This window comes from Mobula birostris, chromosome 12 (genome assembly GCF_030028105.1).
Source record: "Mobula birostris isolate sMobBir1 chromosome 12, sMobBir1.hap1, whole genome shotgun sequence".
Lineage (NCBI taxonomy): Eukaryota > Metazoa > Chordata > Chondrichthyes > Myliobatiformes > Myliobatidae > Mobula > Mobula birostris.
The window spans coordinates 50,441,044-50,513,132 of record NC_092381.1 but is presented as its reverse complement, the minus strand read 5'-3'; positions in this window follow the sequence as shown (position 1 = coordinate 50,513,132).

The window sequence follows — 72,089 nt, the reverse complement described above, 5'->3', positions numbered from 1 at the left end:
CAACAGTTTTTATATCTTTTAAGCACATTCTACTGGTTACCAAAGATGTAACATATGTAGACTCTATCAGATTTAATACAATCTTTGAGACGGTTTTGGTCAAACAGTTCAAAGTTGAACTGCAAAGTTACACTCCATCTGTTTTGTGCCACAGGTGAACCCTAATGTGGCTAAAACTACTATCTATCAGAAAGTAAAATAGGAAACAGATGTGTGATGATTACTCATTTACTGTTGATGACAAGACCACACTGACGTGACATGTGTAAACATTGGCATTGGTTCTGTTGTAGTATTAATAATGAGTACAAAGCAGACTCCACGATATTAATTTTAAATCCAAAAGCGAGGTATCTCTGCAACCCAAGATTGCTTCCCAAGTAGACAAACGAGATCACATCAGTTATTAGCTATTCTATTACATAAACTTAAAATGATATGTTTTATTTTAAAAGAAGATTGAGGACCACCCAAGTGTTAAAAATATGATCCGAACCTAATGATTGGATTACAGCCTTAAAATCACAATGGGATTTCAATATTAGTAAAGTATATTATGAAATTTAAGAATAGGATTTATTCAGTTTGTGATTTCTTTATTATTGTTTTATAGACACTGTTGTTGGGGCTATTGAAATCACATTCAGCAAGAAGCTGTACTTGTATTTGATTATCAGAAAAAATGCTTATACTGTTAACCACAACAAAGTATCGGCAATGATAAAAATAAACTTTATTAATAAAATGCTTTTAATCTAGGTGGTACTTTGTTCAACAAATCAGAACAGAAGTGCAACCAAGACAAGGTTAGATAGTTCAGAGAAATCAGCCAAGATAATGCATTTGTCATTTCAGAATACCCAATAATCACTCCTGACCCCTGACCATAAACAGTCATATACTTTACCAGTAGGGAAAACAAGGCAGCAAACAGAAAAGAGAACATTGGTGAACATACCATTTCTTAATGCAGAAATGCTAATGTCGATGGTAATTTCTTCCATTCTCTGTATACTGTATTTATTGTAGTTAATTAAGAGAACTTTGAAAAGTATGTCGCATCCGGAATTTTCCGGTTAGCGGGCGATTTCCTTCCACGCTGTTCTGACGTATTGGGAAATCGTGTATGAGGCAAATTACAGCAGTGGTTTGCCATTGCCTTCTGCTGGGTGAGTTTTTTTAAGAGATCACCAGCTCCTAACCCAGCACAGATGGAGAGCATGCAAGGGTGCTGGCTGGAATCGAACTCGGGATCTCTCGCCCTGAAGTCCAGCGCTGATGCCACTACGCCACCAGCCGGCTAAGAGCACTTTAGTGTTCTTAAATGTTAATGATCTTCTAACTTTTCAATTTTTAACACAAAAAAACTTTTTAAATCAATTTCATATGACCTAAACTCCTTTCATAACAGAGGTCTTGAAGTCAATCACAGCTCTGTGGCCCCAAAAGGTTAACGCAGCCACTGGGCAAGAACAGGATAAGCATGTATGGTCAGTGACAGTGAGTATGATTAAGGCCAGTAAAAAATCATGATATCCAGAGAAATACTGCCAACAATTATGAACAAATATAAACTGCAAGGGAGGAATCAAGCACAATGATTAGGCCTCCTATACAGCTGCCATTTTAAATCTACGTTGAATATCTGAAATGCCATTTGGGATTCTCCACAGTGTTTCATTACCGTACATCTCTGGAGCCTTAATAGAATCATTAAAGGAATGCCACAGTAGTTCAGTGGTCAGTACTATTGTCTTAAGACTTCAGGGTTGTGGGTTGATCATGATCTCCAGAGTTGACATATTTCCCCAGACTCTCCAATTTCTTCCCACATGTGCAAAACAGCCAGATCTGTGATCTTTCTTGGTTGCTGTAAATTACCCCTTTTTAGGTGGGTAAAAGGAAGGCAGACTGAAGCTGATGGGAATGCATACGAGAAAACATATTGATGGGTGGAAAGGCCTGTCTCCAGGATCTGTGACACTATTTGAGATATGAGCATAACTCAGTTGTTTCCTGTGCATCTGTTGTCGATATATAGCCTCATGAGATGAAACATTTTCACATTCAACACACTATTGCACTTGTTGTATTTGTAGTTTATTTGATATTTTCTTTTTATTTTCTTAAGCCGATATATGAGTGCTATTATTGTAAAGGTTGTTTTCCATCTACCTTTGGAGATAATTGTATGGGACAATTTGCAATAAGAATCGCTGTGAATGGACTGATGGATGATACCCTCGTCCAATCACATTATAGACCTGTATTTTAAAATCCAGTTATACCGTAGCAACCTGAACATTGTACTGCTGAACATATTATTTTTCTAATTCATACCACATCACACATCTTGATCACCATGAATCACCTGTGAATGTGGGATATGAGCTTTCCAGTAATTGCCTTTTATATTCCTCACCAATGTAGTAGAGAATTTTCACAAAATAATAATGCTGATCTTTTATCGCTGTTGCCAACTATAAAATAAAGAAGAATAATGAATGTTTAAACTTGTAATGAAGAACTTTTTTTCAACTAACTCCATTACTTACAATTTTACTGGGTGTTTAAGTGGGTTGTGAATGCCATTGGGGGGGGGTGAGAAGAAATCTAGCTGCTAGTGTTTCAGTGTTGGCGTATTTTGTACAAAGTAAAATGATATACTTGACGTACACTTATGGATCTATGAATGAACATTGAATTCCACATGTGTTTTTCATAATGGTGCCCTCATTTTCCCTGTGCAGTCCAACCTATCAAGCAGTATGAAATTTCACAGTTGAAGCATGCAACAATTACAAACTATATTAAATGTTGTGACCTCCATAAAAGATTAAAAGAGATACAGCTTGAGGACTACCTGGATCTAAAAGTTATTCCAAAATACACCAGTTTTCTAGCCTCAGAAATAACATTTTTGAAATCTTGCTTGCTCAAAGGTATTTTTCCTCAAACTGTTTGTTCTCTTTCCCCTGTTGAAAAGCATTGTTATTGTAACCAAAGTAAACATCAATCCGAATGTAAATAATTTGGAAAATGTGTAGCTCGGGTGGTTGATGATTGGGTTAAGTTGTTCTTTCATCTTGACAATTTACTTGCAAAAGTCTCATCACTATCCGTGGAGACATCAACAGTTAATTTTCAGTGCACTGATGATGTCTCCTCGCATGGTAACGAAATGTTTGCAAGTAAATTGTCAAGAACGGAGAACAACTCAGCCCTACCATCAACCCAAATTTTTGTTGAGTGTTGATGAGAAGAACAATACTTGTTAAAATTTCACACGTTATTAACTAATGTTTCTGTCAGCAAGTTAGTTTTATGAGAGGGAAATTTGGGTTCCATCCTTCCCTTATAACCTTTGCAGTAACTGCCTGTTGACCTGAAGAAAGCTTGACTCTACGTCAGAGATGGGAGGGAAATCATGACCAAATGCAATATAGTAAAGCAGTGAGTTGAGATGCTGCCTCACAGCTCTATTCATCCATATGTTCTGATTTCCTCCAACATCCCAAAGGAATGCAGGTTTTTAGGTTAATTTTCCACAGTAAATTCCTTCTTTTGTGTGGGATGTGTGGAAAATAGGTTACGGGATCATTTGGTAGGGAAATGGGCTTACTCTGAGCCAGCATGGTGTTGATGGGCTAAAATATCTTACTTCTAGGTCAAATGAAAATATAGAAGTTCTCATAGATTACATGGTGTGAGGGCCAAAATGCAAAGCCCCCTATGCAACAGGAAATGGAAGGAAGAATTTAAAATTTGTTCCTCAGATTAGCAAAGGATTGAAAGTATTGCACCATAAAGATTGGCACTGAAGTCCGAGTTGTTCACTATTTACACAAATGAAAAATATTATGAGTCCTGATGATGGGTTTTGACTCAAGATATTGGCAATTATTTTCCTTCATGGGATGCTACTCAATCCACTAATTTCCTCCAGGAGATTGTTGTTCCAGAATCCAGCATCTGTAATCTTGTGTCTCCAGAAAACTAGTACAAGATCTTGAAATCTATATTGGCCTTGAGTTAATGGTTATAATGCTGATGAGAATGTCAGTGATTGTCTTTATACACTCTGAAAATGAGAGCATGGTCTACACAGTTAAAAGTGGTATACTAGAAATTGCTACCAAATTGCCGTAAAAGCTATTGAAAGTGACACAAATTGCTAAATAGGTTTAATAGTTTTTAGTGACTTGCTGCTGTAATTATCAATGGAATTCAACATGGTTCTGTAAAACTAACTTAATATATGTACACTTCATTTTCTGAGAATAATTATTTCAAAATACTTTGGATTTTAAAATAATATACTGTAAGTAATACTAGAAGACATTTATGCTTTGACCTTAATGTATCTGAATGCATAATTTTGATTTTGATCAGTATAAGGTGAGAATAATTAAAGCTTTTAACCTCTGTTTTGTTGTCAGATCTTTTAGACTGATTGTTTGGTCAATCAACTCAATGATTTCACAGCTGTTGGATGCCAGATTTGGCAAAGCAACTTACTCTAGAAAATTGAATCTCCATACGAATCCTCCCCAGGTTACCAATGTACACACAATTGAGCATTTAGGAACTGGTGGGAAGCATTTGCCAGCTGTGCAGGACTGCAGGCAGCTTCTGATGTCTGCAAAATGGGTTCTTGACCAAGTTTCCAAGTTGCGAACTGTTCGGGTTGTGAAGAGTTCCTTTTGTACCCAGCATAATCTTAGCAGCAACTGTACTGCAGAGGCTATTGAAGACTTATGCATAGATTTCTTTGAAGCCAACGATGGGTACTGACCCTTCACAAATGAGTGTGATTTTGAGTTAATATTAAAATAACACTGAAATAATAGAGAAGGAACAAAACATTTATTAGAGATTACTGCCTATTTCCATCATAATAATTTTCACCTTTGCCTATCATTAATTATGGTGAAATACTATTACATTCCATTTGTAGCAATAGAAATGTCTGGAGTCAATGGAGAGTAAGACTGTGCAGGCTATAAAATGGATTTCTATTCAATCACACACATATCTTCCCCAACTGGTTGGACTAAAATGACCACAGACTACCTTAGAGTTATAGGACACTACTTTAGAGGATCTAACTCTCCAAAGCCAGTTCCCAAAAGTATGATGAACAGCTCTGGGATATATTCCTTATACAATAATACAGAAAAGTGCTTTGAAAATATTAACAATATTTTCTTCTTTAATTAATGTTAGATGGTCCAAAACATACCTTCTAGCCCAACAATAATAAACTAAATTAATTTTACGGGGCATTTAAAGTTTAGTTCAGATAATTGGTTTCATTTTATGCTTAAACTAATTATGGAATTTATTATTTCCTAATAATGGATAATTCTTTGTACATTGCCGCTCATTTAGCTAATTGGGTGGTCTTAAATAGGTTTTGTGGAGAGCTGAAGGCAAAACTGCTTTGTTGTCTTTAGCTAGATTTAACTTAGTCCAATAAAGTATATATTTTAATTCTTCAGTAGACATTTTATTACCTAATTGGTGTATGTGGTCAGTCAGTAATAAACTTCAGCTGTGTTTTTAATTTCCATACTTCATATGAAGCATGGATTTCACTGTGAACTCTTTGAAATGAAATAATATGATACTCATGTTGATAAGGAAATACTAATCAGTCCCAGATCCATCACAAGTGGGATCAGGTATAATTTATTTACATGGCTATTTTTGATTTAGTAAGAAATGCAGCAATATGTATGCAGTTTTTAAGAAGCGACTGGGTCCTAACTGCAAAACTACTCACAGTGGCCTCTTTATTAGGTACCTCCTGTACTCTTGCTGCTGTGACCCATCCACTTCGAGGTCTGACGTGTTGTGCATTCAGATATTCTCTTTTGTACACCACTGTTGTAATGCATGGCTATTTGAGTTACTGTCGCCTTCCAGTCAGCTTGAACCAGCCTGTCCATTCTCATCTGACCTGTTGCGTTAACAAGATGATTCCTGCCCACAAAGCTGCCGCTGAGTGGATGTTTTCTGGCTTTTTTTGCACCATTCTTTGCAAACACTAGAGACGGCTGTGCATGAAAATCCCTGGAGGTCAATAGATTTTGAGATACTCAAACCACCCCATCTGGCACCAACAATTGATCCATGGTTGAAATCAGTTAGATCACATTGTTCCCCAGCTCTGATGGTTGCTCTGAACATCAGATTGCTGCCACATGATTCACAACACGCTGGAGGAACTCAGCCACATGATTGGCTGATTAGATATTTGAATTAATGAGCAAGTATATCAAATAAAGTGACCACTGTAACCATGCGTACTTCAACAGTAAAATTAAAACCTGGTATTCACTGGGATTGCATTCTTTAGTGCTTGTTTCACTTAGCATATGGTCTTATAGATGTATTATTTCAAGAGTTTTGAAAGCTATGAGAGAAAGACAGACAACAGCTGAGTAATGAAGCTGGTATATTTTGTTTTGTAACTACTTATAAAATAGACTGTTAGGAAAATTCAAAGGTTGTTATCTCCTTCTCTCAATTCCTCCGTCTCCGCCTCTCAGGATGAGGCTTTTCATTCCAGGACGAAGGAGATGTCTTCCTTTTTTAAAGAAAGGGGCTTCCCTTCCTCCACCATGAACTCTGCCCTCAAACGCATCTCTCCCATTTCACACACATCTGCTCTCACCCCATCCTCCTGCCACCCCATTAGGGATAGGGTTCCCCTTGTCCTCACCTACCACCCCACCAGCCTCCGTGTCCAACATATAGTTCTCCGTAACTTTTGCCACCTCCAACGGGATCCCACCACCAAGCACATCTTTCCCTCCTCCCCCCACTTTCTGCTTTCCGCAGCGATAGCTCCCTACATGACTCCCTTGTCCATTCCCACCAATTTTCCTCCTGGCACTTATCCTTGTAAGCGGAAAAAGTGCTACACCTGCCCTTACACTTCCTCCCTCACCACCATTCAAGGCCCCAGATAGTCCCTCCAGGTGAGACGACACTTTACCTGTGAGGCTGCTGGTGTGATATAGTGTGTCTGGTGCTGCCAGTGTGGCCTTCTATATATTGGTGAGACCCGACACAGACTGGGGGACTATTTCACTGAACACCTATGCTCTGTCCGCCAGAGGAAGCAGGATTTCCCAGTGGCCACACATTTTAATTCCACGTCCCATTCCCATTCCGATATGTCAATCCATGGCCTCCTCTACTGTCGAGATGAAGCCACACTGAGGTTGGTCCAGATCATTTTGCAAATTTTGATAACCTTCCTCACTGCCCACCACAGCCCCAAACTTTGTGTCATCAAAAATTTGCTAAACCCGTTTACCACATCATCCAAATCATTAACATACAAACGTAGATGACGAGCAAAACAGACCCTGCAACAATCCTTGTGATACATCACTAGTCACAGGCCTCCAGCCAGAGAGACAACCATCTACTAGCATTCACTGGCTTCTCCCACTAATCCAATGTTGAGTCCAATTTATTACTTCATTCTGAATGCCAAACGACTGAACCTTCTGGACCAGCATCCCAAGCAGAACATTGTTAAAGGCCTTGCTAATAAAGTCTATGTAGACATTTTGACCACCATTTCTACATCAACCTCCCCTCATAACCTCCTTAAAAAAGTCTATAAAATTAACTAGATGAGAACTGTCATGCACAAAGCCATGCTAATTATCCCTAGATGGGCTCTCTCTATCCAAATACCTATTTATACTGTCCCTCAGAATTCCTTCAAATAATTTATGCATGATTGACATCAGACTTACCAGCATATAATTTCCAGCTTATTCTTTGAGCCTTTCTTAAATAACAGAACAACATGAACTATTCTCCATTCTTCCAACACTTCACTTTAAGTGTCTGTGCCATGGCCCCTGCAGTTTCTGCAGTAGCCCCCCACAATGCCCAAGCAGACAGCTTGTCAGGTCCTGAGGATTTATCCACCATCATTTACCTCAAGACATGGTAAAAAAATTCAAAGTCTCTCGAAAGTCCCACATCTCGTGCAGACGGGAGAAGGAAGAAAACTCTCCCTGCCATACCCGACCACAGTCCGACTCTGAGTCGTCCGAAAACTTCGAGCTCTGACCAGCCCTCCGACACTGAGCACCGAGCACCAGAGATTCTTGATCGCACAGTTGCAGTGACAGCGAACCGGGCATTTCAGAAGTTACTCCAGATTTTCCTCCGTGCCCTCACGGCTGTCTCCATTAAATCAAATTTGTGTACTGCCCCTATTTCACAAATGCGATATCATTTCACCGGAGAGGCTACACGCACTGCGTCGCGCCACCATCTTCTCCTCCCTCCTATTTTTCCCCTGCTCTCCTTTTGATCTTAATACTGCTATAGAAGCCCTTGCGATTCTCTTTCACCTTGTTTGCCAGAGCAATTCCATATCCTCTCTTAATCCTCCTGATTTCACTCTTAAGTGTTCTCTTGCATATCTTATAACCCTCAAGATGCCTCATTTGATGCTAACTGCCTATACCTGATATGCGCCTCCTTTTTCTTTACCAGGACATCAATATCCCTCAATAGGCAAGTTCCTGTAAACCTGTTAACCTTACCTTTTATTCTAATAGCAACATATAGATTCTGTACTCCTAATAGTTCCCTTTTGATGACCTCCCACTTACCAATCATCTCTGACAGAAAACAACCCATTCCAATTTATGCCTGCCTGATTACTTCTGAAACTGTGAAAGTTGGCCTTCCTGCAGATTAGAATATTAACTCAAAGACCAGTCCTATCCTTTTCCATAATTATCCTGAAACTAGTGGCATTATGATCGCTAGATCCAAAGTGTTCCCCTGCACTGACTTCTGTCATGTGAACTGTTTTATTACCAGAGAGGAGATCCAGTATTGTGCTCTCTCTAATTGGGACCTCTACATATTGATTAAAGAAACTTTCCTGAACACAGTTGGTAAACTCTGTCCCATCCAGTTCTTTTACAGTATGGGACTCCAGTCAATACATGGAAAATTAGAATCCCCTATTATTACAACCTTATATTTCTGGCAACTGTCTGCTATCATTCTTCAAATTTGCTCCTCTAAACCTTGCTGAGTATTGGGAAGTCCACATAGCCCATTAATATTTATCATTCATTCATTCATTATATGCTATGTCATATGGCGTGGATGATCATGGTTTTGACCAGGATTGTTCTTGGCAAATTTTTCTACAGAAGTGGTTTGACATTGCCTTTTTCTGGGCAGCATCTTTACAGCCATTCACCACCTGCTCTCGTGGCTTTATGTGACCCTGATCGAGGGGCTAAGCAGGTTCTACACCTTGCTCAAGGATGACCTGCAGGCTAATGAAGGGAGCAAGTGTCTCATACCTCCTTTGGTAAAGGCCTTTCTCCACCCTGCCACCCAATTAATGTCATCATCCCTTTTTTATTCCATAGTTCTACGAAAGTTGCCTTGGCAGATACGCCCTCCACAATATTCTCTCTGAGCACTGTCCGTCAGGTCTGTCATCTGTCTGTCATCTTCCCTGGTGAGCAATGCTGCCCCTCCCCCTGCTATCATATCTAAAACAATGGAACCCCAGAACAGTGAGCTGTCAGTCCTGCCCCTCTTACAACCTATGATTACAGTATCTTAATTCCATGTGCATTTAATTCTGGAAGTTCATCTGCTTTACCTACAATATTTCTTGCTCAGAATATTAGCCCCAACCAACTCAACCTTTTGGTTCCCATCTTTGCTTATAGTCTTAACATCTACTTTTTTTGTAGCCACTCCACTTGCTGTCCAGGCATTCTGGTTCCCACCCTCTAACTCTAATTTAAACCCTCTCCCCACCCCGAGCAGCACTAGCAAAACCTTCCTGCAAGATATTGATCCCCTTCCATTTTGTGCACACTGTCCTGTTTGTACAGATCCACTACTCTAGAAGAGAACCTAATGATCCAAATAACCAAAGCCCACTCCTTGCAGAGGCATTATTGATACTATCTCTCCAATCCTCCAAGGTGTCTGTTATAGATTGTCCATATCTCAGAAAAAGAGAGGAGAGCAGGGATCATTGTTACCTCTGACCAGTTTGCAACCCTAGAGTCCAAACATTGTCCTCTTCATTAGTCAAAGCCTATGAGCTATGGGAAGTTGTTCATATTTTCCAAAGCCTTCATTATTGGATGTCAGGAATGTACAGCTAAAATAGGTTGGTAGGAGACCTTTGTTTTGTAGAAGTTTAGTGAAAGGGCCACTTGTACACCTTAGTGAGTGTATCATGACCTGGAAATAAGCCCAGGAAGTTACTTCTTGGATGACTTGAGATTGGAGTAACCTTGTTTCTGAAATGGAGGTGGCAATGGTAGTTGGTTTTCCATTCATCCTGTACGAAATTGCTGCGGTTAATAGTTGTATTGTGGAGCGATAGATGGAGAGGAGACTGGGGCAAATATGCACCCTGCTTGACTCAAGTCTCCATTGGGGTTGAATCTGTGGTGGAAATAATGGTTACAATCATAACTTGCAGGTTTTATTGCAGCTGATGAAGAATGGAGAATTTCTTATGGCGGGCAAACTTGAGGAGGTTTCTTTGCATTGTTTCTAGATTGGTAGTGTCACAGGCTATTGTAAGGACAAGTAAGGTCGTATAAGCAGACAATAGTGCTCATTGCATTTTTATTCAAATTTTCATCGGATGAAATCACATCCATTATGCCTCCAGAAGAACAGAATATGCACTGCGATTTAGGGAGCAGTCGCACTCACTGGGAGGGAAGGTTGTGGAGGGCCTTTCCAATTACTATAAATCCAGCTAAGTGTAGTTGATTTGCCAATTTAATATCAAAATTCAGGGGATTGGTGGAAAAATTCCAAACAGGACTGCAACTGCTACAGTTACACCAAACCGAATGCAGGCAGGTTAGTTCCAATAGTTTATAATTTATCATTGAATGTTAGGTATAATTATTCAAGGTTATTACTGTGGTGAATGAAAATCACTTAAAATCAAATGATTTTAAAATCAAGTTTTCTAAATCAATATATAGAGGTACCTATGAGAGAGGATGCAATACTTGATCTCCTATTAGGGAACCAGACAGGTCAGGTGACACAAGTATGTGTAGACGAACATTTTGGGTCCAGTAACCATAATGTCATTAGTTTCAAGTTAATTATGGATAAGGATAGGTCTGGTCCTCGAGTTGAGGTTCTAAATTGGAGAAGGGCCTATTTTGTGGAACTGAGAAAGGATCTAGGAGAAGTGGATTGGGATAAGTTGTTTTCTGTAAGTGTTCTTGTACTTGTGTTCAGTAAGTGGAAGGCCTTCAAAGGCAAAATTTTGAGAGTGCAGTGTTTGCATGTTCCTGCCAGGGTTAAAGGCAAAGTTAACAGGCATAGGGAACCTTGGTTTTCAAGGGATATTGGTGGTCTGGTTAAGAAAAAGAGAGAGGTGTATAGCAGGTATAGGCAACAAGGAACAAATGAGGTACTTGAAAAGTATAGAAAATGTAAAAAAATACTAAAGAAGGAAATCAGGAAGGCAAAAAGAAGACATGAGGTTGCTTTGGCAGATAATATGAAGGTAAGCCCAAAGTGCTTCTACAAGTATATTAAGAGTATTAAGAGTAAAAGGATAGTAAGGGACAAAATTTGTCCCCTAGAAGATCAGAGTGGTCGTCTATGTGTGGAACCTCACGAGATGGAGGAGATCATAAACAGTTTTTTTGTATCAGTATTTACTCAGGAAACTGACATAGCATATATGGAAGGAAGGGAAACAAGCAGTAGTGTCATGGAACATATAGAGATTAAAGAGGAGGAGGTGCTTGCTGCCTTACAGCGAATAAAGGTAGATAAATCCACCAGGCCTGACATGATATTTCCTTGGACCTTGAGAAAGACTAGTGTAGAAATTGCAGGGGCCCTGGCAGAAATATTTAAAACGTCCTTAGCCACGGGTATGGTGCCAGATGATTGGAGGGTAGCTCATGTTGTTCCGTTGTTTAAAAAAGGCTCCAACAGTAATCCAGGTAATTACAAGCCAGTGAGCCTGACATCAGTAGTAGGTAAATTATTGGAAGGTGTTGTGAGAAATTGGATATACAAGTATTTGGACAGCCAAGGGCTGATTAAGGATAGTCAGCATGGCTTTGTGCATGCTAGATCATGTTTAATGAATCTTGTAGAGCTTTTTGAGGAGGTTACCAAGAATGCAGACAAAGGAAAGGCTGTGGATGTTGTCTACATGGACTTTAGTAAGGTCTTTAATAATTCCCTGAAAGTGGCGTCACAGGTAGACAGGATTGTAAAGAAGGCTTTTAGCATCTTGGCATTCATAAATCAAAGTATTGAGTATAGTAGTTGGGATGTTATGGGTTTGTTGCATAAGACATTGGTGAGGCCAAATTTGGAGTATTGTGTACAGTTCTGGTCACCTAACTATAGGAAGGATATCAGTAAGATTGAAAGAGTGCAGAGAAGATTTATTAGAATGTTGCCAGGTCATCAGGAGTTGAATTACAGGGAAAGATTGAACAGGTTAGGACTGTATTCCTTGGAGCGTAGAAGAATGAGGGGGGATTTGATAGAGGGTTACAAAATTATGAGGGATATAGACAGAGTAAATGCGAGTAGGCTTTTTCCACTTAGATTAGGAGAGATAAATACGAGAGGACGTGGCTTTAGGGTGAAAGGGGAAAAGTTTAGGGGTAACATTAGGGGGAACTTCACTCAGAGAGTGGTGGGAGTGTGGAACAAGCTGCCATCTGACGTGGTAAATACTACCTCACAGATGCTACCTGACCTGTTGAGTTTCTCCAGCATTTTTTGTGAGTTGCTCAATATTTCCAGCATCTTCAGAATCTCTTGTTTGTCCAACTGAGGAAGTTTATCTATGCTTTTAATTATTATGCATGTTTGCATCACAAGGCCTCTTGATCATCTGCTTCAAGGAGAAAATGCTAAGATTCTTCTCTTGAATGCAGGGATTAGGTTTGGGATTGCAATGCTTCTCTCTTGGCCGAGAGATCAAAAAAGAATGCAATACACAAACTTTTGGTTTCTGATTTGGACAATGTAAAACATTGATTTCCTTTTATGGCACTTTTAAGCTCATGAAACATTTCAAGCTGCTTCATAACAGTGAAGTCAGATAAATATTGACAACGAGCCAAGGAAGAAGGCATTAGAATTCATGACCAAATGCTTCGTAAAAGAGAAATTTTTGAAGGATTATCATAAAGCACAGGAGTTCTGATGGCGAAGTAAGAAAGTTAACAAAAGAATTCCAACGGCTGGGATGCCCCTGGCCAATGAAGAGACATAGGAATTCAGAGACCCACAAGAGGACTATGATAATGGAGATAGTGGGATGGCATGGTGGCCTAGCAGTTAGCATAATACTATTACAGTGCCAGAGACAAAGGTTCAATTTTGCCGCTGTCTGTAAGTTCTCCGCATGATTACATGGGTTTGCTCCGTGGATATTTCCTTAAGGAATTTCCAGAGAAATGGGTGAATCCACAAAAGCTTATTTCTGCAATATTGTTGACTCAGGGTACATATTAATCATTGTGCATACTGCGTAGAGGGTACCCAGGCTTTGAATATAGTTAAGAGAGTTCTGAGAACATTGGAATAGTTCAGGTGAAGGAAGCAAAAAATATAAATGAGGGTGCAATTATAATGAAGTGAGGCAGTTTGGTTTACAAATGTAAAGTTTTGTCCCAGTGTGCACACAATTATACACAAATCTGAATTATATGAAGGAATCAGGCCCGATTTCACTTGAGACATCTGTCAGCTGATAATTTTGTTTTTCATTTTTCCAAATGTGTTGGATCCTGAATAGAAATCTGTATCAGATAATATGAATTGGCAAATGAATAATCAAAACAGTTCCAATTGCCAAGTATATTTTCTGCTTGATATTAAAGCCATATAAATACAACTAATCAGTTAAAAATCAGACCTAATACTACTCATTTAGAAATAGTCACATTTTTCTTGCATGAGCAATTTTCAATGTATTATATATAGTACTATTTACTTGTCCAGTATTTTAAATGTTCCAACAATTTTGAGGAATTTATCCAATGTGGAATAGTAGTTGTGTGAAAGAGATCATACCCAAAGCTGGGTTAAAAATGCAACTATTTTTTCATGTTTATTACACTATTTTTCCATTAACTATCAGATTTTCCCCATAGTTTGAATGGTTGATAGATCCAAAAAAAGAAACTGTCGTATCTGTGGTATTAAAAATAAAACTGAGCTCATTATTCTGCTCTTTTTTGCACTATTTATTTTTATAGATTTCTTATTGCAACTTATATTTTATATATTACACCGTACTGCTGCCACAAAAAAATCAGATTTCATGAAATATCTAAATAATAGTAGACCTGATTCTGATTCCTAAATTGGAAACCATCAGACCTCTATTGACTATCAGAATTGAGGCCTATCGAATTCTTTAGGAACATGAATGATTTCCACAAGCTAAACCAAAATAATAACTTTCAGTTTGATAGCCATTTTACCTTCATCCAGACAGTCCTCAGTAGCCATATTCCAGACTTCTTGATTGGGAAACCAAAGGCAAATTGGTTGATCACATTGCTGAGAATACAAGACTGAGTATGATGCAGTACTATAAAGACAGAGAACTGGAAGCTTAACAACTCATCTGTTCTCTCTGCAAGTATGATGGTTAGCTTCCAGTCCTCTGTCTTTTTGTAATTCTCTATTCTACTCACTCTTTGTCTTGTCCGCCCTCACCTTCTGACACCATTCTAAATGAATAAAATGGACTCTGAAGGATTGGATGTTCTACGACCTTGGACTCACTGCTGAGTTCAATAATTTAAGAGCATCATCATTATTTCTCACATGATTTATTTAGCAGGTACTGGTAATAATGATGCTGTTGCCCGAAGACCCATCTTTTAATCTTTACTTGTGCCATTACTACTACTCCTCCTTACATCATTATCTTTTCCAATATTTAGTCAGTCCTATTATTACCATGTTAAGTAAAATATCCCTCTTTTATTCTTTCTCCAGAAGTTAATCTATCTTTATTCTTGTTTCAAACATGGCAGGGTTTTTCAATTCTAATTAAAAGTTAACTTGGTTTTTCTCTCTCTCCAGTGATTTGCCTGAAATGAATATTTCTACATTTCAACTTCTAAATCAGATTTCCAGTGCATACGTTGTTGTTTTTGGAATAGCTTATTCATTTAGGTCCCTTCAAAATGGAAAATTGGTGTGATTACTGTTTTTAAAATAGACATCAATCCTTATCAAATATTCAACTCTATTCACACTGAAAATATTTGTGATACAATCAGAATCTGGTTTATTATCACTGTCATATTTGACGTGAAATTTGATGTTTTGCAGCAAAAATACAGTGCAAGGACATAAAATTACTATAAGTTACAAAATAAATAGAGCAAAATAGAAATAATAAGATAGATTTCACGGGTTCATGGACAATTCAGAAATATGATGGTGGAAGGGAAGTTGTTCTTGATTCATCGAGTGTGGGCCTTCAGGCTCCTGTACTTCTTCCTCGATGGTAGTAATGAGAAGAAAACATGTCCCGGACAGTGAGGGTCCCTAATGGTAGATGCTGCCTTCTTGAAGATGTCCTAGATGGTGGGGAGGATTGTTCCATGGTGGAGTTAGGATTTTAATAATAAAATGTATCCATTAATCCCAGATAATTGTGGGGCCCATCATCAATAATAATGAAACAGCCTAAAGAGAGTAGGTGGAAAAACTTGAGGCCTGGTGCCAGGCAAATAAGCACTTCCTCAGTGTCAACAAGACAAAGGGAATGGTTGTCATCTTCAGGAGAATTTGAACCACTCATTCCTCTTTTTTACAGCAGCGACACAGCAATAGAAACTGTGAACAATTTCAATATCCTGGGAGTACACATCTCACACAATCTCTCATGATCCCAGAAAACATTCTACAGAATGCGGAAAGCTCACCAATGCTTCTACATTTTGAGGAGGCTGGAGAGAGCTGGGCTATGCATACCTATACAAATGTCATTCTACAGAGAACATCCTAACAAGCTACATCACCATATGGCATGGAAACTGCACTACAGTGGACAGATAGACTCTACAGTGGGTACTCAACACTGTCCAATGCATCACTGGTACCAGCCTGCCCACTATCAAGGACATATATACATATCTTATTGTACTTTTTTTTAGTGCTGCATCGGATCTGGAGAAACAATTATTTTGTTCTCCTTTACACTTGTGTACTGGAAATTACATAAAATTAATCTTGAATGTTTATTTACTGCAAGCCTACATTTTCACACATTGTAAGGAAAGGCCCTCATAAATCAATATTTTTGCTTTGCATATTGATTCCTCATTACCCTGTTAAATGCTAACTATGACAGGAAAACTGTGATTTATGAAAACCAGAAGAACCTAGGGATGTGGCAAAACCTAGAGAAGTGGTACAGAAACAGGTGATCAGGGAGCTGGCTAATAACATCTGCGTCAAAAAGCTCCATGGAATGACTATCTCCAACAAAAGATAAATCTAGTTGCCTACCATTTGACATTCAGTGACGTTACCACCACTGAAGTTCCCCAACATCAAATTCTGGGGATCACCAATGACCAGTAGCCGAACTACACCGGCCACATTAATAATATGATTGTAAGAGGATCTCTGGGGCTGGATATCTCAGTAGTGTACCTCACCTTTTCATACCTCAAAGCCTTTCTACTGCATACAAAGTGCAATTCAGGAGTGTGATGCGTGGATGACTGCAGCTCCAAAAAAACTCTGGAAACTTGACACTATCGAATAAAGAATGCCACTTGATAGATAGCCCGATCTACCCCTCTTAAATAGTTATTCCCTCTACCAGCAGCACACTGACTTCAATGTGTACCGTCTACAATTTCTACGTAATTACTCCACTAGGTTCCTAAACCCACCTAAACACACAACCTCTACCATCAATTAGGACAGAGGTAACTGAGAAAAAGAACACTAGCTGCAAGTTCTCTTCTGAGTCACACGCTGTTTTGACTTGCAGAGCTATCAATATTCTTTCACAGTTATTAGATCTAGATCTCACTATTCAACAACATTATGGGGATAAAAAGTGAAAAACAAAAAAAACTGGAGATATTATAAATCTGAAGAAATGAAAATGCAGGAAAAACTCAGCAGGTCAAGCATCAGCTATGGAAAGAGAAAGAGTCACCATGTTGGGTCTGCAGATGCTTTCATCAGAAGGGCAGCAGTGATTCAAGAAGATAGCTCACCACCACCTTCTGTCTGCATTTTTGTTGGCTAATTAACACACTTACCGTCTACACCAGCCACATCCTGAGAAATGAATAGATACAATGTCACCCAGCGAAATTGTAATGCCAGTGTACATAATATTAAGGTTCTGTGTCAAAACTTATTTGCAAGTTTATCATTCATGGCTGACATAGCCATTCTCAGGAAGTGAGGAAAACTCCCTACAGTACATACTGAATATATCATACTATCTTGGTACACAGCCAAGCAAGACACTTAAACTTTAGTATTTGTCAATGTACATCATACATAACATCAAACTTAAATACTATACTAACCAGTATAGCTTTCAACACATTACTTATTCCTGTTATGTATTATCTATTATTATTAAAACAGCACAACGGGAAATATGTGAGAATGCTATCGATATTTGAATCTGGACAATTGGAAGCAAAATCTAACTTAGTTGACTGGAAAACATTCTCGAAGAAAACAGCTCCTAAACAATGATGAAGGGTCTCGGCCCAAAATGTTGACTGTTTATTCATTTCCATAGATGCTGCCTGACCTGCTGAGTTCCTCCAGCATTTTGTGTGTGTTGCTCTTAAACAAATTGTTATCTTGAAAACAAATGGAAATAGTTAACAAAAGTGAAATCATTCATAAACTCTCCTTCTAAATCAAGATAAAATCTAATAAGGTTAGAAAAGCACATTCCATTATAACTGAAGAATACTTTTATTTGAGCATTGTTATAATATCATACTCCCTCAGCAAGAAAATGAATGACATGTAATAACAAAACCCAGACTACTGGAATGTTTTAACAATCTTGAAGCATTTATTTAAAAGTTGTATTTCCCTGAAGAGTGGTCTATGGTCAGATCTGAAGGCAGATCAAAAACAAACAAACACTATCTTTACCAGTCCCTCAGAGTGGTATGAACCATCAGGCCTGTCAGCCTCTGTTTTCTTGGCACCTTGACAGCATTCAGGCCCTGGGGCAAAGAACTGGACTGCAAAGTGTTTACAACTTTTGAGAATTGTAGGCAAAACAGGAAAAGAAGGAAAATGTCAAAAAAATCACAATAAAACAAAGTCATTTGGTGTTTGAAGGAAATGGAATCCATAAACGACCAATTTATGTGAATGTGGCCTCGAGTTTCGTAATATAATTATCACTCTTACTTGTCTCACAGTGTGCAGTCTTCACTCTCTGCAATACTCTAAAAATATTTTTACCTTAAAATCCTTATTTTCAAAATATATTAATAAAAAGATGTTTCCTAATAATTCTAGTTGAATGGGAAGAAGTATACCTTAATCACACAAGATATTGTCGACATCTATAAATCTAAATTACTGCATTAGTCATGTGCAGATCAGTTGCATTATAGAGAGAAGTGTTCTGGAAATGAAAAATTTGACAAGTAAATATACCGACAATTCACCTCTATCATTTAATCTCAAGGCTCTTATCTTTCAACAATATATCTGATACAAAATAAATCACTTTTGTGGTGTTTGGGCATATGTTTGCTCAGTATATTAATGAGTGCGCATTACTTATGTTTTGAAGGAATGCTCCAGTCTTATGGTTATCATGAACTGCAACAATAGGTCACTGACAATTGACCTATAATAGTTTTATTTTATTACAAACTAATCAACAAAGACACAACATAATTATGCATTTCAAAATAAGTAACACTTTATTACCTCAAACTACTTCATTCAAAAATGGCCGATTTATATTCTTGATCAATATAAAAAAAACTGTTGGAAATTTTAGAACAACTTGGTGTTTCATGTCTCATATTACTAATACCAGCTCTTAAACTCCACATTTATTTAAGAGGCAAAATTTAAATTCCACAGCTTTCATGATGGAATTTGAACCTGCATCTTCAATTCATTATCCTAGGCTCCGGATTACCAGTCCAGGACCATGCAGTTCAGCAATTTGGTACCATTCCCTGCTGAGATAGCATCATTCACACTTACTGAATACAAATACAGTCTGTCCATTCTACTCTGGTGTTTAAAGCCTGTTCCTATTCATATCTGGATTAATCTAAAGCTTATTGGTAGGCTTTCCCGGTAGTAACTCGAAACAATGATTCTATATCTGCTGGGAAGAAATGTATGCTTTTTATCACCTGAAACAACTCTGAATCATCTCCTCCCATTTAAGAACTTACCCATTAAGAACTTACAAACAAAATATTCTACCTCTTATCAGAACAGGATTATAAGTTTTTTTATTAATTCTGCAAGTAAGATAACAACAACATTTTTCTGTGGAACCAAGGAAATACATTGCTATCACTACTTAAGGAATATTGTCCTGGATAACAGTCGGCCAACTCATCCATCATTCAGTCTTTTCCCCTACTTCTTACTTGCACCTTCTTCACAATTTTCCTTCCCTCAGCTCATCTTCCCTCAGTTTTGCTCTTTCTCATATATTATAATATACTTCCTCATATATTATAATATGATATATTATAATGTTTATGGGATTGTGCTTCTCTTGTTTCATATATTCTGGAATCCACTTTCAATAAGGAGGTGCATTTTATTGTGCCAAGATCTAATGAGTCAGACCAAAGGTAATCTCCTTCATGCTTTCTCAAACAACAAACCAAATACAGTGAGAAGGCTTATGTTCTTGACTTTAAATCATTTCAGATCCAGGAATTCTTTCTTTGAGTATCATTCACTTGGCAAATTATTAAAATCTTCCAGTTGTCAATAAAGCTTAAATTTGACATTTAGAATTGCAATGAAGGTTTAAGGGTCTTCAGGTCTTCCAATGGGTGAATGAATTGAGCCTTATGAGAGATCATACAGCAGATGTTTTTCTGTGATAACTAAATAGGAGACGATCCTTCTTCTGTTCCATCTGACATTTGATTGTCCATTGTTAATGATTCTTGTGAGTTGTACTTTCTAACACTTCACAATCCATTGGTCTTTTTAATTTCTAATAGGCAGTGAAGTAAAAGCTTTTCATCTTAAAGGTACAGTACATAAATTTGGTGTATTCTCTCTGGCCTTTGTCAAAGTCTCCAATTGCAGTAATTTACCAAAAGGATTCACATGTGTTTTCTTAAAATGTGTGCTTTGCCTGCTGGGCATTCACACTAGCAGCTGGTGATAGGACAAAGCAAGGCTGGAGTTTATCAAATAGTTAACCTACAGACTCATCTGGATGGAACCTGTGAATCAAAGAATGTTATAGTGGGGAATGATAGGGATGTGTAGAAATGTGGCACTAGCACTGGCCATCAGCTGCATTTCCTGAAGGAACAGTGCCATGAAAATTTTAATAGTTCACCAAATATTCTCTGTGGTCCCATGGGTATATACTATTGATTTCTTCATAAAATGTGCATTGCAATACAGTGAATTCCATAACTTCTTGAATCAGAATCAACGTTTCTTTCTTAGGCCAACCAAGGATGTTGTCTGTCACAACTCCAGCTCAAAATGCTTTTGGATTGATCTCGCCTTTTCCATTCTTTGATACATGAACAACTTGACATCATCTCAAATTCCATCCACAGCCCCAACAGCAGCAATGTATATATCTTCAGGAGAACTTGTCATGACAATGATCAAAATAGTCAGATTGGAAACCAGGGGACCCTGAAGGTAAGGAACCTTATGCTGCTCTATTTTTTCCTGACTGGAATGAATGAGGTGGGAAAAGTGCTGTTAATCACAGCAACTCTCATAATGCCAGTGTGAAGATCAACAACACAGCAGGAGCCATGCCCTCATAATTTGGCTTGCCTAATTTTTAAAGTTGAAAAGGCAAAGGTAATTGTATAAAATATTTATTTACAATTACGTCTGCTGGGGAAATGAGAGGAAAAATATTTCTTAGATTAGAAAAAAACATGCTTGATAATTATTTCAGTAAATGCTAATAAGTATAGTTATTGTATTAAGAGGTATACTTGAACCAATTAACACATCTTGTTTTAATAATGAGTAGAAAGTCTATCTCTCTCTCTCATGACACTGGAGAATACAGTCTTTCCCACAGCCAATTTGAGTCTGGGACACATTACAGGACATGTTCCAAGTGGAAGTGATGATTTTTGACCTCGGCCCGGAGCTAGGGAAACACTTCCTGGAGGTTCATTGGAAACATCACCAGTAAGCAAACCACTTCTCAGGCGAAGAAAGGAGGCTAGCTCAGAAAGATAAATATCCCATCAACAGTAACTTGCCTAAAGCCAAGTAAACAAGTGACCATTAGTAAAACTGTTCTCTTCCCCCTCTTCTGTACAGCCTTCACATTGCACAAACTCAGACAATCCTTAGCTTTAGATTGTTGCTATTCTCTATGTTCCCTATGCATTGCCACACAGAGCAATCTAAGACAAACTTATTATTTTTCATGTATCAAGGAAATAAAGCTACATAGGTTTCCATTTATGGTCACTATGCAATTTCACCTTTGCAATAAGAATGAAAGGGCAGGTGGTAAAGTTAGGTGCAATGTGCAAATTTCAAAACTCATTCCTCTTAGCGTAATTCATGTTTAGGGGAAACAGTGTGTGATTAACATCAAAAGGAGCACAAACATCATTGTGTGCTTTGGTCTGCATAAATAGCTCTACTTATTATGCAGAAAGGAATGCTGGAACAAATGAAGAGAATTTTTTTTTGTATCTTCTAACATTTTGGGATGTAAAGTAGTTTCTGAAAGGATGCTGGCTCAAAAGAAACTGGAATGAAAACACTTCCTGCAAAACAAATCAATCGTTCCCTTTTCAGACTGTTCGCAGCTTGCTACATTATGTGAAAATTTGGTCAAGGAGATATGAGTAATCCCTCCAAACAATTTCTCGGAGTCACAGAGTCATATGGAAGCAGGCTCTTTGGCTCAGTTGGTCATTGCTGAAAAAGATGCCCACCGAAGCTAGTACCTTCAGCCTGTGTTTGGCCTACATCCTTCCAAACCATTCTTATCCATGTACTACTCCATTTATTTTTAGATGTAGTGCCTTAGTCACTTCCTCTGAAAGTTCATCCCATATACAAACCACCCTTTAGGTGAAAAAATGTCCCTCAGGTTGCTACTAAACCTTTGCCCTTTCACCTTAAATCTGCCCGCTGGTTCTTAATTCCCCAACCCTGCCAAAAAGAATAAGTACATTAACCCTATCAATGCTCCTCATGATTTTATGCACCTCTATATGGTCATTCATTCTCTTACACTCCTGTCCTGCTCAACCTCTCTCTCTAGCTCAGACCCTTGAATCCTGGCAACATCCTCATTAGGAGAGTGCGCGGCCTCTCCGGTGATTGATTTGTAAGTAGGATGCCGTGCACAATTCTGATTTGATGGAGACAGACGTGGAAGCACGGAGGAACATCTGGAGAAACTTCTGAAATGCCCAGTTCGCTGCCGCTGCTACTGTGCGATCGAGAATCTCCGCAGGGGAAGGCCCCAAATCCTCGGCTTTGCTTGTTGCTGGCGGCCGGGGCAGGGGTCGAAGCGCTCGGCAGAGATGGTGCTCGGTGCTCGGTGTCGGAGGGCTGGTCGGAGGTTCGAAGTTTTCGGATGGACTGAGAGTCGGACTGTGGTTGGGTGCTTCCAGGATGCTGCATCAGCAAGTTTGCGGCTCTGGAAGCTCATGGCAGGAAGAGTTTTCTTCCTTCTACTGTCTGCGTGAGATGATGGCACTTTCGAGAGACTTTGAGATTTTTTTTACTGTGCCCATGGTCTGTTTTTCATCAAATTACAGTATTGCTTGCACTATTGTAACTATATGTTATAATTATGTGGTTTTTGTCAGTCTTGGTCTGTCTTGTGTTTCTGTGATATCACACTGGAGGAACGTTGTATCATTTCTTAACGCATGTATTACTAAATGACAATAAAAAGAGGACTGCATCTCCTCATAATCTAATCTAATAATCTAATTCATCTTCACTGCACTCTTTCCAGCTTGATGCATCTTTCCTATTGCAGCCAAAATTCAACAGAATACTCTAAGTGCCCCCTCACCAATGCCCTGTACAACTTTTCCAGCAGTATATTTGTACACACGTGAATTGCAGAAGACTATTCTTAATGTATACAGTACATATTAAGTTTGGAATTCTATTAATTAAGTTAGTCTTTACCTGAAATGTTCATCTCAATAACACTAGGTCAGTATGTTTGCTTTAAACCAGCTTTCCATAGCATTTTGTTGATTTTTTTTGTGTGGAAGTTCTTTTTAAGAAAAAAAAGGTACTGAAACAACTGGCAATGGGATAAGTAGTGAAAGGGCAAAATAAACAAAATGTATTGAAGGAGATGAGGTTGATATGTGGGATTGTCAAAGCTGGTTAAGATATATTCACAAGAATGATCCAAAGAAAATTTAGATTGCATTCTAATTGTCTTCTTTTCTGTAAATATCCTAAATCAGTTTTCTTTTCATCTATTACCAGATCCCAATGGCCCTAAATTTTCAAAGTGGACTGGACTATTTTTTAAACATAGCTGAGTCTGATAGTTTTCTTACATCATCCCACCGTAGCAGACACCTAAGAGTGTTCCATAATTACGCCATTCCTTGGATTCCCACAGTCATTTCAGTAGTTGCAGTGATTCCTGCATGCATGTAGTATTTCCCATCTTGAGGGCGAAGGGAACAGATAATGGGAACATTGTTGTATATGTCCTGCCCTTTTAAGTCACAAACCGTCCAGATTCAGAAATACTTCTCGGTGTTTTTATTGTTACATGGGTCAAAATCCTGAAAATCAACAATGGGATTATTTTCCACACATGGATTGCAGCTGTTCAAGAGGCTGGTTCCTCGCTACCTTCTTCAGGGCATTGTGGATAGGCAATGAATGTTAGGCTTGTTAGAGATGCCCAAATCCACATTTAAGCACTAATAAAAAGAAGGCTCAGCTGTAATGTTCCCAGCGGGATAAATGCTTCCAGATCCTGGAAAACTATTAGAGTCCTATTAAAGCTTGAAACTTCATCACATTACTGTCTGACAGTAGACTATTTTCAATGCTAATTAATCGATCTCTGATAGGCCTTGGCATGAAACCAGATTTCAGCAAAATTTCTGAGTGCTTATCAACGCCACAGGAGCTGACTTGTAATTGTTTCATCAGAATTAGACGCACTTGCAGAAACACAATTCATGATACTTTCACACAGAATGAAATTTATTTTCCATATTAAAGTTGCCATTTTGTGGCTGGTTGATCCCTTCATTAATTATGTAAAATAAAATAAGCGTAAGATATCTAGGTCAAGGTCATCTGCGCCTGAGAGTACTAGAAGTGTGGGGTGGCACAGTGGCGTGGCGGTTAGCATAACGCTATTACAGCGCCAGTTGTATGATAGCGTTCAATTTGAGCTGCTGTCTGTTAGAAGTTTGTATCTTGTCCCCATTACCACGTAGTTTCCTCCCACATTCCAAAGATGTATGGTTAAGGGTAGTGAGTTGTGGGCATCCTGTGTTGGCACATGAACAGTTGTGGGCTGTCTAGCACAATCCTCTCCTGATTTGATTTGATGCAAATAATGCATTTCACTGAATGTTTCAATGTTTTGATGTACATGTGACAAATATAATCCTATCTGTGGTAATCTTACAGTAATAGCCATGAAATGATGAATATGCAAAATGTAGATCAATGAATCATGTGTAATGCATTGGAATGGATCAGAAATTGGTTGCCAGAAAGGAAACAGAGTAGGAATAATAGACACATCAAATTTGCTGGTGAACGCAGCAGGCCAGGTTGCATCTTTAGGAAGAGGTACAGTCGACGTTTCAGGCCGAGACGCTTCGTCAGGATGAAGGGTCTCGGCCTGAAACGTCGACTGCACCTCTTCCTAGAGATGCTGCCTGGCCTGCTGCGTTCACCAGCAACTTTGATGTGTGTTGCTTGAATTTCCAGCATCTGCAGAATTCCTGTTGTTTGCATTTTTAAGGAATAATAGATCTGTTTTAGGACGGTATGTTCTTATCAGTGGGTTTATTGCTTAGATCAGTTGTTGCGCCTCAAATATTAACAATATATATCAATAATGTTGATGAGGGACTGAAAACAATTTTTCCAGATTTGCCAACAATGTGAAACTGGTGGGGGGTGGGGGAGTGTGGGTATGTGATTTTGGAAAGTTGAGTGAGTGGTTAAATACAAAGCAAATACAATATAACATGTTCCAAATCGGTAGGATAAATAGAACAGAAGAATATTAAAGTGATAGATTGGTAAATACTGATGTACAAAGGGATTTGGGTGTCCTTGTACACCAATTACTGAAGTCACAATTGATATCTTGGCTTTCACTACAATAGGTTTTGAGTATAGAAGTAAGGATGCCTCACTATAACATGCAGAGGGTCTTAGTGAGCCCAATTCTGGAATATTGTGTCCCATTTTGATACCCACATCAAAGGAACAATTCATCACACCATTTGCTATGATGGTGAGATTGCTATATGAGGAGAAACTGGGTTTACTTTTCCTGTAATCACAGTTTTGAAGAATGAAAGAGCACCTCATTCAAATGTATGAACTTCAGATGGGACTTGGCAAGCCAGAGCAGGAACAATGTTTTCATGTACTGATGGCATGTGGCATCACATCAAAAATCTCATCTCAACTCATCATAAAGATCAGGAGAAACAGTAAATTAATAGACCGACAGCTGCAAGACAAATCTAGATGCAAATATGAGGCATAAAGTACTATAAGACAGATTCTTGACCTCACAATCTACCACATAATGATTTTTCACTGTATTGTTTACCTATATTGCTCTTTCCCTGTAGCTGTTGCACTTTATTCTGTATTTTCTTTTGTTTTATCTTGTTCTACCTCAATGCACAGTGTGCAATGCAATCTATTCACTATTCATACTTACTCACCTTCTAACTCTGATTCATAAGACCATAAGTTAAAGGAGCAGAAGTAGGCCATTCGGCCCATTGAGTCTGCTCCACTATTCAATCATGGGCTGATCCAATTCTTCCAGTCATCTCCACTCCCTTGCCTTCTCCCCATACCCTTTGATGCCCTGACTAATCAAGAATCTATCAATCCCTGCCTTAAATACACCCAATGACTTGGCCTCCGCAGCTGCTTGTGGCAACAAATTCCCCAGATTTACCACCCTCCGCATCGCTGTTCTAAATGAACATCTTTCAATCCTGAAATCGTGACCCACTTGTCCGAGATTCCCTTACCATGGGAAATAACTTTGCCATACCTAATCTGTTCAGGCCTTTAAACATTTGGAAAGTTTCCTTGCGATCCCCCTCATTCTCCTGAACTCCATCTAATACAGCCGAAGAGCTACCAGATGTTCCTCATACGGTAACCCTTGAATAACCCTTGAATCATTCTCATGAATCTTCTCTGAACCCTCTCCCATGTCAGTATATCCTTTCTAAAATAAGGAGCCCAAAACTGCACACAATACTCCAAGTATGGTCTCACAAGTGCCTTATAGAGCCTCAACATCACATCCCTTCTCTTATATTCTACACCTCTAGAAACGAATGCCAACGTTGCCTTCACCTTCTTCACTACCAACTCAACCTGGAGGTTAACCTTTAGGGTATCCTGCACAAGGACTCCCAAGTCCCTTTGCATCTCTGCATTTTGAATTCTCTCCCCATCTAAATAATAGTCTGCCTGTTTATTTCTTTCACCAAAGTGCATGACTTTCCGACATTGTATTTCATTTGCCACTTCTTTGCCCATTCCCTTGAACTATCTAAGTCTTGCTGAAGGCTCTCTGTTTCCTCAACACTACCCACTCCTCCTCCTATCTTTGTATCATTGGCAAATTTAGTCACATATCCATTAATCCCATAGTCCAAATCATTGACATACAGGTTATATGTAAAAGTATGTGAATGGTGTAACTCATTTCATCACCATTTCCAATGTGTAGGCCTAGATAAAAGTAAAAATGAAGACTAAGTGTTTATTCCCAGCTCTCCTGCATTTTTCTTTCACTTAGTTTTTGGAATTACAAAAAATAACAGTGGTGATGAGCAAGTTTTCAATGAACCTGAGATGGCTACCTACCTGTAGAGATGCAGCAAAACATTTGATTTAGAAAAGTGCAGCACATGTTTCTTCAGAAAAGGAGAAAGACAGTTGTTAAAAAAGGCAGAAAATGGGGGAAAATCATGGGTTCAAAGGCAGAAAATGGGGGAAAATCATGGGTTCATAACAGTGAGTACTGGGTGACAATAATCATAAATTCAGAAAAGCGGAAATGGCTGGCAACATCAGAAATATAGACGTGTTTGTTTGCACAAAAGATAACTAGCTGATGTTTACTGAACGAATTGACCAGTATTTTGAAACAAGTGATATAGCCAATGAAATGTGAGTGCCAGTTTTGTTGAGTGCATTGTGTGGAAAAGCATACAATTTGCTTAGAAGTTTTACTGCTTCAACCAAACCAGCAGAAATGAGCTTTGCTGTTATCGTGAAATTAATGCAGGAACATTTAGAACCAAAAGTATTGATGATTGTAGAACATTTTAGGTTTCATATGCAGAATCAAAAGACAGGGGAGTCCATTTCAGCTTATGTGGCTGAACTGAAGAGATTGTCTGAGTATTGGCTCTTCAGTGATGGGTTTAATGATGCACTGAGAGATTGTTTTGTTCATGGAATCTTAGAAAAAAACATTCAAAAATGGCTCCTAACTGAAGCACAACTCACATTTAATTGAAAACACTGTATCAATGTAAACAGCAGAGACACAAGCGAGTTGCAGCCAGGAATGAAACTAAGCATAAAGAAAATTGCAGTGCCTAAGCAGAAACTAGCCTAGTCGAACAAATTGTGCTACTGTTATAGCAATGTTACATATACACCAGACCAATTCAGGCAAAACTTACAGAAAATGCAACAAAGTAGGACACACACAAGGAGCATGTTGGGCAGACAAAAACAAATGGATTACACAGGAACGAGAAAAAGATAAAAAGTCAAGTTGCAGTTTCAAAAAAATCTGCATACTGTTGATGAAAAATCTGATAATGATGACAGTGGTGCAGGACTGAATTGCCTTGAGATTTACAATGTGAAAACTATCAAGAGATGAGTAATATGGCTTACTCCAAATTAATAAAAATGGAATTGGACACTGGCTTGGCTGTTTATTGTCATTCCATAAAATGAGTTTGCATGGTATTTCAGCGATACTGAAGTGAAACCTGCAGCTATCCTACTAAGAACTTGAACGGGAGAAAGGTAACTTCTGTAAGAAATGACGTTCGTAACACTGAAGCACAGCAACCAACAAGCCACATTAGGCATGTACGTGGTAAAAACAGGAAGTCCAGCACCGTGGTTGAGACAACTACAACTTGATTGGAGATTCAGCCACCATTTGCATGGTACATCCCCTGCAAGAGAATCAACTGAAAGTGAATTAAGAAAGGCGTCAGAGCAAAGGCGTTGGAAAACTCAAACATATCAAGGGTACAATAGTGTTAAATGAAAATGTCACACCCACGTTTTCCAAAGCCGGTCCAGTTCCTTATACCAACAATGATAAAGTAACCAGTGAGCTAGATTGCATGGAGGCTGAAGGAATTCTTTCCAAGGTTGAATGGTGCACATGGGCAACATCAGTGCTCCCATTAGCTAAGAAGAATGGGTCTGTCAGCATCTGTGGAGATTTTAAGGTCATCATCAACCCAGTATTGAAAATAGATCAATACCCTCTGCCCAAGAGAGGATATCTTTGCAAAATTCTCTGGAAGGAAACACTTCAGCAATATGGGCTTAGCTGAGGCCTACCTACAGATGGAGATGGAAGAGGAATCCCAGATGTTTCTCACCATAAATACTCACAAAGGGCTTTATCACTATAATAGGCTTACTTTTGGAGCATCATAGAACAGGTTTCTGGCTACTCTGCTCCACCCTCGAACTCATTACTACAGATCGGGAAGAAACGGCAATGGACAAAGCAGTGCAAGGTGGCTTTCTGAAAGGTAAAGGAAATGGTGATGTCTGACACTATTCACACATTATGATCCATGTTGTCCAGTGAGGCTTGCCTGTGATGCTTTTCCTTATGGTATAGGTGCAGTCATGTCTCATGTTATGAGTAATGGAAATGAATGCCCACTTTTGGCTTTTGCATCATGTTTCCTTACAACTGGAGAGAAAAATACACACAGATTGACAGAGAGTTCCTGAGTCTGGTTTGGGGTGTAAAATTTTTCAACCAGTAGTACCTGTATGGAGAGAGTTTACCATCATTACTGACCATCAAGCCCTGATATCAATTTTCACTCCACAGAGCGGTGTTCCACTAACAACAGCAGCACAAATGCAGGGATGAGCTCTTTTTCTTGGAGGACACAATTACAATATTGAATTAAAGAGGGCAATTTATCATGGAAATGCTGATGGATTGTCCCATTTACTCTTGGAAAATTAAATATTTGAAATATTTACAAAAGAGGACACTCCTTATGACATATTCTCCCTAATGCAAATTGAAAGTCTCCCGATTATGGCAGAGATTATCAAGAGGGAAACCAGAAAAGGTCTCAGGTCTACATGGTCACCCAAAATGGCTTGATTGTGCAGCAGAAATTTCAGTTCCCCTATTGTTATCAGTGCCGAGATGAGCTTGCCCTTGAGGGGGGTTGACTTATTTTGGGATTGAGGGTTCTTGGCTGAGAGTTGAAGTGCTGGAGGAACTATATGCCTGTCAGCTAAGCACAGTGAAAATGAAAAAAAAGTGTTGGCTCCAAGCTTTGTCTGGTGGCCTGGGATAAGTGAGCAGATGGAGCAGCTTGGCATGCACTGGGATGCCAACATGCCCAGAAGATACCAAGAGCAGCATCTCTCCATCTCTGGGAATGGCCTACATTGCCCTGGCAGAGGATTCATGTGGATTTTACTGGACCATTCATGGGCACAAATTGCTTGGTATCAGTGGATCAGCTACAAAGTGGACAGAAGTGCTCCTAATAGTCTCCACTGCAGCCTCACACACTGATGATTTGTTGAGAAACCTCTTCTCAAGGACTGGTGTTCCAGAACACTTAGTCTATGGCAATGGATCACAGTTTGTTGAAGAACAATTTCAGCCATTCCTGAAAATGAATGGGATAAGACATATTACTTCTGCACCATACCACCCAGCTACAAGTGGCTTGGTGGAGAGATTTGTCCAGAGTCTAAAGAATGCACTGCAAGCAATGCCAGCAGAACGTGCCACACTGACACTGAATCAGAAGCTCGCCAGTTTCTTCCTCGTGTATTACAATGCAGCACATTCCACAACCAACAACTGATCAGCAATGCCGTTCCTGGATTGTCCCTTGCACTCACACTTGCATCTGCTCAAACCCAATCTCAGAATTTCACTCCTGGACAAGCAGTCCTGGTGAGGGACTGCAGAAGTGATCAAAAGTGGGTACTTGGAAAGATTAAGAACAGAACTGGACCACTCTCCTACACAGTGAAGATTGTGTCCCTGATGTCATCTGGAGATGACACAGCAATCAGCTGAGAAGAGCAGAACCAATTGTTGGAGATGAAAGGTGCCCAGATCTGTCAGAACCACTTCCTTCAGTTCCAGGGTTAACTCTTACCACTGTAGGTTTGCGTAAATAAAAATGGCAGAAGCATTTTATGTTTAAGAAAAACTGTAGCAACTCATTTATTGTACTCCAAACACTAAACACTGAACACAAAGCATGGTACAAGTACCTTGCATACTTACATTATCACATCAGAACAGCCCCTTAAAGTGAAGGTTGGTGGCTGTGAATTATGCGTACATTTCCACCCCTTAGATCACTGGCTCTCCAGAATTCACTGAAACGGCAGTGTGAGCCTGTCTGGAGCTCAGACGAATGGCCCAGCTTGAGTCATATGTCTTATGGGCGGAGGAGTAGCAGGGGTATGTTGACACACTCATGGCCAAGTTGTGACAGCAGGGCCATGGTAGTAGAATCCTCCAAATTTTGGTGGGCCGATTGAAGGTGATCTACCGAAGTACATTCAGGTTTTCCCATCTTATCCATGATAAAAGTCTTTTTCTCTCTCTTTCAAAACATGGTATTGGCCACCTTAAGGAGGCCCAAGGAGATGCTGGTGTGCATCATGGTGGACAAAAGCAAATGAGGCAGGATGTAGATCAACAGGAACCCAAGGGCGCTGTACACCATGATGGGAGGTAGGAATAGGTGTAAAGGAATTGAATTTACTTAGGAGGGTGGAACGCTATTGAAAGGCTGATCAGGGAGTTGTGGCATCAGGAATAATATCACCTGGCACTCATAACAGCTGCCGGTATACCAGTTCAGCTGTGGATGACAGCAGGTCCTCTTTTGGAGCAGTTCTGAGTCCCAGAAGGTCCCGCTGGAGACGACCGTGCCAACGCTCATCCGTCAGGGAAGCCTTTAAGGAGTGGTGAAACCTTTCGCATAAGCCATTGGACTGCGGGTGATATGCCATGGTGTGATGTAGCCTAACGCTGAGGTTCCGGTCCATTGCAGCCCAGAGGTCTGATATGAATTGCGGACCACGCGGCCTGACGAAATTCAGATGGGATGCCAAACCGAGAAACCCTGGTGCTGATGAACGCCAGAGCCACATCTGTGGCTGTTGTTGATGCTAGAGGTATGACCTCTGTCCATCTGGTGGCATGCTCCGCAATGCTAAAGAAGGGTGTGAAACAGTTGGAGGGGGCAAGAGGATCAACATGGACCACATTGACATGGTCGTACCATCGCTCCGGACCTCAAAAGTGCCTGGATATAATGGTTAATTTTGCCACTGACACTCCACACAGGCTGCCATCCAATCACGCATTGTCCTTTCTAAGGCCTGACCACACAAACTTTAGTGCAACCAGTTTCTGTGAGGCCTTCTGGCCCAGATATGAGGGGCTATGTATGGAGTCAAAAACAGTCCACCTCCAGTCTGTGGGCACGATGGGACGAGGGCAACCGATTGAGACATCACACAGGAGAGAAAACCCAGCTTCCCTGAACTTAATGCCAGCCAAGCCCAGGCCTATAACTGATAGGCCTGTAAGCCTGGACCTCTGTAGCTTGGTCGGCTGCCATGCCAACATAGTCAACCCCTACGTGTATGGCCTTAATGGCTGGCTGTGAGAGGCAATCAGACACAGCATTGTTTTTCCCCGTGATGTGTTGTATATTGATTGTGAACTCTGAAATGTAGGCCAATTGGCATTGCTGCTATGCAGACCAAGGGTCTGATATTTTGGCCATCATGTGCACAAAGGGTTTGTGGTCAATGAGTGCTGTGAAATGGTGACTCTCTGGAAGAAAACGAAAATGGCGAACAGCCAGATTGAGACCGAGAAGCTTACAGTCAAACGTGCTGTACTTCTTTTTTGGGAGACAGAGCTGCTGGCTGAAGAAGACGAGTGGCTGCCACACACCTCTGACCAGGTACTCATGCACAGCACCCATAGCACAGTCTGAAGCATCAGTAGCAATGGTTGGGGAGTGGGTGTGCCAGTTGGGTCCCGTTGGATAGAACTTGTTTGGTATCATCGCATCTCCACTGACCAATCAAGTACTTGATTAGGGATATTGCCTTTAAGTGCACTATACAGAGGGAGTATACTTTTAACAGCTCATGGAATGAAATGGTAATAGAAATTCACCATGCCCAAAAACACTTCTAGTTTTTCAGTAGTGCGGGGTGATCAGAATTCCAAAATAGTGGCTAATTTTGATGGGAGGGGTTTTGCACCTTCTGCAAAGATGCAATATCTGAGAAAGTCAATGGTTGAAAACCCAAAGTGTCAGTTAGCAGTGTTAATAATTGATCTGCTTTGGCTTAAGCACTCAAAAAGTGTGCAGAGATAAGATACTTGTTGGATTGGGATGCACTGGCAACAAGTATGCCATCCAGGTAAATGAAAAGAAACCCTGTCTTTTATACAGAGTTCATCAGCCATTGGAAAGTCTATGCTGCATTTTTCAGTCCAAATGGCATGTACAGAGACTCAAAGAGGCCAACTGGGGTTATCACAGCTGTTTTGGGAATGTCCTTCCAGCACACAATCACCTGATAGTAGGCCCTAACTAGATTAACTTAGGAAAAAGTTAACTTTCCGGCTAAACTTGCCAAAAAGCCCTGGATGTGTTGGATCGGGTAACGATCAGGTTGGTGGCCTCATTGAGGTGTCGGTAATCGCCACATTGGCAGCAACCACCATCGGGCTTAGGGACCATTTGGAGGGGTGAAGCCCAGGAGTAATTGAACCCATGTTGGCAAACTCAACCTTCGTGGTTACCAGCTTTTCTGGTCCAGTCTACGTGCATGGGCATGGACTAACAGGCCAGATGTAAATGGACCCCTGTCGCACAGGAAGCGACGCTCTGAATGGGTGTTTTGTAATGAGCAGTAGGGAATCCTGCACACAGACTCCCAAATCCCTTCACACCTCTGACTTTTGAATTTTTCTCTCCATTTAGGAAATAGTCCTTGCCTTTATTCCTTCTACCACAGTGTCTCAATGCACATCCCTACACTATATTCCAAAGCCACTTCTTTGGTCATTCTCCCAATCAGACTAAGTACTATGGCAGACTCCCTGCTTCCTCAACACTACCTGCCCCTCCACCTATCTTCGTATCATCTGCAAACATGGCCACAAAGCCATCAATTCCTTCACCTAAGTCATTGACATATAATGTGAAAAGAGGAGGTCCTAACACTGAGCCCTGCGGCACACCACCAGTCACCGGCAGCCAAACAGAAAAGGCCTGTTTTTTTCTGACTCTTTGCCTCCTGCCAGACAACCAATCTTCTATCTTTCTTGCAATAACATGGGCTCTTATTTTTTAAGAAGCTTCATGTGTGGCACCTTGTTAATGGCCTTCTGAACACACTCTTGGTTCAGACACTAGCTTCACAAATGTAAAACGCTTTCTATTTCTTCACTCAAATTCTCATACTTCTTTTAGCCTTGATGGTACGTGTCTGCTAGTTAATCAACCATGGGGTGTATTTCAACAGATTTCAATCTATTTCTCACTCAATTCTCAACATGGGTCATTAGGTCCTGATTAACAACTCGAATCTTGACATTTTCTCCTCCCTAATTCCAGATTACAGAGGCCAGTAGCTGCAATATTCCTGCTGCATGGGTTGAGCAAAAATTCAAACCTTGCTGGTCTAAATAATTTGGTTATCCCTAGTAAAGCATTTAAGTAGTTAAAGAAAACTTTATCAGTGTATTTTATGATGTTTAAGACATTTCGTTGACTGTAATAAAGCAAAGTTAAGTTGAAAAATTTATTAAGAGTTAGCTTTAACTACAGATTCTGGAATATTTGAATCCGTGGACTAATTTGTCACACACGTTAAATTAAAAAAAAACAATGATTATTACCTCTCCATGCCACAGCCATTTTATGTGCCTATATTTTTCCATTCATTCACTCTTACCCAAAAATTTGCCCTGTATTTAATTAAAAAGTGTAATAAGTCACCTCGGCTGTTAACAGATTCTTTCTCATTTTAGAATTACAGCAGCTCAAGCTATAATCTTCTGCTTTAGCCAGATTCTCCCCAGTGAAAATCTAGATTTCAAATCTTATTTATCACTTGTGCTTTTATTAGAATGTGTCTAAGCTTCAGCAAGCAAATATAGGAAATAAGGTACGCAATCAAGCAGCAAGTGTGAATGCCTGAGATAGTTTGGATTTGAAGACTTAGCTGTGTGTTTTGTTTCCAAACATTCATACGGTTATGGCGTGTCAAAATATCACAACTTGGTTTGAGCTTTTTTTGCTGTTGGAAGCCATTATAGCTAGAGGGAATGTGTGTGCGACTGCAGGAAATTGAGGTGCTCAGTGAATTTCCCATGAATATCACATACATTGCGCAGCTTTAGCCATATGTCCATGAATCCTGCTGCATTTATTTGGTGATGGCCACAGATGTGGGCTCCATTGACAGATAGGGTCCCCAGGTCAGCTGGGAGTAAATTGAGGGCAGATGATACAAGAAGTTTAGCTTATTTTTAGAAAGGATCAGGGCTTCCCATATCTTGCCAAAGAACATTAGATGGCACAGTTTGTGAATTTTTTCTAATGCTTGCATTCTAAATGAACAAGCTGGTTAAAGTAACCTTATTTCAGTTTAAGTAGCATCATTTCATGTTGAGAGAGAGATATGCTTCAGTCCCTCGTGTTAGTTACTTTTATTATCATGTCTATTTTTTACCTGGGCATCAAAAATAGCTATTGGTCAAAAATGGAGAGGAAGGGGTTTCCTGGAAGCCTGGATACATACGGATCTGTCTCAGTCCTTAGAACTAAGGCATGCAGAATCTCTGCTCTCAACCTGGTAAGAATCCTTGCCTAGCAAAAATAAATGCCTTAGCTATGCAGCAGATATGTCTGCCCTAGTTAACAAGGACTGTGAGGGATTAGTTGGGCACCACACTGTTTTTGTCACCCATTTGAATTAGCCTTTGAGATCAGATCGTAAGATATAGGAGCAGAATTAGAACATTAGCCCATTGAGTCTGTTTGTCCATTCCATCATGGCTAATTTATTATCCCTCTCAACCACATTCTCCTGCCTTTTCACCGTGACCTTTGATGCCCTGATTAATCAAAAGCCCATCAACCTCCCCCTGAAATATACCCAAAGGCTTGGTCTGCACAACTATATGAGGCAATGAATTTCACAGGTCACCACCACCTGTCTAAAGACATTTTCCCTCATCTCTTCTAAATAATGTCCCTCACTTCTGAGGCTGTGCCCCCTGGTCCTAGACGTCTCCACTATAAGAAACATCCTTTCCACATACACTCTGTTGAGGCCTTTCAATATTTGATAGATTTCAATAAAATCCCCTTGTTTCTTCTAAACTCCAGCAACTACAGGTCCAGAACCATCAAACACTCCTCATAAGTTAACCCTTTCATTCTTGAGATCTTTCTCATGAAACTGCTCTGGACCCTCTCCAATGCAGCCCAAAACTGCTGATAATACTCCAAGTGTGCTCTGACCAATGCCTTATAAAGCCTCAGCATTACATCCTTGCTTTTACAGATATATTCTAGTCCTCTTCAAATTAAAGCAACATTGCATTTGCTTTCCATACCACTGATTCAACCTGCAAGTTAACCTTTAGGGAATCCTGCACAAGGACTCCCAAATCCCTTCACATCTCTGATTTGCAAATTTTTCTCTCATGCCCATGTCCATGCCTTTATTCCTTTTACCAAAGTGCATGACCATGCACTTCCCTACACTATATTCCATCTGCCACTTCTTTGCTCATTTTCCCAATCAGACTAAGTATTATTGTAGGTACCCTGCTTTATCAACAGCACCTGGCCCTTCACCTATCTTTGTATCATCTGCAAACACAGCCACAAAGCCATCAATTCCTTCATCTAAGTCATTGACATATAATGTGAAAAGAAGAAGTCCTAACAATGACCCCTATTGCACACCACCAGTCACCAGCAGCCAACCAGAAAAGGCCTGCTTTTTTCTTGCCACTTGCCAGACAGCCAATCTTCTATCTTTCCTGCAATACCATGGACTCTTATCTTGTTAAGCGGCCTCATGTGTGGCACCTTGTCAAAGGCCTTCTGAAAATCGAAATAAACAACATCTACTGACTCTACTTTGTCTACACTACCTGTTATTTCCTCAAAGAATTCCAACAAATTTGTCAGGCAAGATTTCCGCTTAAGGAAACCATGCTGACTTTGGCCTGTTTTGTCATGTGCCTCCACGTACCCTAAAACCTCATCTTTAAAAATACAGTCGCTTCCAACATCTTTCCGACCACTGATGTCAGGCTAACTAGCCTGTGATTTCCTTTCTTTTGCCTCCCTTCCTTCTTAAAGAGTGGAGTGACATTTGCAATTTTCCAGTCCTCCAGAAACATTCTGGAATCTAGTGGTTCTTGCAAGATGATTACCAATGCCTCCACAATCTCATCAGCCACCTCTTTCAGAACTGTAATGGCTGTAATCCATCTGTTCCAGGTGACTTATTTTCCCTCAGATTTTCCCATTTCCCAAGCGCCTCCTCCTTAGTAAAAGCAACAGCATTCACTTCTGCCCCCTAAACTCTCACATTTTGGACATTCTGATAGCGTCTTCCACAGTGAGGGCTAATGCAAAATATTTATTAAATTTGTCTGCCATTACTATATCTCTAGTGTTATTTTCCAGTATTCCGATATGTACTCGTCTCTCTTCTACTCTTTGTATATCTGAAAAAAACTTTTTGTATCCTCTTTTATATTATAAGCCAGCTTACCTTCATATTTCATCTTTTCACTCTTTATGGCTTTTTGTTGCTTTCTGTTGGTTTACAAACCTGCTGAAGGGTCTCGGCCCAAACATCGACTGTACTCTTTTCCATAGATGCTGCCTGGCCTGCTGATTTCCTTCAGTATTTTGTGTGTGGTGCTTTCCAGCATCTGCAGGTTTTCTCTTGTAAGAGATGCTTACTAATTTCCTAGTAAGTTGTTGCTGAAATGGAAATGATTTTCATTATAAGACCATAAGACAAAGGAGCAGAAGTCGGCCATGCGGCACATTGAGTCTGCTCCGCCATTTTATCATGAGCTGATCCATTCTCCCATTTAGTCCCACTCCCCTGCCTTCTCACCATAACCTTTGATGCCCTGGCTACTCAGATACCTATCAATCTCTGCCTTAAATACACCCAATGACTTGGCCTCCACTGCTGCCCATGGCAACAAATTCCATAGATTCACCACCCTCTGACTAAAAAAATTTCTTCGCATTTCTGTTTTAAATGGGCGCCCTTCAATCCTGAAGTCATGTCCTCTCATACTAGACTCCCCCATCATGAGAAACAACTTTGCCACATCCACTCTGTCCATGCCTTTCAACAATCAAAATGTTTCTATGACGTCTCCCCTCATTCTTCTAAACTCCAAGGAATACAGTCCAAGAGCAGACAAACGTTCCTCATATGTTAACCCTCTCATTCCAGGAATCACTCTAGTAAATCTTCTCTGTACCCACTCCAACGTCAGCACATCCTTTCTTAAATAAGGAGACCAAAACTGCCCACAGTACTCCAAGTGAGGTCTCACCAGTGCCTTATAGAGCCTCAACATCACATCCCTGCTCCTATACTCTATTCCTCTAGAAGTGAATGCCAACATTGCACTCACCTTCTTCACCACCGACTCAACCTGGAGGTTAACCTTAAGGGTATCCTGTACGAGGACTCCCAAGTCCCATTGCATCTCAGAACTTTGAATTCTCTCCCCATTTAAATAATAGTCTGCCGGTTTATTTCTTCTACCAAAGTGCATAACCATACAATTTCCAACATTGTATTTCATTTGCCACTTCTTTGCCCATTCTTCCAACCTATCCAAGTCTCTCTGCAGACTCTGTTTCCTCAGCACTACCGGCCCTTCCACCTATCTTCGTATCGTCAGCAAACTTAGCCACAAAGCCATCTATTCCATAATCCAAATCATTGATGTACAATGTAAAAAGAAGTGGCCCCAACACGGACCCCTGTGGAGCACCACTGGTAACCGACAGCCAACCAGATTAGGATCCCTTTATTCCTACTCTCTGTTTCCTGCCAATCAGCCAACGCTCTATCCACATATGTATCTTTCCCGTAATTCCATGGGCTCTTATCTTGTTAAGTAGGCCTTCTGAAAATCCAAATATACAAAATCCACTGCATCACCCTTGTCTAGCCTACTTGTAATTTCCTCAAAAAATTGTAATAGGTTTGTCAGGCAGGATATTCCTTTAAGGAATCCATGCTGTGTTCTACCTATCTTGTCATATGCCTCAGGTACTCTGTAACCTCATCCTTGATAATCGACTCCAACAACTTCCCAACCACGGATGTCAAGCTAACAGGTCTATAATTTCCTTTTTGATTCCTTGCCCCCTTCTTAAATAGCGGAGTGACATTTGCAATCTTCCAGTCCTCCGGAACCATACCAGAATCTATCGACTTTTGAAAGATCATCACTAATGCCTCCGCAATCTCCACAGCTACTTCCTTCAGAACACGAGGGTGCATTCCATCTGGTCCGGGAGATTTATCTACCTTTAGCCTATTCAGCTTCCTGAGTACTTTCTCTGTCGTAATTGTGACTGCGCACACTTCTCTTCCCTGCCACCCTTGAGTGTCCGGTATACTGCTGATGTCTTCCTCTGTGAAGACTGATGCAAAATACTCATTCAGTTCCTCCGCCATCTCCTTATCTCCCATTACAATTTCTCCAGCATCATTTTCTATCGGTCCTATATCTACTCTCACCTGTCTTTTACTCTTTATATACTTGAAAAAGCTTTTAGTATCCTCTTTGATATTATTTGCTAGCTTCCTTTCATAGTTCATCTTTTTCCTCTTAATAACCTTCTTAGTTTCCTTTTGTAAGGTTTTAAAAACTCCCCAATCCTCTGTCTTCCCACTAATTTTTGCTTCCTTGTATGCCCTCTCCTTTGCTTTAACTTTGGCTTTGACTTCTTTTGTCAGCCATGGTTGCATCCTTTTTCCATTTGAAAATTTCTTCTTTTTTGGAATATACCTGTCTTGCACCTTCCTCACTTCTTGCATAAACTCCAGCCACTGCTGCTCTGCCGTCCTTCCCGCCAGTGTCCCTTTCCAGTCAACTTTGGCCAGTTCCTCTCTCATGCCGCTATAATTTCCTTTACTCCACTGAAATACCGACACATCAGATTTCGGCTTCTCTTTTTCAAATTTCACAGTGAACTCAATCATGTTATGATCACTGCTTCCTAAGGGTTCCTTCACCTCAATCTCTCTAATCACCTCCGGTTCATTACACAATACCCAATCTAGTACAGCCGATCCCCTAGTGGGCTCAACAACAAGCTGTTCTAAAAAGCCATCTCGCAAACATTCTACAAATTCTCTCTCTTGAGATCCAGGGCTGACCTGATTTTCCCAATCCACTCGCATGTTAAAATCCCCCACAATTATCATAACACTGCCCTTCTGATAAGACTTTTCTATTTCCTGTTGTAATTTGTAGTCCACATCCCTGCAGCTGTTTGGAGGCCTATAAATAACTGCCATCAGGGTCCTTTTACCCCTGCTATTCTGCACCTTCGGATCCTATATCACCTCTTTCTAATGATTGAATATCATTTCTTACCAATAAAGCCACGCCTCCCCCTCTGCCTACCTTCCTATCCTTCCAATACACTGTGTATCCTTGGACGTTCAGCTCCCAGAGACATGCATCCTTTAGCCACATCTCAGTGATGGCCACAATATCATACCTGACAATCTGTAGCTGTACGACAAAATCATCCACCTTATTCCTTACGCTGTGTGCATTTAAGTATAACACCTTAAGACCAGTATTTGGTACTTTTTGCTTTGATTTCACTGCAACTTTATTGCAATCCAACTCATCCTCATTACTCATATAAGTAATTATAGTGACAATTACAGCTTTAAATATGGAATTAGTGAGGAACTTTACATTTAGGTAACTTATTTTTATTTATTATTTCTTACTTCTCTTCTGATATTTGTACATTTGTATATCTGTTCACTTGTAATGCTACTGTGACACTGTACTTTCCCTTGGGATCAATAAAGTATCTGTCTATCTATCTGTATATTTAATATACTGTAGATAGATAACGTTATTGCCTTGTTTATTCTGTACAGATAGACGTTGACAAGGTCCCGCATGGGAGGTTAGTTAGGAAAATTCAGTCGCTAGGTATACATGGAGAGGTGGTAAATTGGATTAGACATTGGCTCGATGGAAGAAGCCAGAGAGTGGTGGTAGAGAATTGCTTCTCTGAGTGGAGGCCTGTGACTAGTGGTGTGCCACAGGGATCAGTGCTGGGTCCATTGTTATTTGTCATCTATATCAATGATCTGGATGATAATGTGGTAAATTGGATCAGCAAGTTTGCTGATGATACAAAGATTGGAGGTGTAGTGGACAGTGAGGAAGGTTTTCAGAGCCTGCAGAGGGACTTGGACCAGATGGAAAAATGGGCTGAAAAATGGCAGATGGAGTTTAATACTGACAAGTGTGAGGTATTGCACGTTGGAAGGACAAACCAACGTAAACATACAAGGTTAATGGTAAGGCACTGAGGAGTGCAGTGGAACAGAGGGATCTGGGAATACAGATACAAAATTCCCTAAAAGTGTCGTCACAGGTAGATAGGGTCGTAAAGAGAGCTTTTGGTACATTGGCCTTTATTAATCGAAGTATTGAGTATAAGAGCTGGAATGTTATGATGAGGTTGTATAAGGCATTGGTGAGGCCGAATCTGGAGTATTGTGTTCAGTTTTGGTCACCAAATTACAGGAAGGATATAAATAAGGTTGAAAGAGTGCAGAGAAGGTTTACAAGGATGTTTCCGGGACTTGAGAAACTCAGTTACAGAGAAAGGTTGAATAGGTTAGGACTTTATTCCCTGGAGCGTAGAAGAATGAGGGGAGATTTGATAGAGGTATATAAAATTATGATGGGTATAGATAGAGTGAATGCAAGCAGGCTTTTTCCACTGAGGCAAGGGGAGAAAAAAACCAGAGGACATGGGTTAAGGGTGAGGGGGGAAAAGTTTAAAGGGAACATTAGGGGGGGCTTCTTCACACAGAGAGTGGTGGGAGTATGGAATGAACTGCCAGACGAGGTGGTAAATGCGGGTTCTTTTTTAACATTTAAGAATAAATTGAACAGATACATGGATGGGAGGTGTATGGAGGGATATGGTCTGTGTGCAGGTCAGTGGGACTAGGCAGAAAATGGTTCAGCACAGCCAAGAAGGGCCAAAGGGCCTGTTTCTGTGCTGTAGTTTCTATGGTTCTATGGTTGTGTTTGACAAGTAGCAGATGATATGTCAGTCACCATTTCCCTAAGTTTAATGCTCTCCATTCATCACCAATGCATTGGACCTCTCCGAATATTGCTTCTTTGAAGCCTCTCTCTCAAATACATTCAAGCACGAGAAGTGAACAGATATTTTATCGCTGATATGTGAAGGACATGCTGGTGGACTTGTAATCCCAAAGGCTGGATTCAGAGAATAAGAGTTCGAAACCCACCATAACAATTCAATTTACAAAAAGAGTTAATTAAAAACTGGTGGGTTAATTAATTAAAAACTGATGTCAATCAAGCTGCCAAAAAAATGGTGTTGTCAACACCAGACAAAATATGAAGGTTCTGTAAAATGTTTCTTCAACAAAAACCATTATTTTTCAAATGGCAGAAAAGTTGTCAAAACAAAAGTGCTACAAAAAGATCAAACACCATGAAGGATCCACTGAAGAATTAATTGATATCATTGCTCACCCATGTAATTCTCTATCAAGCTCACAGCAACTAAGTAAAGTTGATGGCAGGACAAACAAATAGAGAACTTGATGATCCTAAAAACCTACTACTATGTTGAACTCCCTTAAGTGGCTGGTGAGACTTTTACACAGCGTCAGAACAATGAGATTTGTTCAAAATATTAAATTCATCAGAATATCTAATACACCCTCTTCAATTTCCTCTACATAATTTGAAAAGTAACAGTTCACGCTTCATCTTGCCAGAATTTGAAACACCCTCTTATAGATTTTTTTGATTTTCTAACATATCCCACTAATTTACTTGTTTCATATTTCATCCACTGGAACTTGGAAAATAATTCTATCCCAGCTGGTTGAACTGTGAAAGGTACTTGGTTCTTAAAGTTTTGAAAGTTAACTTACGCTTATGGAAGTGGATTTTAATAATATTTAATGCTCTTACAAAAATCAGCACAAATCCTCTGAATATATAAACTGCCTACAAATAGATTTGTATCATGGCAATGCCTTGGGCAACATTATTTCCCATCTCTGAAAAAAAGAGAGAAAAATCATTTAACCTACTTTTCATTTTCAATTGCCTCACAAGTAAATATCTTGAAATTAACTACCAAAGTGTCTTAAGGGAATTATTGTAAGACAACATTCCTTTATATTGGGATCATACTAGTGGAAATGAAGAGGACAGAAAGTGATATGTCTGAAGAAAAAAATGGTCAAGTAAACATTACTTTGAAAATCAGAACAATTTTTGGAGCAGCTTTTGGTTCAAAGTATTACTTGCTTTCTAAAGTAAGAACCTGCATTTAGTAGAAAATAATTCTTTTTCAATACTATTATAATAATAAGATTATTTCATGTAGGTTTCGCAGCAATACAAAATTGTAATTGTAAAATTGACTAGCTTAGAGGAAGAAGGTGCCAGCACTTGCTCTCCAGAGGTCATGCAACACAGAATACACAAGGAAAAACTCAAGCCAAAAGACAGCTTGATTCATCAAGAGAGACAGCGGGGAGCAAATCAAAACATTTGGGGTTCATTCATTGGACTTCGAAGGGCACAGGCTCAGGAAGATAAACAAAGGAACATTATGGAGTTCTTCGAAGAGAGGTCTTTCCAAAACAGTCATGTAAAACCAAATACAGCAGAACATAACACAGCTGAATTTGGGATAAAAGTAAAATAGTACAAGATAAATAATGTGAAGCCTTAGTTTTTTACAGGGAATGAGCTGTTAAACAGAGAAGTTCTTGTCCAAAGCAACTTGCATGTAAAGTGTATGGCCACACAGTGCTTGGGAACAAAGCTTAGCTCTGCTTTGATTAAAGATCTACTAAGCATGAATAGGCCAACATAACCACTGAAGCCAGCAGAACCAACTGAGCTGTTTAAGGTGAATATTTCCACTCACAATAGGTTAACTGTTTGATTATTATCAAGTACCAATACAAATAAAAGTTAATTGTTTATACCACTGTAATGAAATGTATATACTTATTTCTTATATTGAAGTGTACTATTTACTAAGTGCTGAATTGTAGGTTTAAAGTTTGAAGAATGAGGTATCTCACTCTGTATTCATGCCTTATGGTAACTAAAGTGAGGGACAGAGGAAGACAGTCAGAGTCAAAATCAGAATTATTATTATGTTTTGTAACTCCAAAACTAATTGAAAGAAGCAAATGGGAGAGCTGAGGATAAACATGTACTCTTCATTTTTATATTTAGTGAGGCTACTGTGGTGGTGTGATGATATATGCTATTCAAGTACTTTTACATATAACCCATAATGAATTATGTAAATAAACAAAGAATGGTTGAGCAAATATATTTAAAATATTACTGAAATATTAATTACACAACATTCCTCCCTGCTAAGCAATAAGCTCCAACTCAATATAGAGTGCATCTCAATTTATATACAGTATATAAAGTGTATAAGAGAGGCGAGAGTGGATATCGAATCGTTGGAAAGTGACACTGGAGAGGTAGTAATTGGGGATGAACTTAATAAGTACTGTGTTTCAGTCTTCACTGCGGAAGACACTAGCAGAATGCCAGAAACTTGAGAGTGTCAGGGGGCAGAAGTGAGTGCAGTAGCTATCACTAAAGGAGAAGGTGCTTTGGAAACTGAAAGGTCTGAAGGTAAATAAGTCACCTGGATCAGATAGACTACACCCAAGGGTTCTGAATGATGTAGCTGAAGAGACTGTAGAGGCACTAGTAATGATCTTTCAAGATTCACTAGATTCTGGAATGCTTCCACAGGACTAGAAAATTGCAAATGTCACTCTAGTATTTAAGAGGGAGAGTGGCAGGAGAGAGGAAATTATAGGTCAGTTAGCCAGACATCAGTGGTTGGGAAGAATTTGGAGTCCATTTTTAAGGATGAGGTTTTGGGATACTTGGAGGCACATGATGAAATGGGCCAATGTCAGTGTGGTTTCCCTCAGGGGAAATCTTGCCTGACAAATCTGTTAAAACTCTTAGAGGAAATAATAGGCAAGGTAGACAAAGGAGAGTCAGAGGATGTTGTTTATTTAGATTTTCTGAAGACCTTTGACAAGGTGCTGCACATGAGTCTGCTTAAGAAAAGGGCCTATGGTATTACAGGAAAGATACTAGCATGCACAGAGTATTGGTTGACTGGCAGGAGGCAAAGAGTGGGAATAAAGAGGGTCTTTTCTGGTTGGTTGCCGGTCTCTACTGGAGTTCCACAGAGGTCGATATAGGGACCATTTCTTTTCACATCATATGATAATATGGGAAGTGATGTTAGGTAAATTGAAGGGATTAAAGGCAGATAAATCCCCAGGGCCAGATGGTTTGCATCTCAGAGTGCTTAAGGAAGTAGCCCAAGAAATGGTAGATGTATTAGTGATAATTTTTCAAAACTCTTTAGATTCTGGACTAGTTCCTGAGGATTGGAGGGTGGCTAATGTAACCCCACTTTTTAAAAAAGGAGGGAGAGAGAAACCGAGAAATTATAGACCGGTTAGCCTAACATCAGTGGTGGGGAAAATGCTAGAGTCAGTTATCAAAGATGTGATAACAGCACATTTGGAAAGTGGTGAAATCATCGGACAAAGTCAGCATGGATTTGTGAAAGGAAAATCATGTCTGACGAATCTCATAGAATTTTTTTGAAGATGTAACTAGTAGAGTGGATAGGGGAGAACCAGTGGATGTGGTATATTTGGATTTTCAAAAGGCTTTTGACAAGGTCCCACACAGGAGATTAGTGTGCAAACTTAAAGCACATGGTATTGGGGGTAAGGTATTGATGTGGATAGAGAATTGGTTGGCAGACAGGAAGCAAAGAGTGGGAATAAACGGGACCTTTTTAGAATGGCAGGCAGTGACTAGTGGGGTACCGCAAGGCTCAGTGCTGGGACCCCAGTTGTTTACAATATATATTAATGACTTAGATGAGGGAATTAAATGCAACATCTCCAAGTTTGTGGATGACACGAAGCTGGGCGGCAGTGTTAGCTGTGAGGAGGATGGTAAGAGGATGCAGGGTGACTTGGATAGGTTAGGTGAGTGGGCAAACTCATGGCAGATGCAATTTAATGTGGATAAATGTGAGGTTATCTACTTTGGTGGCAAACACAGGAAAACAGATTATTATCTGAATGGTGGCCAATTAGGAAAAGGGGAGGTGCAACGAGACCTGGGTGTTATTATACACCAGTCAATTAAAGTGGGCATGCAGGTACAGCAGCCAGTGAAAAAAGTGAATGGTATGCTGGCATTCATAGCAAGAGGATTCAAGTAAAGGAGCAGGGAGGTACTACTGCAGTTGTATAAGGCCTTGGTGAGACTACACCTGGAGTATTGTGTGCAGTTTTGGTCCCCTAATCTGAGGAAAGACATCCTTGCCATAGAGGGAGTACAAAGAAGGTTCACCAGATTGATTCCTGGGATGGCAGGACTTTCATATGATGAAAGACTGGATCAACTAGTCTTATACTCGTTGGAATTTAGAAGATTGAGGGGGCATCTTATTGAATCATATAAAATCCTAAAGAGATTGGATAGGCTAGATGCAGGAAGATTGTTCCCAATGTTGGGGAAGTCCAGAACGAGGGGTCACAGTTTGAGGATAAAGGGGAAGCCTTTTAGGACCGAGATTAGGAAAAACTTCTTCACACAGAGAGTGGTGAATCTGTGGAATTCTCTGCCACAGGAAACAGTTGAGGCCAGTTCATTGGCTATATTTAAGAGGGAGTTAGATATGGCCCTTGTGGCTAAAGGGATCAGGGGGTATGGGGATAAGGCTGGTACAGGGTTCTGAGTTGGATGATCAGCCATAATCATACTGAATGGCGGTGCAGGCTCGAAGGGCCGAATGGCCTACTCCTGCACCTATTATCTATGTTTCTATGTTTCTAATGATTTAGATGACAGAACTTATGGTTTTGTAGCCAAGTTTGCAGATGATACAAAGGGACAGGTAGTGTTGAGCAAGCAGGGAGTTTGCAGAAGGATTAAAACAGATTGGGAAACAGGCAAAGAAATGGCAGAAGGAATATAATAGGGAAGAGTATGGTCATGCACTTTGCTAAAAGGATTAAAGGTATAGACTATCTTCTAAACAGGGAGTAAGTCCAAAATTCAGAGGTGCAAAAGGATTTGGGAGTCCTTGCGCATGGTTCCCTGAAGTTTAGCTTGCAGGCTGAGTCAATGGTGAGGAAAGCAAATACAATGTTAGCATCTACTTTGAGAGGACGAGAATTTAAGAGCACGGTTGTGATGCTGCATCTTCATAAGGCATTGATCAGACCGTACGTGGAGTACTGTAAGGAATTTTCAGCCCCTTATCCAAGAAAGAATGTACTGGCATTGGAGAAGGTCCAGCAGATGTTCACGAGAATGATTCTGGGAAGGAAAGGGTAGGTAATGTATGAATGCTTGATGCGTTTGGGTCTGTACTCACCTGAGTTTAAATGAATGGGGGGGGGCTATCTCATTGAAACCTATTAAGTATTGAATGACCTCAATAGAGTGGATGTGGAGAGGCTGTTCCCTAAAGTGAGTGAGTCTAGTACCAGAGGGCACAGCTTCAGAATCGAGGTACGTCCATTTAGATCAGAGATGGAAACATTTCTTTTGCCAGAGGGTGGCGAATCTGTGGAATTCATTGCTACAGATGTTGTGTGAAGGCCAAGTAATATTTAAGATGGATGTTGATAGGGTCCAGATTAGTCACGTTATGGAGAGAAGGCAGGAGAATGGGTTTGAGATGGATTATAGATCTGCTATGATGGAATGATGGAGCAGAGTCGATCGGCCAAATGGCCCAATTCTGCTCCTCAGTCTTTTAGTCTTATATTCTCCTTTTAAAACAGAATACCTAAAAAAAGAATGTCTACCAGGTAATCTTGTTGAATTGAATTGACTTTATTTCTTATATCCTTCAAATACGTGAGGATTAAAAATCTTTACATCATGTCTCCGTCGGAATGTGCAATGTGCAAATTATAGTAATTTGTAATAAAAAGTATTTACAGTAAGATATACAACAGAATGGTCAAGGTAGCTTAGAAGTACAATTGTGTCAGCATGAATTAATCAGTCTGATGGCCTGGTGGAAGAAGCTGTCCCAGAGCCTGTTGTTCCTGGCTTTAACGCTGTGATACTGTTTCCTGGATAGCAGCAGCTGGAACAGTTTGTGGTTGGGTGACTTAGGTCCCCAATGATGCATTGGGGCCCTTTTTACACATCTGTCTTTGTAAATTTCCTGAATAGTGGGAAGATCACTTCTACAGATGCGCTGGGCTATCCACACCACTCTCTGCAGAGACTTGTAATTGAGGGAGGTACAGTTCCCATACCAGGCAATGATACAGCCAGTCAGGATGCTCTCAATTGTGCTGCTGTAGAAGTCCTTAGGATTTGGGGACTCATGCCAAACTTCTTCAACTGTCTAAGGTGAAAGGCACTGTTGTATATTTTTCCCCACACCACTGGTCTGTCCAGACCACATGAGATCCTCAGTGATGTGTATACCGAAGAACCTGAAGCTGTTCACCCGCTCAGCCCTAGATCCATTGCTGTCAATAGGTGTTCCATGCAGACATCAGAATACAGTGCCTGCCTTGGGATTTGAGCCTCAGGCACGTGACAGACATGACATACCAAACATATAGTAGTTGACAGTGTAGTTGAAATGCCACTAACTGGAATATCAGTCTGGAAGAGGATGTTGAATCTGTTTGTTCTTCCAGTGATTTAAAAGGATTTTGTAGAGATAACTTAAGTGTTATTTTTCCAGTGCCTGATACCTGCTGTAAGCAGAGTCTTGGAATGATGCAAATACAACATGCACATACATACACAATGGGGTGACTGTCAATAAATTTGGGAGAAGATGAAAGATAATGAGAACATAGAGAAATGGGAATGTATTGTTATTTCTTTTGCCTTACAAAGTTTCAGATCTTGAAACATAACATATTTACACATTAATCCAGTGTTGTACTCACTTCCTATTTACCACAGGTTGCTTTATTTCCACCTGACCTTCTTTAGCTAGGGTACTGAAATGGCAAGAGGGCTTTGTGACTGTTCATATTTCAGGGACACAGCTACCTCTCTTTGTCAGAGGGAAAGAAAGACTAAGGCCCTTCATGAACACCCTCCATGAGCTCAGGATGTCTCAGAGGAATTTGCAAGTAATGGAACGTTTTTTCTTTCTTTCTTTTTAAATCTTTTTATTGAATTAGTACACAAAAGGTAAACCATGTAAACACTAATACACTGTTGCAATATAAATTTACAAGAGATATTAATACACAAAAAAAGTTAGCATAAACAGTGCAGTTTAGATATAAAATAACAAGGTAACATAATAGTATATTAATTTTCCATACATATCAATAAAGAGAAAAAACCCAACCCCCACCCAAAAAAAAACCCCCACCGTGCAACTAATCTAAAAAGCAAGGCAAAGCAATGGGCTAACTAGGTATCAGGTAGACTGAAACAACTTAAAACTATCATGTCCTCAAACCCAACCTCCATTAAAAAGTTAAAAAGCAAGAAGGGAATGTAAATATGGGGAAAGAGAAAAATTACATTAAATGAAAATGTTGAAGATCTCCAGGTCTGTTCAAATTTAACTGAAGTATCATAAAGATTACTTCTGATTTTCTCCAAATTTAAACATAGTATCATCTGAGAAAACCAAAAGAACGTAGTTGGGGCATTAATCTCCTTCCAATGTTGTAAAATACATCTTTTCACCATTAAAGAAAGAAATGCAATCATTCTACGGGCTGAAGGGGAAAGATTACTGGAAATTTTAGGTAATCCAAAGAGAGCAGTAATAGGATGGGGAGAAATATCTATATTCAATACCTTTGAAATAATATTACAAATGTCTTTCCAAAAAGTTTCCAAAGTAGGACAGGACCAAAACATGAGTTAAGGAAGCTATCTCCCCGTTTGAACGTTTTTTCAAAAAAGTGTTATAATTCAGAAAATACTTCAGCCATGTTGTGCACACCAAAGCCTCAGAGAGAAATGTGATCATGGGGAGGCAATCCATTTTAATGATGTAGATTAAAAAGGGGCTGAAACAGAATTCTCAAATAGAAAATTTAAAAATTGCATCCTAAGCAATAACAGGTGAACTTGAATAGCAATGGTTGTCCTAGGAATCAAACTTATGGGCCAAAGCATTTAGTTTAATCTTAATATCACTACCTAAAATTCAGTGATTATGCAGTACTTCATGAAGCTTCTAACTTAGTGGTGGTGTATGTTTCTGTAATTGAAGAATGTGTATGCATTAATATTGACCAAATGTTTTAGCTATTCTCCAGAAAAACAAATACTGGTCAACCTTCACGAATCCGGCACTATTGGGATTTGAGGAGTGCCAGATTAGTGAAAATGCCGAATTACAGAAGGATCACATTAAGCATAATCAGTGTTGGATTATCGAAGGAACCGGATTAGAGGTAGTCAGATTAGTGAAGGTTGACCTGTATTTAAATTTTGAATACATAATTTGATGAAATTGCCTAAAATTATACTGTATAGTATAATTTCTTGCAGTTTTGTGTTCCTTTGTTAATGCTTCCATTATTGTAACCCATTTATTGTAAATAGTTTCAAACCAAAATGACAGCAGTTTCTTTCACAAATGCTGTTTGATCCATTGAATTATTCCAGCAATTTGTATCTTGCATCTTTAAAGATTGCAAAGTGGAAAGAGTTTTTCAGCATACAGGAGGGTCTGACATGTTATTCAAGGTATCAATTGTTTTTCTTTTTAAAAAAATGGTCATCAAGAAGCCAAGCTATTTCACTTTCATGTTGCATGCATATACATACATGCATATACACATAAGCTATTGACACAGGCCTGAGGAAGGTCAGTTGTGGGATTTTCTAGTGTATAACTTTAGTCATAGTCATACTTTATTAATCCCAGGGGAAATTGGTTTTTGTTACAGTTACTCCATAAATAATAAATAGTAATAGAACCATAAATAGTTAAGTAATATGCAAGTTATGCCAGTAAATTATGAAATAAGTCCAGGACCAGCCTATTGGCTCAGGGTGTCTGACCCTCCAAGGGAGGAGTTGTAAAGTTTGATGGCCGCAGACAGGAATAACTTCCTATGACGCTCAGTACAGCATCTCGGAGGAATGAGTCTCTGGCTGAATGTACTCCTGTGCCCACCCAGTACATTATGTAGTGGATGGGAGACGTTGACCAAGATGGCATGCAACTTAGACAGCATCCTCTTTTCAGACACCACCGTGAGACACCACCACTGGCCTTATGAATAAGTTTGTTGATTCTGTTCGTGTCTGCTACCCTCAGCCTGCTGCCCCAGCACACAACAGCAAACGTGATAGCACTGGCCACCACAGACTCGTAGAACATCCTCAGCATCGTCTGGCAGATGTTAAAGGACCTCAATCTCCTCAGGAAATATGAAATGCAAGATAGCTCTCTGAAATTCTCATCTTCCAAATTTGTTATGCCTACTCTGGAAGGATACCTGCAGCAGACCTGTGGAAGCGCTGCTGCCTCCAGAATCTCCTCCAAATCATTCAACACCCTGAGGTAGAAATATTTTTATTATTTCTTCATCTTCATTCTGCCAGATTCTTGGAAGTCCTCATCAAACAACCTGTAGGAGTAGCACACAGACTGCTATGGTTCATGGAGGCAACTCACTGCAAATTAGTTTAAGTGATTTAAGGATGGAGCAGAAATTTTCAGTGAGGTCTGAATCCCGCAATTAAGTTAAGTAAAAACATCCTTCACTTTATCACCATCATGTAAAAGTAAAATATTGCATGTTTGATATTTGAAATATAGCAGTAAATATTGGAATTAGTCATCAGTATTATTCATTTTCATCACAAAGTAGTTACAGTGCATATTTTTATTCAATGGCATATGATGAAAACAGGAAGATACTCTTGGAAATTTAAATGCAAGAGATTCTGCAGATGCTGGAAATCCAGAGTAACACACAGGAAATTCTGGAGGTACTCAGCAGGTCAGGCAGCATCTGGAGGGAAGTAAACAGTCAATGTTTCAGTTTGAAAACTGTCATCAGTACTTGATGAAGGGTTTCAGTCCAAATTGTCGACCGTTTCTTCTTCTCCGCAGATGCTGCCTAATCTGTTGACTTCCTCCAGCATTTTGTGTGTTACTCTATGTTACTTAATATTTTTTGTTTTGAAAATAGAACAAAAATGAGGTAATAATGAAATGAGAATGAATTATTTAGAAAAATACCTTGGTTATTTACTCAATTAGGATCCAGAGGGATGACAACAAAATGCAGTGAAGGTTGAATCAATAACCCCAGTAGCATCCCCTAATCTGAAAACATGTTATTTGAGAGGAACACGATAAGGGTTTTCTTTTCTCTACTTGGAACATAAATAAATCTCTACATGGTGGAATCTTTAAGTGCTTCATGGGGCAGGTTGGTTGGTAGTTTGTGACATGCTCTGTTCATTCTGATTGTGCAGGGCCTCATTACATAGACAATGTTCTCAAAACCATCCCAAATCCTTCACATTGATCAATGTGGGACAGTGATTCCTGTTCAGTGGGGATGGTACATTTGTTGATAGAGAAGTTGAGCACTTTTTTGTCTGTCCCTAGGTAGTCTGTTCCCATGACAGAGCTCAGAATAGGGAGTCTGTTTTGGGAATCTGGGGCACATGAAACAGATGCCCTTTGCAGTTTTGGTGGCTACATAATGAGGGCTTTGCACAACCCAGATCTGGTTGCTTTGTCACTAACTTCCTATTACCTTACCATCTCAAATTTTTTCCATCTATATGTTGTATCCTAGCAACATCATCTGAGAAGTATGTCTAATTGCCCACAAAGCAGACAGCATTGACCTGTACATTGCTGATACATTGTTTGATTTTCTGTTTCTTCATGGCTGGAGCATTGGTTTATCTTTAATCTGTAAATTTGCTTAATTAGCTCAAATCTGTGATCTTCAATACTACACTGAGATGGAGAGCAGTAGGTAAATGCACTCCTTAGACACGTATATTCATACACACACACACAAGCATTGCCTTGTCATTCTGCTGTCATTGTGCTGAGAGCACGCACTCTAATGTCTTCCCCATTATATCCTCATAATGGGTCCTAAACCAAACTGATGTGCTCAGGCTGGCTTTTGGTGCCTTTCTTGCCATGCATAGCAGAAGATTCCATTTCTTTAGTAATGGGGATGTGTAAATGTTGCTTGTATACTGTATTTAAAGTAGATACTTCTATTTATTTTGTAATATGATTGTAACTACATTATGGGGTGCAACATATACTAATGCATGTGTAGTTTTAAGTTAACTTTGTTGGTAATTAAAGATGAGTTGTCCTAGTGGCCAAAAAGATCGGTGGATTGCCCTCAGTATTAGTGCCAGGAGTTCACACTGGACAAAAATAAGTAGTGAGGATTTACTGTGTTTTTCTGGTAGATATCTTTTGTAAATATTGACAGTTTTCTTTTCACCATTTTCACTAATTTTTGTACATTTGATTTTTGACACACCTAAAAAAACACCCTTGCACAAAAGTGTTGAGCGATCCCAGTCATGTCTTTCTTTCATCATAACGCACGTATCTAATATACACAGACACTGATTTTATTTCCTTCTTTATAAATATAAGTTGTCATTCTTCTTCTCTCAGACTGGAATAAGTGCACAACAGAGCAGAAAATCTAAGACACAGAGCTTCTGGTATATTCAAGAGGAGCACCTTAACCTGCCTCTTCAGAATGGGATCTATCCTGACCAGACACAAATCTAGATTCCTCAAATCCCAAAAATCATATGACTTGAGAATTTTTGAACTGCCTACATAGTGTTACTGATCAATATTATTAATAAATCCCCACACTCTCTTAGATTGTATATTTGCAATGGTAAGCTATCTATTACAGGTCGTGTTCAGTAGAACATATGCTTCATGATCTGGTTCTGAGCTTTCTGGGTGATTCATTTAAAAACATTTTTGATTTTTCAGCATTGTATTTTCAATCTCTTGTGAAGTGTAATCACAGACTGGGTCAACTGTACTCTCTGTAGCCTCGAGACACAAACTAATATCCCAGACAGCTGTTTTTACTGGAGTTTTAGCTTTCAAAAACATTTATTTGAATGCTGAAACCACCTTGAATCAGAATTGGGTCAATGATGTTACTGTCAGTTTGGAACTCATTGCTCTTTGAGTGCCAATAGAAACTTACAGCAATCTCACATGTAACATTTGTTTTACTTCACTTTCCTCAGTCATTATAATTATACTAATCCTGACATATCTAAACAGCAATACCCTATCTTAAATGTTTCTCCTAGAACTACTATTATATGTTGGCTGAGCCAGTAAATGCATATGGGAAATTAAGTTGTAGGTCAGGGATTTCCTTGGAGCTGTTCCCAATTCCCTTTTATATCCGGCAGCAATATGGTAGAAAACCCCAACTGGACACTCAACCATGTTTCCATTATAAACAAAGCAGGAGAGCAGGAGCAGCCTCTAGGTAATTTCTGACAACATGCACCAGAAAGCCCTCAGCCTTGATGCTCATAATATACTTACACAATTTGTCTTAATAGTTGGGAGGCTTTAGTTTTCCCAAAGGCTCTTCAGATGTGGGTTGGGGGAGGTAGTGTTTAACCTACTGATTTGGAGTCTTGATTCATTCTGGACAGTGCATGCATACGGATGTGGAGGAAGAGGTCAGCTTCAGTGCTAAACATAATATTGGAAAACTCACAGGCCAAGCAGCCACATCGGTCAGCCTCTGGCATCTGTGGGACTGTCCCATCATAAGAATTTAACACCCTCAGGAGAAGGGCAGGGAAAGATTGTCAAAGAAAAGACATAATGTGCGATTTTAAGCTTGTGTCTGACTGATAAGTTCATTTGAAAATCAAAAGTAAAAACTAGTCATTCAGCGTGTCAAGCAGCTTCTGCAGAAAGAAAAACAAATATGAAATGTTAATTTTTTCTCCTCCACATGTATGCTACCTGACCTGTTCAAGGTTCAGAGGTCGAAGTAAATTTATTATCAAAGTATGCATACAAAACCACACACTACCTGGAGATGTATTTTCATAAACACATTTACAGGTAAATAAAGAAACACAAATGAATTTATGCAAAACTCTCTATAGAAAAGACTGACAAACAACTAATCTGCCAAAGAGGATAAATCATGCAAAAATAAATCAAAAATCAATAAATAAATAATACTGAGAACAAGAGCTGTAGAGTCCTTGAAAGTGAGTCTTTATGTTGGGTTGGCTGCTTATAGTATTTTCTGCTTCTGTGTCAGGTCTAGTTCTTAGTTAAAACCATTGTGTAGACTGAAAGAAAGGAAATAAAGAAATCAGCCTAAGTCTTCAGTTCAACCAGGTTTATATTTCCTACTCGTCAATAACAAGCAACTGTTTGAGATGCCCCGGGATGCTTTTATCTTTCTTGGAGGACAAATGATTGATAATAGCCCTTTAAACAATGATCCTAGAGAAATCAATGGAAATGTGAACATTAATATGCTGGATAAAACAGATGAATCTAATGTTACAAATTATCAATTTGAGAATAATATATCAATAATTGTGGGAACCGTTCTTCCCCTAGTACACCTATTTGTCCTGAGAGTTACTACAGCTTTGTAATTCCAGCCACAAATGATTCCACAATAGAATGTGAAGAGCCTATTAAAGTAATTTACCAATTTCTGGCAGGACCAAGTGCTTTCCTCTCTGTTCGGGCAAGTTCAGGTGGGGAATGATGGCAAGGGAGAAGCTGAGAGAAAGCAGTATTTGGCATTTACAGGGGCATGATCACACTTCACCACCAACTTCTGTGACGGAATCTATTAGTTTCTTTCTCTTCTAGAGGAATTATATTTGGAGGTGTGTCCAAATTAACAGAAATTATTCAGTGATCCTCTTTGGCATTTAGTTTTCCTCTTATTCCTGGTGGAGGACATCACTTTTGCAGAGTAAATGTAGAGGTACATTTTGCATTTGGTTTTGAACTCTTTAAACTAATTTGAGTCCCAAAGAGACATAAATTTTTCAATCAAACCCACCATTCTCCAAGAGTTTTACAATCCCCACCCTCCCACACTTACATTCCTATCCCAAATTGGATAATTTTCCAATCCCATCCCCCAGGTATTTTTTTTTTTCAAACTCTATTTAATCAGGTTCTTTTCTCAGGTATATTTTCAAAATCTCCCCACTCAGTTTTTCCAATTAGTTTCCACTGAGGTGGTGTTCCAAACCTCAGAGGGAGACAATTTCCCAATGCTTTCTTCCACAATATTTTCACCTTAACCTAAACAATGTTCCTTCTTTTCTGCCTTGCCTACTCCCAGTTCCTCTTCTGCCTTTACCATCCCCCATCCTCTTCAATTCCCATTGTTCCTTTTTCCTTCCTATGCCCTCACTCTTCCTAAAAATGGTGTTACAATCTACAATCATTGATCTATTACAATCAATATAATACAATATTATTGAACTTGATTAAATATGTTTTATATGTGGAGCACTAATAGTAGATATCTGGAAATTTCAGGTCCTTTGTGCTTATGATGTCCAGACACAGGCAAGTTACAATCATTTAGAATAATATCAAGCTTGTGTAAATTTCCCAAAATCTTCTGTATGTATGAAGCTTATAAACTGCATAGAATTCACACACAAGGCTGTAATTGAAGTGTTTAGTGCTGCTATACCCAAGGTTGAGCAAGCTTGAATTTGTTATAGCGTCATGGAAACAGGCCCTTTGACACAACTGCTTCATGTGACCACAGCACGCTCCCTGCTAGTTCCATTTGCCCAACTTCAGCCCATAACCTTCCAAGCCCTTCCTCTCTACATAACTAGCAAATCTTCTTAAATATTGCAATTTCACCCACCTAACAAGAGAAAATCTGCAGGTGCTGGATATACGAGCAGTACACGGAAAATGTTGGAGGACCTCAGTAGGCCAGGTAGTATCTATGGAAAAAGGTACAGTTGGTGTTTTGGGCTGAAACCTTGTCATAGCGTTTTCCATAGATACTGCCTGGCCTGCTGAGTTCCTCCAGAACTTTGAGTGTTGCACCCACCTCAAACACTTCCTTTCAGCTCATTTTAGGTAGTCACTACCCTCACTGTAAAGAAGTTACTTCTCGGGTCACTTTTAAATCTCTTATCTTTTATCTGTTCCCTCTAATCTTGGTCTATTGCTGAGACCATGGCTTCCATTACATTCTTAGATGCTTTTCTTATCAGTCCCTCTATACCTTGACCTCACTTACGGTCTACAACTGGAGAGCCCTGAATCCCCACTTCTTTGCCCAACCTTTAATCACCAGTTATCTCTTCACCAAACATCATAATATGCTTACTTCCCTCTACACCTCTTTTTAAAAAAAACCTGGGCAAGTCATCTCTCTTTTAAGCCCTGTCCACTGTACTATTCCACCATCCAAAGATAGCTTGCAAAGTGAACACCTCAAACTGAATGAAATAGAAGGCAGCATTGAACTGCATGTTTCACTATCTATGATCACCACCCAGCTGGCTATCGGGGAGGGCTTCCACTTTAAAACAAAGCAGTCCTGCTCAGGTTGGTGGTAGTGCGCGTGGTGGGGAAGCCTGCTATCTTAGCAGGCTCCTCCTTGAATGAAATGCAATCACTTCATTTTGAATACAGATCAACAATGTCCTCATGATGGAGCAAATTGTAAGATATATTTAATACCTTCCACTTCAGCTCTCATGGAACACTTCATGTAGAGGTTCATCCGGAGATCAGCTTGACAGTCTTCCTCTAGCGTTGGCAAGAGGTGGCACCTTTCAATGAAGGTGCTTTTACTGAAGCAAAAATGACTCACCCATTGTTCTTCACTCAGGGTTAGTTGGGTAGGTAATCTCACTCACCAGCAGGAGATCAGATCGCTGAATCACCAACTTCCATTCTCCTCTGCCCTCTTCCAGAAGATTATCCTGCTTGCATGACTGGTCACAATCAGTAAAATCATGACTGGCCTGAACTGAAGATGCATTTTGCTGCTGAGTGCTAATCATACAGGATTATGAGGGGGAATTAACTGGAGGGCATGCATCCATAATAGTAGTCTTGCATGCTGATTGTATTCTGTCTGCTCTGCTTTCATTGCACATTCTATCACTGGCACAGTGTCTGGTAAATGGATAAACAGGAACCATTTTAGTAAGTGCAAAAGAGAAGTACTATTAAAAAGACAAGAGTAATTGGTGGGATCAGTCTATCTAAGGCTATTTATACTTTATAATATGAGATCAAGATGTTATTATTCATTGAACAGACACATACAATTCTGGTGCATTATACTCAGAACACATCTGAGAAACATCCTGATACTGGATTGGGCTAAGCTTTCGGGCACTCATGAAGCATGAATTAAGCCCTATATATACAGTAAATGAGTGGCATGTGAGAATAGATCAACATAGGAAAAGATTATTTCCAGGCACAATCTTTATACAGGCTCATTTGTTTGATATGATGTTCAGATGCTCAGATTTGATTACAGAGTCTGGCTCTAATTGTATGTTTACAGAGCCCAGCACACAAGAGTTGTGAAATCTGTCGGCACCAAAATCCGCATGTGAGGTTATGTTGCTCTCAGAAGCTGAGAAGGCCTGAAACATCAATGAAATGCAATGTGTAACAAATGCCCTGTACTCATTTGTATCACCTGTAGTGAGTTTCACATTATTAGTTCATATTACCCACACCTTTTCATTGTGACCAAAAGCACCTTCTCCCTCCTAAAATCAAATGACCATTACTGGAATTTGACTGGTTTCCATATTGATCACCGTTGCTCCTTCCATTGCATTTGCCATTTCCGCCATGTGGAAGCAACCATTTCACAGAGTTCAGTAGATTAAAACAAATTATATTTTGAAACTTGGCTCATGTGAAATGTGAGTCTTTTTCGCTAACCTGAGGATAAGATTTCAAGAATGTTTAAGGTTGAAGTTCTCAAACTGACTGAAACACAGAACTTGGCTTCATCTATTTATCGGTTCACTTTCTGTAAATATTGATAATTAGGAATATTTATTATCAGCAATCAGCAAACATCCATTTTTTCACATTATATTCCCTTGAAACCTATTTTAAATCAACTCATGTTAGTTGGAAACTTTGGAAAAGTGATTAAATGTTCCAAATGATTGCTGGTGAATATCTTTAAAATAATAATTGAAAACTTGAGGCTCACGTGTTAAACAGTGCTTAATGCACCTATTGTCTTCAATCGACAATGTTTAGAGTGTTGCAGGGTGTTGTGCATTTAATATTTCAGTAGTATTTGAGCAATATTGTAAATATTCTTTTATTAAACATTCTTGTTTGTTTACATAATTATGAGTTATATATAAAAATGCATGAATTGCATATGTCATGATGCTGCCATGTGATGATGTTTTTGAGTTACAAAACATAACAGTGATGATGAGGAAGTCTTAAATGAACCCAAGATGACTACCTATCTGTTGAAGCGGAACAAGACCTGTGTTGTAAAATGGTGCAGCGAAATGATTGAATTTTTAAAAACATCACAGCATGTGTTTCTTCAGAAAGGAAGACATGATTGAGTTAAAAAAAAAAGCAGAAAATGGAAGAATTCAAACATCTAAACAGCAAGTACCAGGTGATAACAATCAATAAGTAGAAATAGCTGCAGAATTGACGGTTTGATTGCATAACAGTTAATTGGATTTTACATGCTGAATGGAGTGAACAGCATTTTTGAAGCAAATTAAATAGCCGGTGAGAAACAAGTACCAATATTACTGAGTGCATTGGGTTTAAAGGCATACATTGTGCTTTGAAGATTGACTGCTCCAACCAAACCCTCTACTGCTTTGTTGACATTGTGAAAGAAATGCAGGAATGTTTAGAACCAAAATTGTTGTTGATTGTGGAACACTTTAGGTTTCATAAGCAGAATCAAAATGCACCTTCCCTAAATCAAGAAGCACAGCATAGAAAGAAGGAATAGGAAAAGAAAGAGGATGACAACATAAATGCTGTGGAAATGGAAGAGGATAAACAAGACCCAATTTCTCAAGAAATTGGCAAATCCAGGAATACAGACAAGAAAAAGGGAGGTGAGAAAAAGAAAATCAAGAAGGAGAGAGACAGAGAGACAGAGAGACAGAGAGACAGAGAGACAGAGAGACAGAGAGACAGAGAGACAGAGAGACAGAGAGACAGAGAGACAGAGAGACAGAGAGACAGAGAGACAGAGAGACAGAGAGACAGAGAGACAGAGAGACAGAGAGACAGAGAGACAGAGAGACAGAAAAAAAAGCTGGGACTGAGTATGAAGCAAGGATAGAAACAGATCCAGAGAAAAAAAAGCTGAGAGAAAAAAAAAGTGTCCAGAGCCATTTCCTGTAGTTTCAAAGTCAACTGTGGGAAGATTTGGTGTAGTGGTAATTACCACTGGATCAGGAATCCAGAGAACCAATTATACACTGGGGACATGAATTTGAATCCCACCATGGCAGATGAATTTGAATTCAATAAAAATATCTGATGACCATGAAATCATGTTTATTGCCGTAAAAAAACATCCGGTTCATTAACGCCCTTTAGAGGAGGAATCCTGCTGTCCTTACCTGGCCTGGCGTATATGTGACTCCAGACCCACAGCAATGTGGTTGACTCTTAATGCCCTCTGAATTGGCCTAACAAGCCATTCAGTTTTATCCAACCACTAAACTGAAAATAATAAGGAATAAATCCAGATGGATAACCCAGCATTGACCTAGGCACTGGAATCGACAATGGCAAAACCAGCCCTGTTTACCCTGCAAGGTCCTGCTTACTAACATCTGGGGACTTGTGCCAAAGTTGGGAGAGCAATCCCACAGACAAGCCAAGCAATAGCCTGACATAGTCGTACTGACAGAATCATACATTACTGTTAACTTTCCGGACTTCATCACTATTCCTGGGTATGCACTGTCATGCCGGCAGGACAGATCTAGCGGAGGAGGTGGCACAGTGGTATACAGTAGAGAGGGAGTTACCCTGGCAACTCTCAACATCGACTCTGGACCCCATGAAGTCTCATGGCACCAGGTTAAACTTAGGCAAGGAATCCTCCTGCTCGTTACCACGTAACAACCTTCCTCAGCTGATGAATCAGTACTCCTCCATGTTGAGCAGCTCTTGGAGAAGGCATTGAGGGTGGCAATGAACAGAATGTACTCTGATTGGGGGACTTCAATGTCCATCACCAGGAGTGGCTCAGTAATACCACCACAGACCGAGCTGGTCAGGTCCTACTGGACATAGTCACTAGTTTGGGACTACAGCAGGTGGTGAGGGAGCCAACAAGAGGAAAAAAAACACACCTGACCTCATCTTACCAACCTGCCAGCCACGGAAGCATCTGTCCATGACAGCATTGGTAGAAGTGACCACCGCACAGTATTTGTGGGGACTAAATTCCATCTCCACATTGAAGAAACCCTCCACCGCATTGTGCGGCACTACCACCATGCCAAATGGGATAGACTTTGAACAGATCTAGCAGCTCAAGACTGAGCATCTATGAGGTGCTGCGGGCTATCAGCAGCAGAATTGTACTCAACTACAATCTGTAACCTCACGGGCCAGTATATCCTCCACTCTAACATTACCACCAGGCCAGGGGATCAACCCTGGTTCAATGAAGAGTGCAGGAGGGCATGCCAAGAACAACACCAGGCTTATATGAGGTGTCTCCATGGTGAAGCCACAATACAGGACTACTTGCATGCCAAACACTATAAGCAGCAAGTAATAGACAGAACCAACGCATCAGATCCAAGCTCTGAAGACTTGTCACATCCAGCTGTGAATGGTGGTGGACAATGAAACAACTCACTGGAGGAGGAGGCGGCAGCTCCACAAATATCCCCATCCTCAATGATAGAAGAGACCAGCACACGTGTGTAAAAGATGAGGCTAAGGAATTTGCAAAAATCATCAGTCAGAAGTGACGAGTAGATGATCAAGCTCGGCTCCTCCAGAAGTCTCCAGCAATCCAGATGTCAGTATGCAGCCAATCTAATTCACTCCACATATCATGAAATGGCTGAAAGCACTGGATACTACAAAGGCTATGGGCCCAGACAAAATACCAGCAATAGTCCTGAAGATTTGTGCTCCAGAACTTGCCACACCACTAGCCAAGCTGTTTCAGTATAGCTACAACACCAGCATCTACCCAGCAATGAGGAAAGTTGCCCAGGTACATCCTGTACACAAGAAACAACCCAGCCAATTACCACTCTATCAACCAGCTCTCAATCATCAAAGTAATGGAAGGGGTCATCAACAGTGCTATCATACAGCACCTACTCGGCAATAACCTGCTTACTGATGCCTAGTTTGGGTTCTGTCAAGGCTACTCAGCTTCTGACCTCATCATCTCCGTGGTCCAAACATGGAACAAAGAGCTAAATTCCAGAGGTGAGGTGAGAGTGACAGCCCTCGACATCAAGGCAGCATTTGAACAAGTATGGCATCAAGGTTCCCAAGCTAAAATGGAGTCAATGGGAATTAGGGGGGAAACCCTCTGAGGTTGGAATCATACCTGACGCAAAGGAAGATGGCTTTGGTGGTTGCAGGTCCATTATCTCATCCACAGGACATCACTGCAAGAGTTCCTCAGGGAAGTGTCCTACGATCAACCATCTTCAGCTGCTTCATCAATGACCTTCCTTCCATCATAAGGTCAGAAGTGGGGATGTTCACAGATGTCTGCACAATGTTCTGCACCATTAGTGACTCCTCAGACAGTGAAGCAGTTTATAACCAAATGCAGCAGGACCTGAACAATTTTCAGGCTTGGGCTGAGAAGTGGCAAGGAATATTCGAGCCAAGCAAATGCCAGGCAATGACCATCTCCAACAGGAGAGGCTCTAACCATCATCTCTTGACATTCAGTAGCATTGCCATCACTGAATCCCCTACTATCAACATCTTGGGGATTACCATCGACAGAAAACTGAACTGGTCTAGTCATATAAAAACTGTGGCTACCAGAGAAGATCAAAGGCTAGGAATTCTACAGCATGTAACTCAACCCCTGACTCTTCAAAGCCTGTCCACCATCTACAAGGCAGTAATGGAATACTTGCCACTTGCCTGGATGAGTGCCGCTCCATCAACACTTTAGAAGTTTGACACCATCCAGTACAAGGCAGCCCACTTGATTGGTTCCCCTTCCACAAACATCCAATTCCTTCACCATCGATGGACAGCTGCAACAGTGTGTATTGCAGCAACATACCAAAGTTCCTAAGGCAGCACATTCCAGGCCACGACCACTATCATCTGGAAGGACAATAACAGAAGATACTTGGGAACAACACCACTTGGAAATCCCCCTCTAAGTGACTCATCATGCTGACTTGAAAACCATAATCGCCATTCCTTCATTATTGCTGGGTCAAAATCATGGAATTCCCTCCCTAACAGCACTGTAGGTGTACGTATCTACAAGGAGGCAGCTCATCATCACCTTCTCAAGGGCAACTAGCGGTGGGCAATAAACGTTGGCTTAGCTGATGATGCCCACATCCCATAAATGAATAAATAAAATAAAAATTCCTACAACCACCACTGAGGAAGCCCCAGAACCTGAGATTGTTTCACAACCACAAGTCTCACCTGCCAAGCAGGATGATCCCCCTTGCCAGGAAAGTTGTTATCACGCAAGAGTGAGAAAGCCTCCACAATGGTTAAATCCTTAAGCCTGAATGGGAAAACTTAAAATTTACTATGCTGTGGATGTCTGTATGGTATTTTTATTATATAGTATATCGTGTATGTAGACAAAATGCATCCTGTATTGAGTTGGAGTTCATAGGTAAGCAGAGAGAAGTATGTGTGTGTATTTAACATTTTAACAGTATTTGAGTAAAATTTTAAATATGTTGTATGATTAAGCATTCTTGTTTATGTAATTCCTTACAGGTTATATGTAAAAATAAGTAAATTGCATACATTTTTACGCTACCACGTGATAAGTGTGCGTCTATTTCCTGAGGAGACTGAGGTCCTTTAACATCTGCCAGACGATGCTGAGGATGTTCTACGAGTCTGTGGTGGCCAGTGCGATCATGTTTGCTGTTGTGTGCTGGGGCAGCAGACTGAGGGTAGCAGACACCAACAGAATCAACAAACTCATTCGTAAGGCCAGTGATGTTGTGGGGATGGAACTGGACTCTCTGACGGTGGTGTCTGAAAAGAGGGTGCTGTCCAAGTTGCATGCCATCTTGGACAATGTCTCCCATCCACTACATAATGTACTGGGTGGGCACAGGAGTACATTCAGCCAGAGACTCATTCCCCCGAGATGCAGTACTGAGCATCATAGGAAGTCATTCCTGCCTGTGGCCATCAAACTTTACAACTCCTCCCTTGGAGGGTCAGACACCCTGAGCCAATAGGCTGGTCCTGGACTTATTTCATAATTTACATATTACTATTTAACTATTTATGGTTCTATTACTATTATTTATGGAGCAACTGTAACGAAAACCAATTTCCCCCAGGATTAATAAAGAATGACTATGACTCACTTAAAATAAGCCATAGTTCGATTTGCATCTCTCATTTCCTTGTTTTTCTTCCAATTAATGTTTTAAAGTGATAAAACACAACTCATGGGCAGTACAGATTTATGACATGTGATAACAATGCTGTTTCAAGTTTTGCTTTTGAACTGATTGGCTTGCAGTACCTTGTGTAAGAAAGCAACATTCTGCCCTGCTGTACTCTCCATAATAGAATGTTTCACCTTTTTACTTAAAGATTTAAGCAATTCTTGTATGCCTGTATTTATCTTTTCTGTTGGTATCAACAAGGATTTTAAGTTCAGATCATTTAATATTATGTCGTATTATAGAGACATTGCTCTATAACATTGTGTTTTCTCCTTTGATTGCTCACTCTAACAAGTCAATCAGGCTCTGAAACACTAGAAGACAGCCAGAGGGAAAATCAATCACACATCTTCCTCTGGTTTATCCTTGCCAAATGAAGGCTGGGCATGTCTCCTGCTCCACACTGTATAGTACCACATATTGCTGACACAACTTGTAGTGCAACTTGTGGCCCACACTGAGGAATTATTCTTAATCACTTCAGCTTAGTCCATGGGAGTGAGGTGCTGCCAAGTTACGGCAATTGTAGAGTCATCCCACTGATGCAATGTTTTAGCTAGCCTGCTTTTCTAAAACACATCTCATGCCAGTAGCTGCCACACCATGAATATGTCCTACCAGCAGGCTGGGTGCAGTGATATAATTAAAATCTAATGTAAATATACCAAGGAACATTGCGTTAATATTTTTCCTTTTTATTTTATCAAAGTGTAGTAGTCTATGTGGAATCCATAGTTCATAATGCAAAAGCCTTGCATCAGCTGAAGTTGCAAAATTCTTCAAGTACTCTCAGCTAGTAAGGGTTTTAGAATGTACATTTTACATTCAATATCAATAATTATTCACCCTTTCTGATGTACTGTATCATTAACATCGAATGTGTATTTGATTGGTCATATGCAGGAAATCCCAGATGGAAGGCAAAGCTCAAGGCAAAAGCTCCAACTAAACCTTCTGTTTAGTTGGTCTGTTTGGACAGTACTTCTGCAAGTTACATTTTTAGACACATTGGTGCAAGATTAGTTGATGTAGTGCACCTCACAATATGCAACACAGGTACTGCACATAACAGGTAGATATTTTCCAGAATCCTTTATCCTGTTATATCTTGTTATAAGCATATGCTGAGTACAGTAATGATAGTTGTCTGTTTGTAACCTCAATGAATGATTGAGATTAATAACATACTAGGGGTGATTGATAAGTTCATGGCCTAAGGTAGGCGGAGTCAATTTTAGAAAATCTCGCAGTTATTTTTCAACATAGTCCCCTCCTACATTTACACACTTAGTCCAGCGGTTGTGGAGCATACAGATCTTGGACCTCCAGAAAGTGTCCACAGCATGGGTGATTGATAAGTTCATGGCCTGAGGTCGAAGGAGATGAGTTATACAGCTCTTGTTACATGCACGTGCAGTTCAACTCAGTGATTATGCAGAAAGTTTGAAGTTAGTAACTCATCTCCTTCTACCTTAGGCACCAAACCTATCAATCACCCATCTGTGGACACTTTTTAGAGGTCCAAGATCCATATGCTCCACGACGGCTGGACTAAGTGTGTAAATGTAGAAAAGGACTATGTTGAAAAAATAAATGTGGTAGGTTTTCTAAAATTGACTCCTTCTACCTTAGGCCATGAACTTATCAATCACCCCTCATATGTCGTGAAACTAAAACATTTTAAAATTTAAGTAAAAGAGCAATAGAGAATTAAATGATTTACACAAAGAATATGAAAAAGGAATGGAGTAAGATAAAGAATGAGAATATTATGCTGAAAACAAAATGATGAAAATATAAAAATTTAAAGTTTATGTTAAATTTAATACCTACACAAGAAACCCAGAAAGTTAAATTACTTCTCTTCTTTACCAAAAAATTTATTTGGCATTAAGATACCACATTTATAATTCTATTAATAGGTGTTTATACTTAGTGCATTAAAGTTTTGTGCAAAATTCTGTAAAAATTCATAAACAAATCTGGCAAGTTCTTGAAGAACCTGTTGGTAAAATTGTTGTCTGACTAAAGTCATTTATTGACCATAATATATCATAACTTACCTATATCTGAAATTATAGTTAATTTGTGTGATAGTAACTACATGCATCATTATTTTTCCATTAAGATAAAATAAAAGTCCACTTTAAATAATTGTTATGACAATCTGGATAATTATCGAGTTAAAATATTTCTCTGGAAACCATGTTGCAGGATGCAAAATTGCTCCATGTGTTCAAATATGGGATATTTGTTGCAGTAATTACTTCATATTAACTTTGTGATCTATAGAGGGGTCTGTTCTATGTTCTGTAGCTTCAGAGGAATCGATGTGTACAAGGACAAAATATACCACATCTAAGCACATTGTCAGAAGGCGTAAAATTTGGAAATTTTCTGCAATTGACGAAGTGGCAGTTTGAACTACTTCAGAGGAAACAGGCATCAGAAATATATGTAAATGAAGAAGTTTTGAAAGCTACCCAACAGTAACAAACATCTCCCTGGATCCTGCAGAAGAGTTTACCTTACATGTTTGGAGGTCTTTCAACCAGGGTGGCTGAATATGTAATAAAGCTATCGGAAATTTTGTTGCAAATGCACAAATATTAATCTACAGCCGCTTCCTCTGCCTTTAAATATGAATGGTTATTTTTGTTTCTCTCCATAAATTGCCTGTGGTCACAAGGGCATGCACTGTGTCAGTATTTCAAGCGTCTGGATCAAACAAAAACGGCCTTGTGAGCTCAAAGTGGAGACAAATAAATGGCTATTACCTCAGATTTTGCCTGAAGTCAAAACCATTTCTGTCAACAACGTTAACTTTGTTCAATGTGAAGGAAGCAGAGGGACTCTTAGGTGATTCAAAAAAAAAAATCCATTTTGATTGTAAGAATGAGGAAAGGCAGAGGTTACAGGAAATAGTAGACATTTTTGTGCTGAATTAAGCCATTTAGGGTGACAAGAGCAAGGCAAGCAAAAACCAAAAGTAGGAAACAGTTGGACATATTTAGGTCAGCAGCAGTGGCAAGTGGAGGAACTGAAACCAATTAATGTAGAAACATGTCACACTCTTTTCATGACCACCACACAGGTTCCCACAATTCTCTGTTATACCATAACACCAGATGACTACAGGAACTTCTTTGCTTTCTCTTTCCCTTCCCCACATAATTTCTACTGCAAGATGATTTATCACAGACTCAATTTCTGAATTTCACTTAAACCTTGAAACAGAAACTTTCCATCTTTCTTCATGTTCATTAGCACCTCTCCTCTTGAAAAAGTTACTTCTGTTTTACTGCACATTTATCTCTTATTCAGGAGAAAAAAAAATTCTCAACCCATACTCATCAGAAAACCGCCCATTACTAAACCTTCAATTTCCGAATGGAAGTCAAGACAAGAAAATTAAACAGCACGGTTTCTGTTTTATTTAAACATCCCAAGGTGATTGCTAAGGCCCTCCACTAAAAACACAAATAGTCTTCCATATATGTGATGCCTACTTTGAGCCAAAGCTAATTCCTGAAAAAGAAAACACCCAAATAAAATCAAATTAGATGGCAATCTAGTGGACAGTGGCAAGCTTTCCTTTGATACCTTACACATTGCAAAATGATTAAAATCAAATCTGGTGTAATGTTACCCCAACACTCATTGATTCCCTTTGAACTTTATTCTTATAGAGCAATATATTAGTGAGGTAGCAATATTATAAAGAATGAGCAAATATTTTGGCAGCAAGCGTTATAATGCTTTTCCCTCTCTGCATTCCATTTCAAAAGAAAAAAACAAAGTATTTACCGTTACACGTAATTAAAAAGTCTGAAGTGTGCTTCAAAGAAATATTATTTTTATTTCTTGAATCCCAACTATCAGAAGTTTCAAGGACATAATTAATATAAACATTTATTTTTAAAAAGCCGGAAGTCAGGTTTTAGCAAGCAGTGACAAACATGGGTCATTCATGATGAACCTTATGAGAGTTTTCTGCACTAGCAGACCAGGGCGAGCAGGAGCATGGCTGGTCAGGAGTGTAACCAAAAACCCACACAGCTGTTTTCATTTTCCTTCTTGAAATGTACTGTCTGTGTGGTACTTCAGAGAGAATTATGAGGCTGCTGTGTAGCTCAAGCGAGTAATGTCTTTGCTGTCGTAATGACAACGGCTGCAGCAGATAGATGTCAGCAAGGAAAGAAACCATATCTCAAAAGCAAAATATAGTGTGCAGCTAATACCACTCACAACAAGATAGCTGATGGTGCTTAATATGACCTGCATGCTCTCCTAGCACATTTTATCTTGTGAAAGAGCAGAGTTATTGAGGGGAACTTTAATTTGGCAACCTGTAGGTCATTCGGGCTTCAGACCCTTGCTTCCTTTAAACATGGCAGGCAAGCTATGGTAGTAGCAGGGAGGAGTGACAGATATTTGACCAGCTGGGAGGGAATAGGTGAAGATGGAAATAGCTGAACAGGGAGCCATTGGTGGAGTGAGAGGTTTGTTTAGAGGCAGTGGTGAATGTAGTGGCTAAATGGGTAGCTGCAGAGGAGGGGGGAGATTGGTTGTGTATTGGCTGTGATGGAGCAGAAGCTATGTTCAAGAGTAGTGGTGTGGCATGGTTTGGAGCTGTAGATTGGGAGGCTGTGGAGCATGTGAGGTGAGGCTGTAAGAAGGGGTGAGACTGTGTTGTGTTGCTGGGGAGATTGTGTTGTCATGATGAATGGAGTTGTGATGGTGATGGACAGCTGATTGGGGGGGTGGGGTGAAGATGACTATTTTTGGGTTTGGTGAAGTGAGGCTCCGTGGATGAAATGGGATGAGAATCTGTTGGTGGGGTGGTGTTGGGGAGGGGCTATGTTGATTGGATAACATTGATGATGCACATCTGACAAGGTCCCTCATGGTAGGCTCATCCAGACGTTAAGATGCATGGAATCCATGGTGACGTTGCCACTTGGATTCAGAATTGGCTTGCATATAGAAGATTGAATGTAGTGGTTGATGGGTCTTATTCTGGTTGGAGGTCTATGACTATTAGTGTTCAGCAGGAATAGTGCTGGGACCTCCATTGTAAAATAAATATGGGTGGATGCTTGAGTAGTTAAGTTGTTTGCAGGCAACACAAACCTCGGTGGTGCTGTATATAGTGCAGAAGATTGCCAAATTGATAGTGAGATGTAAATCAAGTGCAGATGTAGGTAGACAGGCAGAGAAATGTTAGATGGAGTTTAATCTGGACAAGTGTAAGGTGTTTCACTTTGGGAGAACAAATGTAAAAGGAAAGCACACAGCTAATGAAAGGACCCTGGCAGCATTAATGTACAAAGGGATCTTGGGGTCCAAGTTCATTGCTCCCTAAAACCAGCTGCACAAGTTTTTAAGAGTAGTAATGAAGATGGATAGCATGCTTGATTTTATTGGTCAAGGTTCTGAGTTCAAGAGTATAGTAACTGGTGGCCTCTTTATAGTAAGAATGTGGAGGCTATGCGGCAGGTGACGAAGAGGTTCATCGTGACTGTTCCTGGTTTAAAGAGTATGTTATACAAGGGGAGGCTGGACAAATGAGGGTAGCTTTTTCATCGCTTGCTGAGAGAAGATTGGATGAAAGTCTATCATAAAAAGGGGCATAGGTAGGGTAACTTTTCCCAGGAGTCAATATGTCTAGTATAAGAGGGTTTGCATTTAACCTGTTTAGGGGAAAATTCAAAGTTTATTACACAGAGAGAGTTAGGTACCTAGAATACACTACCAGAGGTGGTGGTGGAGGCAGATACAACAGAAGCATTTAAGAAACTCTTAGGTAGGAACATGAATGTGCAGAGAATGTAGGGACTTTAACCATGTGCAGGCAATAAGAATTAGCTGTCAATACCTTAATCATTTCATCACAATATTCTAGACCAAAGCCTATTCCTGTGTTGCACTGTTCTTTGTTCTAAGTTCCAAATTTCAATTCTCTGCTAGCAACTTAATGCATACTGCAGGCCTTGCACATGTTCTCCCAAGACCTTGGTTTCTATTTTGAACCACAACAGGCAGTTACGAACATCAGCTGCTAGTTGGCAAATGATTAAAAGAGTGCTATCTGACTCAAGTACCTCCCCCAGGAGTGAGCGAACACACCCCCCCCCCACCTTTCTCTTCTCCCCCTCCCTCGCATGTGGTAAGAGGTGGATTAGAGGAACAGATAAATATGGTGATCAAAAAACTCATCTATTTGCACTGGTTGTTCTCCTAACGTGATTTTTAAACAGAATAACTGTTTTAATAAGTTGAACCAATTTCTACTCAACACGCAGTGTTATGCATGAACTGTGCTAATTACCAAAAGTGATTTTTTTTTTTTTGTGTCTCAGCCATTTTGGGGCATCCCTCTGATGATCTGCAAGCTCACTTCCTTAGTTACAAATACCACTGCTTGATAAACACTCTCTACAATTGTATACTTGTATGTTTTTCCGTATTACAATGCCACACTAGCTTTATAGAGTAATAATTATTTTTAACAGAATAGATTTTTACAATATCCTTCTGATCCTTGTTGTCAGTGCAGTGTTACAGGTTCACACTGGGCTTCACTCTGCAATGCTGAATAAATTCATGTAGTGTGTAAAACTCACAGAATTATAAATATTCATTGTGCCAGCTAATTTTCAACTGGAAGCTTTGCAATATTATGTTGCAGTTCAGAGAAAAGTCAACTGCATGATACTTTATTAAAGCAGGATTGAATAATTCACATTATAGCTAACATAACATGTACAACAGACCTGAAATGGTAATTGTTTCTCTTTTCTTTAAACAGATGTTGTCTGATCTATTGAACACTTGATAACTATGAGGGTCCATGCATGTAAAAGTATCTTTGTTATCTAGGCAATATGATTAAGTTAACAGTGTAAATCATACACACAACTGTTAAATGCTTTAGTGAGAATAGAACCAAAAAATAAAGAAAATTATAATGATGTAAATGTGTGTATAGTCAATATTTCAAGTTCAAATAGATTTATTTTCAAAGTACATATATGTCACCATATACTGCTGAGATTCATTTTCTTGCAGGCATTCAAAGCAGAACAAAGAAATACAACAAAATCAATGAAAAACTACAAACAACCAATCTGCATAATAACTGTGCAAATAAAATACAGCACTGTGCAACAGTCTTAAACTCCCTACATATATATGTGCCTAAGAC